Here is a 67106-nt window from a genome sequence, read left to right as displayed (position 1 = left end):
GGGAAAAAGTGATCCATTATTTTCTCGGCTTCTGGTTTTTGTGATCAATATCACGCGTAATATCGATCATGTAATTTCAAGTTTAGGCACGTTGTAAAGGTGATATTTTACACTAAAAAATACTTTCGTTGTTTTTTTTTGTTCCATTCAGTTGTGAGTTACACGGTGTTAACAATGGAAGTCAACGAAGAGAAAAATCGTGACATTTTACTTTTTTTTTCTTTTATAAAGGTGAAAATGCACGCTAAACCGCTAAAATTGTGAATGGTGTTTATGGTGCCGATACTGTAACAGTTAAATACGTGTTTGTTTTGTTTTATTCATTTTCTCTTAATTTTATAATTAAAAAAAAATTGTTTTTTTCAGTGCAATACACTGAATTCTGATCTCTACTGTCAACAAATGGACCGTTTCAACCAGAAATGTCCAGAATTGGCCAACAGAAAATGTATTGTGTTCCACCAGGATAACGCAAGGTCACACAACTCAGGACGTTTCAATGCATCCACCATATAGTCCGGACCTGGAACCAAGTGATTACCAAAATCGGACAATCCGAAGCATATGAAAAAAAAAGAATTGATTTTCACCCAAAAACAATTGATAACTTTTTCCCCAACCTAATATTAAGGGTTAAGAACAAATAGGAACCGGAAGGCCTACATAATTAAAATCCAGAATTATCTCCTGCAAGAATATTGATATTCTTCTCGTACCAGCAAGTAGCCTTCCCAATCGACCTGCATTCCTCAAACGATCGTTGCTCCGGGATATTGGTCGGATTCCACTCCATGGGAACTACAGCGACTCCTTTCTCATTGTACCACCGAATTTAAATTGTGACAGCTTGCCAAGTCGAGCCATGAAAGGCTATTAACTTCACGCTGCTTCATAAAAAGGGAGGAATCTCTTCTGAAGGCTCTCCATTTGATAAATTTCCGGGTTCGAAGTTCCAGAAGGTGTGAAAACGACATCTTTCAGTCTGTACTTGCAATTTCCTCACCAAATGAGTTTTTTGTTTAATTCAATCTCTATTTTATTCCGCAGTCTTCCTCGCTGATCAAGCGAGGTACAAAAGATCCGTTACAACGTGTGCCGTGAAACTTCTTGAAACAGCCCTCTTCTTCGGTCTTCAGATACAGAATTGCGAAACTCTGATTATTTTTCTTGCTTCTCTCGATGGAAACTCCGAGTTCCGTTTGAAAAGAATCACCACTTTCAAATGAGTTTTAGCATTCAAGTCTGGACAGCGCAAGCAATCAGTCGTTTACTTTCGCGTTCCCGTAATCGTGATCGAGTGCCGTAAGCTGTTATTATCCTTCCTCGCCCTGTTTTTTGTTATTATCACGCGTTTACCGTGGTCTTGTGGACATTGTGTTCAACCTCGCAATCAGCGAGTGGAGAAGCCGCAACAAGGCCTGCCAAAGTGGTTGGCTTTCATTTCTCGCCAATTCATCGCCATCGCAAATTGGAGTCGGACACGGTGGTCAGCCGCACGCACACAATGTCAGTGTGGAAGAACGCGCTTAGTGGTGTGATACACCATCTCATTTGTGCCGAGCGCCCAACACGCGATCAGCCGATCGCTAAGTTCAATTGTACTGGTGCATCTCGTGTGAATCGCTGTGAGTGAGAACGTGAGAACGAGCACCGGACTGAAAAGTGCACAATCGCAGCGGCGTCTGCAATCATCCGATCGAGCAGCAGCCGTTACCGCAATCATCGCACTGGTGTGCGTTAACAAGTAGTTTTATTATTTTTTTTTTGTTTTTTTATTAGGTTATAGGAATCATTCAAACTATTGCAATTATCAGCCACATAAATGATGGATGAAGGTGGGGGGTCTTTTAATATGGAGATCTCCTTCGATGACTCCCTTTCCGTTGCACAAAAAGGTGCCGGAAAGTCGCTTAAGCGCGTTCCGTGTGATACAGAAGAGTCGTCGATTAAAAAGCCCCCCTCTAAGAAATCCACAAACCTCGCCACTCATCCCCCGAATCCACCCCCCCCCCGTTCCTCATCTGTTGCTCCCGATCCCTCTCAACCATCCACCTCATCTCCCCCCTCTACCGTCTCCGTTCCCGCCCGAACCTCGTCCTCGTCTTCTTCTTCTGTTGTGTCCTCTCCCCGTGTCAAGGTTTATCCAGAAGATGCACCTGGAACTGGTCCCTGGGTTGTTTTCTTCCGGCCCAAACCCAACGGGAAATCGCTGAACGTAATTCAGATTATGAAAGATCTGACAAAAAATTATTCCTCCGTGGTCGAAATGAGAAAGGTTAGACCGAACAAACTGCGTGTTGTCGTGGCTGATCGGTAGCAAGCTAACGAGATTGTTGTCGACAATAGATTCATCCTAGAATATCGCGCATATGTGCCCTGCCATACGTAGAAATTTCGGGGGTGATTACAGAAACGGGTCTGACGAGCGAATTTATAAAAAAGGGAGATGGCAGATTTAAAAAGCTTCCTTTGTCGATAGTTCAAATTTTGGACTGCCAATAGTTAGGAAAAGTGTCCCAGGCAGAGGGAAAAACAAAATTCACGCCGTCCGACTCGTTTCGAGTAACTTTTGCTGGTTCCGCCCTCCCTGACTACGTTATGGTAGACAAATTGAGGCTACCACTGCGACTCTTCATGCCAAAGCCCATGACTTGCAACAAATGCAAGTCAGTTGGTCACACAGCAGATTATTGTGCCAACAAGGAGCGCTGTGCCACTTGCGGAGAGCAACATGTGGGGAAATCCTGCAGTGCGACTGAGCATAAGTGTCCATATTGCGGAGGATCCCCACACGTGCTCTCAGCTTGTGAAATTTACAAGAGCCGCTTAGAGAAGCAGAAGCGCTCTTTAAAGGAACGCTCGAAACGCACTTTTGCGGAAATTTTAAAGGGCGCTTCTCCACTGGCTCAACAACAACAACCAATCTCAACATACAATACCTTTTCCGCGTTGCCAGTTGATGAAATGGAAGCGGACACAGCTAGCGGGGGCACACCGTTTATTTTCAAAGGGAATCCCCGGCGCAAAAATGTGACCACTCCCAAAGTTCAAGAACAAGTCCCTCCGGTGATACCCCCTGTTAGCTTGCATAAAAAATCGAGTGCAGCGGACAAGCAAAATCAGGTTCCTCCTGGCTTCCGTGGAAATAGTTCACCTTCGAACGATTCTGCACTTGAGGGGACATCAAAAACCCCAACTGTCCCTATTTTTCCGTCCATTTCAGCTTCCCAATCGGGATTTATAAAGTTGACTGACCTTGTGGATCAAATCTTCACGTGTTTTAACGTTTCCGACTCCATTAGAACCATTGTCATCTCAATGCTTCCAGTGCTAAAGACAATTTTGCAGCAATTGATGCAAACTTGGCCTCTCCTTGCAATGATTATCTCTCTTGATGTCTAATTCAAATAGAGAGGTCGGAGATATCACTGTTTTACAGTGGAATTGTCGTAGTCTTATCCCTAAATTGGATACATTCAAATTTTTAATTCATAAGTTCAATTGTGATGTTTTTGCTCTGTCCGAAACTTGGCTTTCTTCGCGAGATAATCTCTCTTTCCACGATTTCAATATTATACGCTTGGACCGTGATGACAGATACGGAGGGGTGCTATTGGGGATCAATAAGTGCCACTCATTTTTTCGAATTGACCTTCCACCTATTGGAGGGATCGAAGCTGTTGTTTGTCATGCAAACATCAGAGGCAAAGACCTCTGTATTGTCAGCTTGTATTGGCCTCCGAGAGCTGCGGTTAGCTGCAAACAACTTGATGACATGTGCTCACTCCTTCCTGAGCCACGATTGATCTTGGGAGACTTCAACTCTCATGGAACTGCCTGGGGGGAACAGTACGACGACAATCGTTCATTGTTGATATATAAATTTTTTTTTATATCTGTATTCTAGTGATTTTCAACTCATTTGGCTATTTCGTCACTTTTACTTTCATTTTTGGAAGAATGTCGGGAGTGAGAATTGAACTCGTGACCTTCAGCGTGAGAGGCATGGATGTTATCACTACGCCAGATCGCCTTCTTGTTGATATATGACCTTTGTAACAGCTTCAATATGACCGTTTTGAATACTGGGGAAACAACACGTGTACCTAAACCTCCTGCTAACCCAAGTGCTCTTGACCTCTCGCTTTGCTCGAATTCACTATCGTTAAATTGCAAAAGGAATGTAATCCAGGACCCCAACGGTAGTGATCACTTGCCAATCAAAATTTCCATCACCATTGGGTCGAATTCTTCTGAATCTATAAACATGGCATATGACCTCACAAGACACATTGACTGGAAAAAATATGCGGACGCGATTGCTCTAGCCATCAGTTCCAGAGATGGCATACCTCCATTGGAGGAGTATAACTTCCTTTCTCGTTTGATATATGACAGCGCGGTTCGCGTTCAAACGAAATCCATCCCAGGTTCCACCATTCGCCGAAGGCCTCCCAATCCATGGTGAAATAGCCAATGTTCCAAGCTTTATGTAGAAAAATCGAATGCATTCAAAGCTTTTCGGAAACGTGGAACCCCTGAAAATTTTCAAATGTATTTAGCCCTTGAGAATCAGTTCAAAAATTTTATCAAAGGGAAAAAACGTGCTTATTGGCGAAATTTCGTGGGAGGTTTGTTACGAGAAACGTTATTGAAAAAATTATGGAAAGTGGCTCGAAACATGAGAAATCGCTCTTCAACGAATGAAAGCGAAGAATATTCACATCGATGGATTTTTAATTTTGCACGGAAGGTTTGTCCTGATTCCGCTCCTGTGCAAAAAATAGTTCGAGATATACCACAAGATAGGTGCGATCTTGATTCCGAGTTTTCGATGGTAGAATTCTCTCTTGCTCTCCTTTCTTGTAACAATTCGGCTCCAGGAACGAATAGAATTAAGTTCAACTTGTTAAAAAACCTCCCTGATGTGGCGAAACATCGCTTGTTGAATTTATTCAATTGGTTTCTGGAGCATAATATTGTTCCAGATGATTGGAGACAAGTACGAGTTATAGCTATTCAAAAACCCGGAAAACCCGCGTCCGACTTCAATTCGTACCGCCCAATAGCAATGCTGTCTTGTTGGAGAAAATGATCTGGAGAAATGATGTTGGAGAAAATGATCTTGTTTCGCCTTGATCGATTGGTTGAAACGAATGGCCTACTCTCAGATACACAATATGGGTTCCACAGGGGCAAGGGGACGAATGATTGTCTTGCGTTGCTTTCTTCAGAAATTCAAATGGCTTACACCGAAAAAAAAAAATGGCTTCAGTATTCTTGGACATAAAAGGGGGCGTTTGATTCAGTTTCAATAGAGGTCCTGTCAGACAAATTTCACTCTCGGGGTCTGCCGCCTCTATTGAATAATATGTTATATAACTTGCTTTGTGAGAAACAATTGAATTTTTCTCATGTAGATTCGGCAGTGAGTCGGATCTCTTACATGGGCCTCCCTCAGGGCTCATGTTTAAGCCCCCTTTTGTACAACTTCTATGTAAGCGACATCGACAATTGCCTTACACAAAATTGCAGCCTAAGACAACTTGCAGATGATGGAGTGATGTCTGTCGTAGGATCAAATGAATCCGACCTGCAAGAACTCTTACAAGATACTTTGAACAATTTTTCAACCTGGGCCATTGGACTAGGGATCGAATTCTCCACGGAGAAAACAGAAATGGTGGTTTTTTCTAGGAAGCATAGACCAGCAAAACCAAAGCTTCAACTTTTGGGTAAACCGATCACTCATGCTATGTCATTCAAGTATCTCGGGGTCTGGTTCGACTCCAAATGTACTTTATTCGGACCTTCTCCCGACTCATGTCCAATCACTGTTCTTTAGATGCGCTACTTTTTCAAGCTTGCCGACAGCAATCTCTGCGTTTGTGGCCATGGTTACCACGACATCGAACACGTTGTTTGGTCGTGCGAGCTATATCTTGTCGCCAGATCGAATTTAGAAAACTCCCTTCGGGCCCGAGGAAGGCAGCCCAATGTGCCGGTGAGAGATGTGTTGACTCGGTTAGACCTTGACTACATGTCCCAAATATATGTTTTCCTAAAAGATATCGATCTTCGAGTGTGATTGTTCTTACATCCTTTCCCCCACATTTTCCCCTCCTTTCCGTCCTTCGCGAGCTATCTATTCCCTAACATTAGAATAAGTTAAATTGTTAATACATATTAGATGTGAGGATAGTTTAAGAATGTGATGTGTGAGTATGAATGTGAAGGTGAGTGTGAGTGTGAGTGTGAGTGTGAACATGGTTACAATCTCCTTACATCCCATCTTTTTCCTAAGGAAAATGTGTCACCCTTCTAAACTCGAGTCGACCGCGATTTCATTAACCGTAGAATTAAGAAAACATGTTAATAGTAAAAGTATAGTTGAGAGTTTGGCTTCCTTAAACCTATGTAACTGAGCCTGTACAAATAAACGAATTATAAAAAAAAATGAGTTTTAGATTTTTTTTCCAAAATATATATTTTTGTTGAGGTTCATAAGCGTTAGCATGACAGGGCCGGGAGTACAATAGTCCTCCGAAACATTCGTACTCTGAATACTCTATCGAGAATATTATTGTATCAGTGGTATGAACACTTCAACAATGCTTCCATCATCGGCATTTAAAACATGTGACAACTTTGGTGAAATCGGAATATAAATAGATCCATATTAGAGTATCCATAATGACATTTTAGGGCTCATACAAATCACTCTGAGATTTATGTCAAAAAACTGAATCTTGTTGCATTGAATATTGCACTCAAGATAGCTTACTCCTGAGTGTCAAGCGCAAAACAATACGGGTATCATCCAAGAGTCGCCTCATTGACCTTTCTAACACCATGAGACTTCTGCGTCATGCTCAAAAACACATTCAAGTTTTAATGTCATCAGGTTTGTAAACAAAAAAATCACTGCTTCACAGCAGATTCTTGATGGAGGGTTCCGCACGTTGCGTGACGGGAAGGAACGTAAACGTGACGTGGATGTTGTATGTGAATCGCACTTTAACGAATGAATTTTCGAATAATATACACTCGACAGAAAAATTAGAGGAACAGAGCGCGAAGTCGGATATTCTAAGTTATTTTGGACATGCTGTATCTTCGTGAAAGATCAACGCATATCGATGGAAGGCGCATCATTTTGAAGCTACAACTTTCAGGTATTAGAATGTTTTTCGTACACATTTTTTCCTTGGCTGGTGTAGTGGGCAACAATAACGGGAAGAAATTTAAAATCGATTTTTCTTTGTTTTTCAAGAATATTCTGGACTAACCCAATTTTTTGCCAACCGACTCAACAGCAAATCCAATTAACCATATCCATCAGCTTTTATTTTGTTCCAAGAACGTTCCTGTAGGACCTTCCCACACAGAGATACAAACACAGAGAAATTACCCCTTCGTCTTTGATGATGAATAATTCAATAAACAACCATTGCACTGCAAATCGAATGGCAGTTTTGAAAACTCCAATAAATTCTGCACAAGGATAATTTATTACTTCGACGAAAAAAACATTATTTAATTTCTTGCATCGATTAAAAAAAGTGCCAAAAACTGGATTTTTATAGTGTTTTACAAAATCCACTGTAGTTCTGCAAATATCGCAGTTAGTTCTAATGTTTGCAGGCAAACATTTTAGCCTACTGTTTTCCCAGAGCCGTTTTTTCTAGACGCTTTTTCAAAGTTAGTAAGTAAATTAGAGGAGTATTTAATCGCAAATCGTACCAGAAGTATAAAATCAAACGCAACTCTCAGAATGAATGATTCGTAACTTTCGTAACTAAACGTATCCATATAAAACGTTCATGGATGTTTAGGGAATACACTAGGCTAAAAATTTGCGAAGCTTCTCCAAGCTTTTGTTATCCTTCTGGAATATTACTGCTGCAAACACAAAATGAGTCGTGAAAACCAAAACAAGTTTCCCGCGCCATAACTAAACTATTCTCTCATGAACTTGACCACACTACTGGCTGCAGAACGCAGCAGAGTTAATACAAAGACCCCACGCTACCAATCAACCCAGCATCAAGATTTCAAGAAACCACAGATTGAAAGTGAAAACCCGTCCCAAACTGGAAGTCAACTTTGTAAGTGCGCGTCATAGCGCCAGTGGTGCGTATCGGTCGTATACGCGTACAAACTGCACAACCCCGACACTGACATTGGGTGTTGGAACATTGCGTTGCGCCGTGCGTTAAAAACACGCGCCCATAGCTGTCAAAGAGTTCAGTTGTTTTGTGCGTGTATTTCTTGTATCTCTTTGTTTATTATGTCACCTCTTTCCAAGCGATCTGTTCGATCTCATCAGTGGGTACGCAGTAGAGGCGTCGTTGTACCTTTTTACTTGAGCGTTTTTTTGTTTCGCTCTATTTGTCTCGGAACAGGTCGTGACTGGGCATGACTCGGTCCGGTAGTCGGTTGCGGTTCGTTGAAACTTAATTGGACCGCTCGATATAGATATGTCCGCGTTTGTAGTGTGTTTCTCTTCTAGAATTCTCTGTACGGTGGACCGACAAGAAATGCGTGGTTGGGGAGTTCTACGAATGGCGATTGACTTTTTTGTTGTTGTTTCCATTAATCTCAAACTGACGTTGGACGCTGTTGGTATTTTTGTATGCTTGGTGCATGTAGAACTTACGTGGTACCTGTATCAGATCTACACGCTGGAGCGCTGGTTTTGACAATGATCTTGTTGGGAGCTGAAAAAAAGTGAAAGGCGGGGACTAGTTTTTTTTTGTTTCAATAATGTGCACTGTTTCCTGTACCGTTAATGGACATTGCAAAAAGTCGAAGGAGTTTTGCGGAGCGAAGCATTGAGTGGAATTCATTACGAAAATTCTAGAAGCACACCTCAAGGCATTGTGGACACAATTGATATTTGTCTATGACCTTCACAAATTCCTTGCCAATCCTGCGATCAGTTCGTTGGGTGTTTTTTTCAGATCGAACAATTCCTGCTAAATTTAGAACCAGTTCAGTTGGCTCGAACTTGTTCGTAATTTCGGCATTCCGACAGAACTGACCACACTCAATATTTGCTTCGTGGGGAATGGTAGCTCAAGGCATGAAACGAAACAACAATTTTCGGTTCGAACAAATTACCACTTTTGACAACATCGCTAACCACCGCTTTCGACGCGTGCTCATATAATTCATCGCGACTGGGCGTTTGACGACGCGTTTCCTCGTTTGCCACATTCGTTCGGTTTAGTGTGCAGAGAGATTAATTTTTATGGGTCCTTAATAAATTCATTCAGTGTGTGGTACAACGGATGATAAATGAATTTAGTGGCGGCGTGGCTGATCGAGGGAATAAAACAAATTGACAGATGAAGAGCGGTAGCAAATAGCAATGGATCACGACTTTGGTGTGGTATTATTTTGTGCTTTGAATAATAGATAAATGGAGACGAATTGATATATATATATATATATATATATATATATATATATATATATATATATATATATATATATATATATATATATATATATATATATATATATATATATATATATATATATATATATATATATATATATATCTCATATAATCCTAACGAGGGTTTCAATAGTTTTTTTGGAGCTTTCAAAATATTTGATATCCATGCTGAGAAAAACAGCCAAACCAAGATTGCTTTCAATTTGTGGAACTATATACAGGGTGGGCCATTTAAAGTGGAAGCATCTGGCAACCCCATAACTTTTGACAGAGATGTCAGATTAACAAATGTCATACCGCGTTGGAAGCGTCATTTCAGTACAATTTTAACCATGGAACAATACACACCTAAACAACGCGCTGAAATTGTTCAGCTGTACATTCAAAATAACTTCTCAATTTTGTTAACCAAACGTGCGTGGAAAAATAAAAATAAAGTTAAAACATCGCCTGGAGACAACACTATACGTCGATTATATGCCAAATTTATATCGTCTGGTAGTGTTGGTAATGCCAGTCATCTGTCCAGACAACGACCAAGACGTTTCGACGAGAACGTTGATGCCGTTCGAGCCAGTGTTGCAGAGTGTTGCGTTATCGGACAATGATAACCGATTTTTTATTGCCATTTGTTCGTGAAAATGAATTGGACAATTACTGGTTCCAACAGGACGGCGCTACATGCCATACAGAGGCTGCCACGACCAAATTATTGCGCGAAATGTTCCCCGGAAGATTAATATCGAAAAACGGCGATTATGACTGGCCACCGAGATCACCTGATTTGACGCCTCCTGACTTTTTTTTATGGGGATATTTAAAATCCAAGGTACACTGGTAAACCAAGGACCCTGGCTGCGCTGAAAGACAATATCCGACAAGAAATTGCTGCCATATCGGCCGAAACATTGGGCAAAGTGATGGAAAATGCCGAAAAAAGGGTACATTTTGCGGTCAAGGCCAGAGGCGGTCATTTACGAGATATCATAATCAAAAAGTAGTTAGAACAAATCTCCTTGGACCAAAATAAATGAATTTCAAAATTTTTTTTTTTAAATTCCACTTCTTTACTTTGCTATTGCAAAAACAAATCCTTCCACTTTAAATGGCCCACCCTGTATATAAAAATGGATGTCTGTCTGTTTGTCTGATTTATGGACTCGAAAACTACTGAACCGATCGACATGAAAATTGATATTGTATTTGGGGCCGGGGAAGGTTTTCGTGATAGTTTGAGACCCCTCCCCCCTCTCTGAGAGGGGGCTGCTATACAAATGAAACACAAATTTCTGCATTTCTCGAGAATTAATCACGCAAATGAAACCAGATTAGTTATATGTAGGTTTAAGGGTGCAATAAATGTTTCTATGGGGGTTAGACACTCCTCACCTTTTTCTAAGGGGGGGGGGGGGGGTCTGCCATACAAATGAAATATAAATTTCTGCATTACTCGAGAATTAATCAAGAAAATGAAACCAAATTTGGCATGTGGAGGTTTTGGGGTGCAATGAATGTTTCTATGGTGGTCAGACACACCTCCCCTCTCTGTAAAGGTGGGCTGCCATATAAATGAAAGACTAATTTCTGTATAACTATAAAACTAATCAAGAAAATGGAGCCAAATTTGGAATGCGAAGGTTTTAGGGGACACGAATCGTTTCTATGGTGAATAGACACAGCTCCCCTCTCTCTGAGGGGAGTTGGGGGACTGCCATACAAATGAAGCATACATTTCTGCATAATTCAAGAACTAATTAAGCAAACGGAACTAAATTTGACATGTGGAGGTTCTAGGGGGCAAGAAACATTTCTAAGGTGGTTCAACACTCCTCCCATCTTTCTAAGAAGGGGGAGGGGGTCCCATAGAGGGGGTCCCATAAAAATGTTACACATATTTCAACCAAAAATATTCCAATCAAACATGACAATTGAAAATTTTCGGAAAAGTCTGAAGGAAAAAGGGAAAATTCGGAAAACTAAATTCCCTTATGTTCTACAATTGCATAGTGACAAGCGTTGTTAGTCCATTTGATGTTACGAAATATCGTTATCTTCTTCTATCTATACCAATAAAAATGGATTGCCGAATATGTTGATAAGAGCAAAACTCGAGGAAGGAATTGTCCGATTTAGGGCTGTCTTTATTCTATGATATTTTCTGTATCAAACATTTATTCCAAGTAACGGAGAAACATGTTATTTGCAAATTCTGGAACCAGAATTGTGTCAGAAAATAATCTGATATTATAAAGATGAGTTTTGGTAGAAGTACTAGCAAGGTAAAATCAACGGGGTCGATTAGAAGATTAATCAATGAACAGTTCTGCGATTTGACCCATAAACTTGCGCTTAGTACAAAACGTGTATGTTTGAAGGTATTGATAACAAAAAACAAATTTTGGGCGGGACAAAGTATGCCGGGTCAGCTAGTGAATAATAAATGATGTGTTGGAGTTGTGACCAGTGTTGCCACATTTTTATCTGTACTAGAAGGGTTAAAAATCTTTCTTATCTGTACTTTCGTGTGTTTGATGATGCTTACACATAGTTTTTCTGAATCTGGATTGCATACTATAATTTATTTAAATTTTCGAGCTGCCACCAAGATGATTAATCGAATCCTTTGATCTCAAAATAGTGTTCATCGTGTCGTTGTTGAGCCAATTTCGAAGCTCATTTTTGTTCTGATTATATTCAGAAAGTGAGGAGTGAGGCATAGTGAGAACGTTACAAACAAGATATCAAAGCCAATTCAAGATATCAAACATCCAATTCTTGTCCACCAATTCTTCACATGCTCGTTTTCTGAAACTGTGATTTCCTTGCAGAGTAATTTTATCTTTAGGGTACATAATTAATTCTCCAGATCTTGTATGTTCCCATTGTAGAATCCTGGAAACTTCTAACCAAACGTTAATGCTTGTCAAATTGGAAAAGTTTCTGGGATTGAACATTGCCGCAGCCTTGAGCGTCGGATCATCATAATAGAATCTTTTTCTCATTTACATGATCAGCTTCACAAAAAAAAACTGTCACAAATATCCTTAAAACGATCTGCCTTTCACTGTCCATTGTTCTGATAGTACTTTCTGCTGTTATTCCAATCTAAAAATTCTTGCCGATTCTCAAATGATCTTCAAATTTAACAGCATTGAAGCAATCTGTACTCTGTACCGTTTAGAACCTGCACCAAAAATAACGAAAAAATCTGACCCATTCCGGATAAATCTGTACTTGTGGCGTTGTGACTATTACATGGACATAACCATCCAATTTGTGATCAGTATTTTGTATTAATGAGTGGAACGATCGAAAATTGGTCAATCTTGATTGAGTGCACACTGTTTATGTTATTCTATAAATGATCAAATTTTATTTCTTTTTGAAGATCCTGGAATACAAAGTGTAGATAAATAATTTGATTAGTATTCCTATTCCTGGTTTCAGTTCCTTTCTGGTTCTAGCTTACCCGAACATTCTAAAGCCATTTTGTAACACTTGATTTAGCCACTTTCAGCGATTTTTTCAAGTCGGCGTGTGAAGGATAAATTTGGATATCGCTTATTCCCGAGCAATATTTGAATACGCTGTTTCACTTGTTTTCAGAAATGCCAATCGATTTTTTTTGGAAAAGCTGGAAAATTTTGAAAAAAAAATCATGAAAAAACTGGTAAAATTTGAAAAAAAATTGGAAAAAAGCTAGAAGAGTTGATCTTTTTTTTAAAATAATTTTGTTTATATTTGCAAGTTGGGAAATATATAGGGACCTTGTAGCATTGATACTTACGTATTACCGCTATTAATGGGGGCGAAATGCTCATCTAATAATTGGTGGAAGTAAGTTTGCTTGCGAGGGACCGCCGCTTCCGACTAGGAAAGTGTAACCTTGGTCGCCACGAAAGTGTAGATTGGGGTCGCCACGGTTTCTTGTCCTCATTAGATGGGGACTTCGCCCCCATTCAATTACCCTCAGAATAAATTAATTATTTAAAACATCATATTGGTTATATTTTTCGTAAAGTCAACCTTTAAAAAGTTATCCAATGGTGTTCTGAATAATCTTAAAATGCTCATATGCAGAGTAAATAGTTTCGAATTTTCGAAATTTGAAATAATCTGTTAATATTGTTCACCAGCGTTCACCTGCGATTCGTTCCAATATACGTTTGACAATATTTTCCAATGAAATTAACCACGTGGCTGACGATTGTAGCATTTTCAAAGATTTCAACTCTAAGAAAGTTTGAATTTCAGCAGACTTACTGCTTCGTAACGGATTATAGCTGAGATGGGGATAAATATCCTTACACAGCTGCTCGATTCTCTCATGCATGTGTTTACATGCATAACAGTTTTGCTGAAAAATTTATAAGGTAACACAGTAAAACAATTTTTTTTTTGCAAAATTTAATTTTATTATTCAACATTCAATTGCCTTCGAGGGCGATACGGCGATTATAGCGATTTTGCAACTTGATACCATTTTTAAAGTACTCTTTCGGTTTTTCCTCAAAATAGGCCTCAGTTTCGGTAATCATTTCATCATCGGTCTTAAATTTCTTGCCAGCGAGCACTCTCTTCAGGCCTGCGAAGAGAAAATAGTCGCTGAGGGCCAATCCTGGAGAATATGATGGATGCGGAAGCAATTCGAAGCCCAATTCATGCAATTCTGCCATCGTTTTCATTGATTTGTGACACGGTGCATTGTTTCACAATAACAAAAGTTCAAGTTCAAGCTATCAAGTTTCGACACGTATCCATTGAAAGATGGTGTACGTGTGGCAACACTGGCTATCAGTCGTTCCCTGGTTATATATCCGAACGCGGAAAGCTGTAGCGCATTTCAAGCCGGATGCGAAGGTATGCTCCTAGCGGTGAGTACTGTGTTCTTCGGTTGAAAACCGAAGGTGAACATTTGATCCTGAATAAGGCCACAGCCATAAGGAAGTACAGAACATATCGACATCGAAAAGAATTGAGATATTGTGTAAAAATAAAATGAAAACTCGAAAATCGAATCCAGTATTGCCAGCGCAAAGGCCTTGTTTCGGCAACATTACCGAAATCACCAAAAATATGATCCAGCAACATCAACGCCAATGACAACACCGAAGGTTCTTTTCAGATCTATCAACATTTTCATAGAGAGTTGATTTTCCAAGTCAACCAATTTATTTTCCGGGAGTAATAATGTAAAAGTGACATTGTCATTTAAAAATTCGAAAAAAGAAAATAAAGCAACATATCGAAATTGACAGTCCTCGGTATAGTTCTGCGTCTTTTCGGCTATGTCTCCGACATTATCCACATATCTTTTATACAGGTAGTGTTTTGTGAAAGATGTGTTCCGCAAACTCAGACTATTTTACGGTTGCTATACTTGGTTGAGTTAACGAACCATTCAAGCCATTGACAGGTGAGTTTGGTCTAAACTCGTTTTGTTAGGTTCTTCTTCTTCTTCAATGGCACTAACGTTCCTAGAGGAACTTCGCCGTCTCAACGTAGTATTACTTGCGTCATTTTTATTAGTACTTAGTTGAGATTTCTATGCCAAATAACACACCTTGAATGTATTCTGAGTGGCAAGTTCTAGAATACACGTGATCACAGTGCAAGTCGAAGGAAATTTCTTTGACGAAAAATTCCCCCGACCAGAACGGGAATCGAACCCGAACACCCGGCATGTTAGTTATGACGCTAACCACTCGGCCACGGGAGCCGAGTTAGGTTACTAAACCAATAAACCAACAATGACTAGGGGCCTGGGAAAGGATCAATGGCAAGATACCAGCTGAAATTTTAGGAAAAGTTATGCAAAATAGGAACCAGCGTTTGCCTGAGACTATCTTCTAAAAGTAATTTGCAGACACAAATTTAGCTGACCATATGTCGAATTTTGTGTTCTTCTAACCAATGTATATTGTACACTCGAATGGATCTTTTCTTTAAGACACACACTGCATCCACAGGCGAATCAATATTTGTTCCACAGTCATCATTGACAATTCTCCTCTGATCTTGACCATGAAATCAAAAATGTACACTAACGATCTGCACCTAACGCGAAATAGTTTTACTTCGAGTCCCAACCTCGTCGCAACATTTGCTTCTGCGCTCCAGTGCAAGCTCTGCACAATACTTGCTATGGTTATACTCTGAAAATATATTCTAAAGCACAAAATATAGAAGGGTGGTGCCCAAGACACGACCGCATTGCCAACGTAGGATTGCAAAATTGTTGCCGGCGAGAATAAACATTGAAGTTTAAGAATCGTAGTTTAAGTACAAATATTTGCAAGTATACTTCCATAATAGGTACGTTGTATCTAAACAATTGCAGTGTACATACATTCGGGCGCCAATTAATGTATGGGAAAAAGTCGACCCTAAAATTTCAAAAAGTTATCCCATACTAAACGTTTACCACCTCGTAAAAACACCCTATGCAAAATATCAGCTCAATCGGACTTAAGCGAGAGTGGCGCAAAGTGGTCAGAGTTTGAGTTTTTTGAAATTCGAAAAATCGAACATTCGAAAATGGTTACGTATTTATATTTTGCATATTTTTTTGCACTCTGAGGCAAAAAAAACATGCACATCCGTTTAACAGCTCGGCCTTGAGAAATACCATTTCGACACCCTCGCCACCGACGCCTGCTGATTATTAGCTGGATGACCACTGTATCATAACTGATGAGGTTGACTACTTCCTTTCTTGTGAATTTGATATAGGTTTTGAACTATGAAGCTATGATATTGATATTGATATTGGTCGAAATTGACGACACATGGGGGAAATCGGCATTGAAAGTAGGGGGAGCTTTTGTTCCCACCGAAATATGTTCCCTAACAGAGACATCAAACCAAGCTGCCTGGGGGAAATCGAAATTGCAAACGGAGACGAATGAACCGTAAGATTCAAAGTCTCAGTGAACAAAGAAAAAGAAGAAGAAGAACATTGCAAATACATGGAAGTAGGGGGAGCTTTTGGTTCAACTGAAATGTGTTCCCTAACGGAGACATCAAAACCAAGGTGCCCGGGGGGTAATCGGCATTGCAAATATATGCAGGGGCATTTTTATAGTGTAAGTAAGGTGAGTGCTACCATTAATTCTAGCAAATAAAATTTCAATTTGGAACTTTAATGTTTGTTGCTTCGTGAAATTTCATATCAATGGCCGATCGTGTATTGTGAAAAATTTAGCACAAGTGTAAGTGTCAAATTGTATATGGTAGCAGTTGTGTTGAAAATGACTTGAAAAACGAAACGGTTTATTTCAATTTTCATAAATAAAAACGGTGTGTTCCCGCTCGAGAACTGGTCGTTCGATTTAAGCTGTCTGTTTTGTTGTGTTCATTTTCAACAAAGGAAAGTGCATACGGCGAGAAGAATTGAAATAGTGAAGAAATATTCGAAAAAGTGATTTCTCATATGCTCTACATATAGTATTAGGTGTTGTTAGTCCAATTATAATTCGCATTGGGGTGAATAAAAAGTTTAATAAAAACTCAGAAAATAAAAATTATAAAAGAAAATTACCTTTTCCATTTCAAATATGTTTTCTCTATATTAAAGTAACGTGTTTTTACTGATGAGAAAAATTGATAATTGTGTTATGTATGGATTAAATGAAGAAAAGAAAATGCAAATATTACATTTGCATTTTTTTTTCTTCATTTAATCCATACATAACACAGGAGGCATCTCGTCTAGGGTCTCAGAGGGCGGTTTTAATCATATCTCATTCCACTTCGGCATTTTCTATCTGATACTCACCATCTAACGATTGTTTACCACCCTTCTGTCATCATCACTGTCGTCATTACTCGGTAAACACCGGTGAAATGAACCAACAATATCCAACAACCAAACAAAACGCCCCTTTTCAGGGCCACCAAATCATTGTCAAAGAGTTTAACGATGTAGTTCTTCAAGCATATCCAAAATTTACAGATAGCCTAACGGAATCCTACGTCAACTATGCGGTCGTGTCTCGGACACAACCCTCCTGTGACTTTTTCTCTTTGACCAATAACCAACGTTTCTTTAGAATTTTTCTACCTTGATTCATTGGACAAGCTGTGGGTTGCGTGTAAAACTCATAAATGCACGTCTCGTCTTCAGTAATAATTGGTTTGATTTAGCCAATAATATCATTCTTTTTGGCTGTAACAAATCTTTAATTACAATATCTTGGAGCGATCCATATGCGTGTTAATCATGCATATGGATAATGTTATGCAGCCATTTGTAATAATTATTATACAGTTTTGTTTCACGATCTTTCGATCGTTCTTTTATTTCGTCCAGTTGCGGGCAGTACTTCTTGAAAATAGTCGATTGTTTGTTTGGTAGAGTTTCATAATATAGAATTTCATACCAATCCCACCAGGCACAGAACATAACTTTTATTGTGTGATGACCGGCTTAATGGGGTTGGCTCAATTCATTTAGATTCACAAAATTCAAATAAAATGTGTTTCACAATGCAATGTTTCGTGTATTTCTTAAAGCAAAAATTTACAGCCAGTGTTTGTTATATCCCAATCCATAACCGTATCCGCCATAGTTCCACAGTCCATTGTCAACAACCTTGGTTACGACTGGAGCCGAATATCCCCAGGTCTTTCCGTACACTGGCCAGGCATTTCCGTAGATTCCAGGATGAGCATACTTGGTCACTGCTGCTGGTGCCAGCAGAGTCTTGCCATAGATTCCGTTTGATGGCCAGACCGAGCTACTAACTGGCCAGGATAGATGATTGTCCAGGACGGCTGGGACATAAGACGCCTGAGCGGCAACGGCCAGAACCAGAGCGATGATTGCGATGAAGAACTGTGTCGAAGATATCATGTTGTAAAGAATTTCAAACATTCTTATAAATTGATAATTACTTACTTTCATGTTGAAGACAGCTGCTGTGTTCTTCTTGAGAGTTTGAGTGGAGAACTAAGTTGTAATTGTTGCTGAAATTTGGTCTCAATCATGTTTATATACGGTTTTGTCGAAAAATAAAAACCTCACCAAACAAACGCATCTATTTCGAAGCAACGATCGTTATGGTTCGTTGCTTTGAAATGTTTATCCTTATTCTGAATTTCCTATTAGATTTTCTTACCAGCGGTTCTATTTTTCTTCGATGTATCACGTTGCTCACCACATAAACAGGAAGCAAATGAATTGTAAATAATTCATTGAGGTGCGCGCTTCTTGAACAGAATGAATTTGAACAAAAAAAATATTACTGAAGTCTTTTTCTTTACAATTAAGTATTCGCATCAAATTATCGATATTGCTATATAAACGATCTACAACATCTATTCTGACATCAAATACAATTCGACTTTTCGTTCTTGCTCATCAAAGCACACAGTAGCTGTTATCAAAATGAAGGTTTGATTTGATTACTTTACAAAAAAAAACTTTATGTTTCAAATTTTAATTTCTCCTACAGGCCTGCATCGCACTCATCGCTCTGGTCGTTGCCACTCAAGCATCGTATGCCCCAGTTGTTGTTGATCACCAATTGTCGTGGCCAGTGCGCACCTCGGTGTGGCCAGCAAACGGACTATACGGAAAGGCTCTGGTTCCACCAGTAGCGGCGACCAAGTATGCCTACCCTGGAATCTACGGAAGTGCCTGGCCGGTGTATGGAAAAACCTGGGGATATTCGGCTCCAGTTGTAACCAAAGTGGTAGACAATGGACTATGGAATTATGGTGGACACGGTTATTGATTGGGATATAACAAATACTGGCTGTAAATTTATAAAAAAAATATTAAATCGAATTCTCTGCTGTAAAATTTGTTTGGTTTTATTTCGGACGATGACAATATTATGAACTACTTAAAATTTTAAATTCATCTCAAAAGAACTGAATCCACAGAACTGTCCCCCATTCTGATAACAATAAAAGTTGTAGAAAATAGTGCAGCGAAAATTGAAGATGAAAGGAAGCATCATTGAAAAAAATATAGGATCAAATGGGTCGAATCGGGTAACCAACATTAGCCACGCGCCCATGGGACCGTTTTCATTTTTCGTTTTCAAATGATCTGAAGTTTAAAATGAACAATAACAATAGTAATAATCCATTGTGAAATATTTTTTTTTGAATGAATTAAATCACGCGGCTGAATGGACTTACATCAAACAACGAAAAACGAAAAGAAATTAGAAATCAGAATTAAACTTTATTCATAAACAACATCCTGCATTATGTACACAAAAACTTTCTGCGCAGCTCAGAGTTTACAGCGTTCCTGGGGCTGGGGCCAGATTCAATGATTGCTGGGAGATAGCGTGTCCCGCAAGTGGGGCATCATGAATGGCTCCACGAGTGGCAGCCAGATAACGACCCTCCTTCTGGGAGATCAGGGCAATGGCTGGCTGTTGAACGATCGTAGTTGGGATAACCGAAGCGTGGGCGGCATAACTGATAGCAGGAGTAGCAATAGCATGAGCCCATGGAGCGGCGTGGAGCAGAGGAGCTCCCAAATTCTGCTGAACAACAGTGGTGTGGGGAGCAGCCAAAGCAAGTGGAGCAGACCAGGACAGCGGGAGGATGGATCCTTCAGCAACGGCGAGAGCGACGGTCATCATGACTACAGCTGCGATGCACTGTGTGAAAAGATTAATTTGAGTTTCGAAATATTTTCAAAGTTACATTACGAACTCACCTTCATGATTGTTGTTTTAAAGATTGTCGTTGCAAGACGATTGTTACAATTTAACAGGCTGATGTATTGTGTCTCCTCTAAGAAATAATTTCTGCTTTTATACATCAATTGTGATCGATCATATGTTTGGTTGTTCCAGGATAAGTGGCTGATGAAATCATGAATTATATTGTTACGAATAGTAGTAACCAAAAAATGAAAGTGTCTCGATCTTTGTTTACATGTTGTCGAATTGAAACGAAAATTGAATCAAAAGCAATATGAATAAAAAGGTGTTCTTAGAGAGTAAACGTGTTTTACTAAAAATAAATTCGCTGGTTTCCGGTACGAAGTTTTTTTTTGTTTGTTTCGAAATAGTGCGTGTGCGTAAGAAATTCTTATTGCGATCTGTGGTTTATATAACTATAATATCGTTATGCTGCATTTCGTCAGTCAATTTATTCATTATAGTTCGTCAAGTTCAATAAACGATTGATGTATAAAAGCGTGAGCCATTCCGTTCTGGAGACATAACACATCAGTCTTCAAAAGTGCTACAATCGTCTTGCAACGACAATCCTTAAAACAACAATCATGAAGGTGAGTTCTGGAATGTAACATCAAGAGTGTTATCAAACTCAAATTCGTCTTTTCACACAGTGCATCGCAGCTGTAGTCATGATGGCCGTCGCCCTCGCCGTTGCTGAAGGATCCGTCCTCCCGTTATCCTGGTCCGCTCCACTGGCTCTGGCTGCTCCTCACACAACTGTTGTTCAGCAGAATTTGGGTGCCTCCCTGATTCACGCCGCTCCATGGGCTCATGCCATTGCTCCTGCTCCTGCTATCAGCTATGCCGCCCACGCTTCGGTTATCCCAACTACGATCGTTCAACAGCCAGCCATTGCCGTGATCGCTCAGAAGGAGGGTCGTTATCTGGCGGCCACTCGTGGAGCCATTCATGATGCCCCACTCGCCGGACACGCCATTTCCCAACAGTCCCTGAATCTGGCCCCAGCCCCAGGAACTCTGTAAACTCGGAGCTGCGCAGAATGTTTATTTGTACATACCGCGGGACGTTGTTTATGAATAAAGTTTAGTTTTAATTTGAAAAACAATATTTTCTCTTTCATCATTTACTGTCAGTATTTCAGTTATTCGATTTTCTAGTTTAAAAATTAATTTATTTAACCTTTTTTGATGGCGTAGAACTACGTCTAACAGCACGGTTTGGGTGTTAAACGAAAATCTGAACGCTGACCCTGTGGAAATAACGAAAAATCTCGACCAACTCTTGATAGATCACAACGATGTTTGCGTAAATTGATTGAAAATATTTTTCCACATCTAGTATAATACCCGTAATTGAATTTTCCGAAGACGAAGTAATGAAAGCCACTGATAGCCTAGACATCAAAAAAGGATGTGGAACGGACGGTATACCACCTTTGCTACTGAAAAACTGCTCCAGAGAACTTGCGAATCGCATTGCGTATCTATTTAACCGGTCGCTTCAGGAGAGAACATTTCCAGCGTCTTGGAAAACTGCTTGCATCATTCCTATTCATAAATCTGGCAACTGTAACCAGGTGACGAATTATCGCGGAGTATCCATACTTTGTTTTCTCAGCAAAGTGTTCGAAACACTAATGCGCAATCTCTTATACAACGTGGTGTCTCCTATAATCTTCGACGGTTAACATGGATTCATGAAGCATCGCTCCACCACAACGATCTGATGTGCTACGTTACCACACTGTCCCGTGAAGTTAAAAAAAGGCGACAAATCGACGCAGCGGACATTGACTTCGCGAAAGCTTTCGAAACTGTCCCGCACGTCTTACTAGTCGAACAACTAAAGAAGATCATTCGCTATCCAACTCTTGACGAGTAAAGTTCAGTGTCGTTATTGTGCGTTGCCACTTTTACTATTGTGCGATTGGTATAGTGTACGAGTGAAGGTCATTGCTGTCCGGTTTCGAATTGACCTTTTGTGAAGTGGAACAAAGGAAGCAGCGCTCTTGCAGCTTGCAGCCCTTGGCAGCTGTTGAACATTGGCATAACGGGATCGCCATCGTGTGGCTGTCGTTAACGGGAATTATCATCACGTGACCGTGTGAGCTATTCTTGCGCTATTGTGTTGATCCATAGCGCGTAGTCTCTGTCTCTCCCTGGTTAGGGCAGTAGAGCGTAGTATCGGAACATCTTTTATATTAAGGTACACATATTTAATATTAATATTATTGTTCAACTCATATGTTCATTGCTTAATATTATCATCATAATTTTTTGTTTGTTTGTTTTGTTATTTTTTTTTGAGATTATTGTTAAAATCAATAATAGATTAGAAATAAGACAATTTTTTTTTGTAAAATGGAGAATAGTGGAGGATCTCCAGAGATGGAGATCTCCGATAATGAATCCCATTCAAGATCTGGGAAAAAACATAAACGAGTCCCTCAAAAAGAAGATAATTCTTCTGGGGACGAATCTGCTCATCCTTCCAAGTCCCCCTCTAAGAAAATAGCAAGCCTCCCTTCTGAACCCACTGTTACTTCCACTCCCCCTCTCCCATAATCGATTTCGCTTCCCCCTTCTGATGTTTCCGATCCAACCCAATCCTCGTCCTCGTCCTCGTCCTCGTCTTCTCCCTCTGTTGTCTCCGCTCCACGTGTCAGAGTTTATCCAGAAGATGCACCTGGAACTGGCCCGTTGGTTGTTTGCCTCCGGCCAAAACCAAAAGGAAAAAACCTTAACGTGATTCAGATCATGAAAGATCTGGCCAGATACACTTCTGTATCTGAAATTCGCAGGGTTAGACCGAACAAATTGCGGGTTGTCGTGAATGAACGGAAACACGCAAACGAGATTGTTGCTGACCAACACTTCACTCTCGAATATAGAACATTTATACCCTCCCATAACGTAGAAATTGAGGGGGTGATAACTGAAACGGGTCTGACGAGCGAACAAATAAAAAAAGAAGGAAAAGGCAAGTTCAAGAAGCTTCCCTCAATGGAAGTAAAGATCTTGGTCTGTCGCCAACTCGGGAAACTCTCCCATGATGGGGACCAAACTAAATTTACGCCGTCAGACTCGTTTCGAGTCACCTTTGCTGGTGCCGCCCTCCCTGACTACGTTATGGTGGACAAATTGAGACTACCTGTGCGACTCTTCGTGTCAAAGCCCATGACTTGCAACAAATGCAAGTCAGTTGGTCACACTTCAGATTATTGTGCCAACAAGGAGCGCTGTGCCACTTGCGGAGAGCAACATGAGGGGAAATCCTGCAGTGCGACTGAGCATAAGTGTCCATATTGCGGAGGATCCCCACACGCGCTCTCAGCTTGTGAAACTTACAAGAGTCGCTGGGAGAAACAGAAGCGCTCTTTAAAGGAACGCTCGAAGCGCACTTTTGCGGAAATTTTAAAGGGCGCTTCTCCACTGGCCCAACAACAACAACAACCAATCTCAACACACAATAGCTTTTCCACGTTGCCAGTTGATGAAATGGAAGCGGACACAGCTAGCGGGGACACACCGTTTATTTTCAAAGGGAATTCCCGGCGCAAAAATGTGACCACTCCCAAAGTTCAAGAACAAGTCCCCCCGGTGATACCTCCAGTTAGCTTGCCTAAAAAATCGAGTGCAGCGGACAAGCAAAATCAGGTTCCTCCTGGCTTCCGTGGGAATAGTTCACCTTCGAACGACCCAGCACTCGAGGGGACATCAAAAACCCCAACTGTCCCTGTTTTTCCGTCCAGCTCAACTTCCCAATCGGGATTTATAAAGTTGTCTGACCTTTTGGATCAAATCTTCAAGTGTTTTAATGTTTCCGACTCCATCAGAACCCTTGTCATCTCAATGCTTCCAGTATTAAAGACAATTTTACAGCAATTGATGCAAACATGGCCCCTCCTTGCAATGATTATCTCTCTTGATGTCTAATTTAGATAGAGAGGTCGGAGATATCACTGTTTTTCAGTGGAATTGTCGTAGTCTTATCCCTAAATTGGGTACATTCAAATTTTTAATTCATAACTTCAATTGTGATGTTTTTGCTCTGTCCGAAACTTGGCTTTCTTCGCGAGATGATATCTCTTTCCACGATTTTAATATTATACGCTTGGACCGTGATGATAGATACGGAGGGGTGCTTTTGGGGATCAATAAGTGCCACTCATTTTTTCGAATTGACCTTCCACCTATTGGAGGGACCGAAGCTGTTGCTTGTCATGCAAACATCAGAGGCAAAGACCTCTGTATTGTCAGCTTGTATTGGCCTCCGAGAGCTGCGGTTAGCCGCAATCAACTTGTTGACATGTGCTCACTCCTTCCTGAGCCACGATTGATCTTGGGAGACTTCAACTCTCATGGAACTGCCTGGGGGGAACAGTACGACGACAATCGTTCATTGTTGATATATGACCTTTGTAACAACTTCAATATGACCGTTTTGAACACTGGGGAAACAACACGTGTGCCTAAACCTCCTGCTAACCCAAGTGCTCTTGACCTCTCGCTTTGCTCGAATTCACTATCGTTAGATTGTAAGTGGAATGTTATCCAGGACCCCAACGGTAGTGATCACTTGCCAATCAAAATTTCCATCACCATTGGGTCGAATTCTTCTGAATCTATAAACATGGCATATGACCTCACAAAACACATTGACTGGAAAAAATATACGGACGCGATTGCTCTAGCCATCAATTCCAGAGATGGTTTACCTCCATTGGAGGAGTATAACTTCCTTTCTCGTTTGATCTATGACAGCGCGGTTCGCGCTCAAACGAAACCCATCCCAGGTTACACTATTCGTCGAAGGCCTTCCAATCTATGGTGGGATAGCCAATGTTCCAAACTTTATGTAGAAAAATCGAATGCATTTAAAGCTTTTCGGAAACGTGGAACCCCTGAAAATTTTCAGACGTATTTGGACCTTGAAAATTAATTTAAAAACTTGATCAAAGGGAAAAAACGTGCTTATTGGCGAAATTTCGTGGGAGGTTTGTCACGAGAAACGTCAATGAAAAAATTATGGAAAGTGGCTCGAAACATGAGAAATCGCTCTTCAACGAATGAAAGCGAAGAATATTCACATCGATGGATTTTGAATTTTGCACGGAAGGTTTGTCCTGATTCCGCTCCTGTGCAAAAAATAGTTCGAGATATACCACAAGATAGGTGCGATCTTGATTCCGAGTTTTCGATGGTAGAATTCTCTCTTGCTCTCCTTTCATGTAACAATTCTGCTCCGGGATCGGATAGAATTAAGTTCAACTTGCTGAAAAATCTCCCTGATGTGGCGAAACATCGCTTGTTGAATTTATTCAATCGGTTTCTGGAGCATAATATTGTTCCAGATGATTGGAGACAAGTACGAGTTATAGCTATTCAAAAACCCGGAAAACCCGCGTCCGACTTCAATTCGTACCGCCCAATAGCAATGCTGTCTTGTATACGGAAATTGTTGGAGAAAATGATCTTGTTTCGCCTTGATCGATGGGTTGAAACGAATGGCTTACTCTCAGATACACAATATGGGTTCCACAGGGGCAATGGGACGAATGATTGTCTTGCGTTGCTTTCTTCAGAAATTCAAATGGCTTACGCCGAAAAAAAACAAATGGCTTCAGTATTCTTGGACATAAAGGGGGCCTTTGATTCTGTTTCAATAGAGGTTTTGTCAGACAAATTACACTCTCGGGGTCTGCCGCCTCTATTGAATAATATGTTATATAACTTGCTTTGTGAGAAACATTTGAACTTTTCTCACGGAGATTCGGCAGTAAGTCGGGTCTCTTACATGGGCCTCCCCCAGGGCTCATGTTTAAGCCCCCTTTTGTACAACTTCTATGTAAGCGACATCGACAATTGCCTTACACAAAATTGCAGCCTAAGACAACTTGCAGATGATGGAGTGGTGTCTGTCGTAGGATCAAACGAATCCGACCTGCAAGGACCCTTACAAGATACTTTGAACAATTTTTCAACCTGGGCCATTGGGCTAGGGATCGAATTCTCCACGGAGAAAACAGAGATGGTGGTTTTTTCTAGGAAGCATAGACCAGCAAAACCAAAGCTTCAACTTTTGGGTAAACCGATCACTCATGCTATGTCATTCAAGTATCTTGGGGTCTGGTTCGACTCCAAATGTACTTGGGGGGCCCATATTAGGTATCTGAGTAAAAAATGTCAACTACTATAAATATAAATAAACTTTCTCCGTACAATTACCGGCACCTGGTGGGGAGCCCATCCCGAAGATCTTATTATGTTGTATCGAACAACTATTCTCTCAGTGATGGAGTATGGCAGTTTCTGTTTTAAATCAGCTGCCAAAACACACCTCATTAAACTCGAGCGAATTCAGTATCTTTGTCTCCGTATTGCGTTGGGATGTATGCCCTCAACGCATACCATGAGTCTCGAGGTTTTGGCAGGCGTACTCCCACTAAAAGATCGCTTCAATTTATTATCTCTTCGGTTCCTCATCCGGTGTAAGGTTATGAATCCGATATTTCCGATCACCAAGGAAATTTGGAGCAATTGATCGAGCTAAATTTTCATTCTGGATTCATGAATTCATATCATGAATTCACCTCTATGCAGGTTGTTCCTTCTTCGTATATTCCCAACCGTGTTTGTTTTCCTGACTACATCAATTCCTCTGTACATTTCGATCTGTTCATGAAGGAGAAAATCCATGAAAATCCAGATTATCTTAGATTGGGGTTCGTTCCTACAATCTTCAATGCAAAGTATGGGCGTATCAATTGTGATAATATATACTTTACTGATGGGTCCTCTATGAATGAGTCCACAGGATTTGGAGTGTTCAACGTATTTTTTAGCACCTCACACAGTCTTCAGAATCCTTGCTCGGTATATATTGCTGAATTGGCAGCGATATACTGGGCGCTGGACAGCGTCGCCTCACGACCTGTTGAACACTATTACATTGTAACGGATAGTCTTAGCTCTGTCGAAGCTATCCGTTCAGTGAGGCCGGAAAAGCACTCGCCGTACTTCCTTGAGAGAATACGACAAATTTTGAGTGCTTTATCCAGACGCTGTTATGTCATTACCTTTGTCTGGGTCCCTTCACATTGCTCAATTCCGGGTAATGAGAGGGCTGACTCATTGGCAAAGGTAGGTGCAATTGAAGGCGATATTTATCAGCGTCAAATCGCCTTCAATGAATTTTATTCTTTAGTTCGCAAAAATACCATCGCTAACTGGCAACGCAAGTGGAATGAAGATGAATTGGGCCGGTGGTTTCACTCGATTATCTCTAAGGTTAGCCTCAAACCGTGGTTCAAAAGTCTAGACTTGAGTCGGGACTTTATCCGCACCTTCTCCCGACTCATGTCCAATCACTGTTCGTTAGATGCACTACTCTTTCGTTTCAATCTTGCCAGCAGCAATCTCTGCGTTTGTGGCCAAGGTTATCACGACATCGAGCACATTGTTTGGTCGTGCGAGGTGTATCTGGTCGCCAGATCGAATTTAGAAAACTCCCTTCGGGCCCGAGGAAGACAGCCCAATGTGCCGGTGAGAGATGTGTTGGCTCGGTTAGACCTTGATTACATGTCCCATATATATGTTTTCCTTAAAGCTATAGATCTTCGTGTGTGATTGTCCCTACATCCTTATACCCTCCTTTCCTTCCTTTGCGGGTAATTCGTCCCCTTGCTATAAATAGTAGAATAAGTTGAAATGTAAATAAACTATAGATATACGAATAGATTTAAGAATTGAGTGCTCATCAACATTGTTACAATTTCCTTATATCCCATCCTTCTCCTAAAAATATGTCACCCTTCTAAACTCGAGTACACCGCGAGTAATCGGTTTTCCACCGGTTTTCCTTAACCATAGATGTAAGGAAATTGTTTCTATATATATATATATATATATATATATATATATATATATATATATATATATATATATATATATATATATATATATATATATATATATATATATATATATATATATATATATAGTTTTAAAAATATATTTAAGAATTCGGCTCCTTTAAACTTAAGTAACTGAGCCTGTAAAAATAAACGAATTAAAAAAAAAAAAAAAACTAAAGAAGATAGGTTTCCTAGATTCGATAACGGATTGGATATTTTTATATCTCCGCGATCGCACTGCATATGTCTTGGTCAATTCATGTAGATCTCGCAGTTTCAGCATCACTTCTGGAGTACCACAAGGAAGCGTTCTTGGACCACTATTGATCAACATCTTTATCAATGATCTGAGCTTACTGCTTTCATCATTTAAGCTTGCATTCGCCGATAACCTGAAAATCTACAGGGTGATTTCATCGCTTTCGGATTGATTTACTCTTCAAGAGGACATTACTACAATGCTCATATGGTGTGGCGATAATGGAATGCATGTCAACGACAAAAAATGCAGGATAATTTCCTTTGGTCGCTCCAATAACCTCGTGTTGCATCAATACAGGATGGAATCGTCAATACTAGAACGAACATCGACAAACTGTGATCTCGGAGTCATGATTGATACTCAGCTCAGATTCAACGAGCACGTGGGCGTTATAACCGCTGAAGCTTTCTGTGTATTAGGATTCATTCGCCGTCATGCGTACGAGTTCACTGATATTCATACTCTGAAGACTTTGTACTGCACGTTAGTTCGTGGTATTCTTGAGTATGCTGCTCCAATTTGGTCTCCCCATTACGTAGTTCACACTTTGTCAATCGAACGGGTGCAGAAAAACTTTTTACGGTTTGCTCTGAAACGACTTCCATGGAACGATCCAGTCAATCTTCCTCCGTATTCCGACCGATGTATGCTATTAGGATTGGAATCATTAAGTTCCAGGCGCACTACAATGCAGCGAATGTTCATTTTTGATATAATTTAAGGATGTATTGACTGTCCTGAACTTCTCGCACAGATTCCGCTGAACTTTTTAATAAATTAGAATAAAATAGAATTAATTTTAATAAAATAGAATAAATTTTTATCCATAGAGGCCATCAATTGAAGGGAAGAAAAACCGAAAAAAGCAAAGAGAAGCAAATCCGATATCAGTAACAGAAGCGTTATCAAAGCAGCAACATCTTCAGCAGCAGTAACAGCCAGGGCTCGGCATAGTCATAGTCAACTGAGGATAGTCAGCTATCTCCCTCTACCGTCTCGACTATATCATTTCATTCTTCCCAGTCAAATTGTCCTCATTGCATTTTGAAGTGACTTCCCCCAGAACGAATTCGTTCCTCTCTTTCTTTCTCCCATGTACGTGTGCATGCATCGATGTTTGAGTTCAACGCGGTTACGCTACGGTTACGCGGTTTGAGTTCACGATGGGTAGACAATAAACCGTCCATTGATGGGGCAACTACTTTTTTGCATCAGTAATGTAACTTTTCCGACTTTTCCGAATAAAATTAGTGTCTGAAGGAAATGGAAGTGTGGATTGAACTCAGTTGAATGAAGAGGCAGATTTGTATTCATCAGTCGAGTCAGTTAAAATAACCACTGACTGGACTGACTGACTGGTTCACCAGTCTGTGGGAAATAAAGCTGACATAAAATAATATACAGCTATATATATAATTAATTCCTTCAGTTTGCAATTAACCCATTTCTTGTACACTCAAAATAACAGTGTCGGAAAACACAGTTTCTTAAACGTAAGATCTACCGGAAGGAGAGATGTTCGAAGAGAACGATGATTGCCGAAGGGCGAGCCGAAGAGAAGAGAATGATTCTCTTTACTCCGATGTGAGAACAGGGAATTCAGATTTTTGGCGGACTTTCCCCATAGATGTTAAAAATATTGAAAATGATGAACGACAATGGTTTCAGAGAGCTCCATTTATGTTTAGAAAGGAATTTTATTGGGTACGAAGATAAACGCATAAAGAAATAAAATCCCGTGCAATAAAAGGAAAACACAAAAATATTGAAGATTGTCATGACATATATTATTTTGTTCAATATAAAAAATTGTTATGGAGTGCCGAAATCGATTGACGAAAAAATTTCATCAATTCATCATAAAATGGCTGAGGAATAAGCGTTTGAAGTTGGACAATTTTCATGATGTGCTCGACTTCGATTTTTAATTTGTACCCCAATATGTTCTCGAAAGACGTAATCCTACGTCAAAACCCATTATTTACCGAGTTGTGGCCATTTTAGTGGTGCGGTATCTAATCAAGTAAGGATTTGACACTGTTTAGTTTTAATTGATTTTTTGGAAGACTCATACATTTTATATTTGTTTTAAATTATAAATTGTATTATTGTTTTAAAATGTGTTTTAATTTATTTTATCGAATATTTTCAATGATGATGACTGTCAATGATGACCGCTATCGTGCAATGATTGCTAACTTTTTACTTCATTATGTTTGGGAACAATCAGTGTTTATTAACGACATATAGAAAATTTGATTGTTTTCGGAGCTATTTCCATAAATGGCCACTTTCTCATATTCATTACTACAAGATACACATCAAGAACATTTTTAGTGCACACACATCTATTTATTGATCATCCTCAAATTTACAACCAATGCTTGTTATATCCCAAACCGTACCCATGTCCACCATAGTTCCACAGTCCATTGTCAACCACTTTGGTCACAATCGGAGCTGAATAGCCCCAGTTCTTTCCGTACACGGGCCACTGGCTTCCATAGACTGCCGGGTAAGCGTATTTGTTAACGGCCACAGTTGGAAGCAGAGTCTTTGCGTAGAGTCCATTTGCTGGCCAAACCGAGGTGCTCACCGGCACCGACACTTGATGATCCAGAATGGTTGGGATGTAGGACGCACGGGCGACGGCGATCGAAGCCAGAGCGATGATTGCGAGGAAGAACTAGTAAGAAACATTCTGAGTTTACAATGTTTACGAGAAAATTCTAATTTTCTTACCTTCATTTTGAATACAGCTGCTGTGTTTCTGTGACAGTAACAAGTTAAAACTTTGAGTTGTATTTGATGCACTGTCAGCGATTGCGATCCTTTTTATATGCACTGAACATCAGAGCGATGATTCAGGTCCGTTTTGTGGCCATGTCCAATTCTAGTTGTTGGTCGATCATCCTTTTTTTCACGTGCCCAATCAACCGTATCGCGAATTGTACTGTAAAGCGAAGAAGCCTAATTTTATTCTAGCTATCACGAACCTCGTTCATCCGTTGTTGTGGTTAGTTGAGTAGTTATGAAAACGGACAAAAGCAAGGATGCGTAACATTTCAATTGAAATGTTTGTTATTGTGAACGTAATGTCACATTCACGAGGCATAACCACAGTTTGAATCCATCTAGCGCAACTTTGATTACATTTCAAAGGTTTTCAATTCGATAGGATAGAACATTAAATCTAATTAGAATTGTTGAGTGGCTTCAATGATAATAAGGACGATGGCTATCAAAATCACGCACTGGAAAAAAATATGGAGGAAATCCGTTTCGGTTCTTTCGAACTCAAGAAATGTGGTTGAAAAAAAAAAGCAATGGCTGGCTGAAACGGATAAGTGTTTTTGATATGCATCGCTAATTTCATCGTATTCGTGCGGTGTTCAAATGTGTGACAATCTAATTTATTGATAATTGTTCAGTGGTTGGGTTGCCTATCATTCTATCGTAACGACTTTTATGAAAAAATGATGACATGAAGTCATTCAAATCAGTTCGGATAGTATATAAGGACTGTGGTGACTAGGGTTCGATATCAATCACACTCAAGTATCTTCTAAAGCATCACAAGTAAAACACAGCAGTTGTTTTTCAAAATGAAGGTAAAAAATCATGCAGATTCTCGTAACTTTTTTAAGTTAAACATTTTCCTGTTTCCATCACGTAGTCCTTCATCGCAATCATCGCTTTGGTCTTTGCCGCCATCGCTCAGGCATCTTATGTCCCAGCTGTCCTGGATCATCAACTGTCCTGGCCGGTGAGCACCTCGGTTTGGCCAGCAAACGGAATCTATGGAAAGACTCTGCTGACACCACCAGCAGCGGTGACCAAGTATGCTCACCCTGGAATCTACGGAAGTGCCTGGCCAGTGTACGGAAAGACCTGGGGATATTCGGCTCCAGTTGTGACCAAGGTTGTTGACAATGGACTGTGGAACTATGGCGGACACGGTTATGGTTTGGGATACAACAAGTACTGGTAATGTAAAAATAAGATCGAGTAATGGGTTTGGGATTCGTTGGCAACTGAATAAATCGTGATAAAATGTCATTGGGTATTTCTAAGGCGATTTGTGAATCTTCCGAAATGAAAAAAATTTCCTCAAATAATTTTAGTTAGGAAATTCTGTCAGATATATACCGGGAATTTGTGTTTTTGAAGAAAATCATTTATCATCTAAATTTCAAATATCGGCTTCAAAATGGGTCTCTTCTGAGGCAATAGTTACACCTTTTCCAAGGAACAATCCAGTCATCGAAATAATTTTTTTTATTGTATTCAGAAATTGCCTTCACACAGCGAATTCGTTTTCATATCTTCAATGCTGTTAAAACGGGTCCCAAGAAGCTTGTTCCATCACATTCGTGTCATTTTTGGTCAAACATTTTTTCACAATGATCGATCGTTGAGCCGGTGCTTTATCGTGGTGAAAAATCCAAGTGTTCTCGACAAATCGGGCCGTTTGCGATGAATTTTGTCTCTCAAGCGCCTCATAACAGTTAAGGTTAACCGTTTAACCCACCGCAATGGGTTCCGAATGGACAACACCACGAATATCGAAGAAAACAACAGTCAGTTAGAAAAGTGGATGGTCGTTTTTGACGTGGCAAATCGTTCATCTCTTCTTGGGTGTCTTTCATTGCCTTTTACCATTCATACATCCGTGTTTTCGACATAATAATCGGCACAAGAAATTTCATTTGCAACATAAAATTTTACACAATATCCAGGTTCCTTGGTTTTCATGGCTGTGTTGGGGAAACTGTAAATCGGCCCAATCAAAACGGGGCAGTTCGGGCGTTTAAATAGCGCTTGACATTTTACAGTTTTACAATTCAAATTAAATTGCAAAAAACGTATTTTATTAATTGTGATAGATACGTTTAGACTCTAAACAATAGCAGATTAACCTCATAATTAGATACTCATAACTTTAGAGTAGCTCATTAGACATTTGAATATTATCATACTAGCTGATCCAACAAACTTCGTCTAGCCTGAAACTGATTTTTGATATGAATACATTCGAACGTTTACATTTTCTTACTCAACAAGATCTTGGGTTCAATTCCAGAACTATACATTAAGTGATCGACACACAATTTTTTCTTTCTATAAATTTTCTCAACACTTCTAACAAATCTCGCCATTCGAATATAACATTAGTAGCAGGCACAGTTTTCGTTCATTCCCATACCCAAAATTGATTTTTAGCTCATGTTTTGTCATCCCAATTAATGACATTAAATGAGACATAACATAACAGAAAATGTCATGACTCACAAGTACTGGTAAGCATTTGTATAATATACATGGTACAATATTTAATATAAGATTAATACGAGCGAGCGAAACAAAAAACAAATAAGCTTTCCGCATGCTTTGCCACAAACACGGCCCAGACCGAGATAGATATTGTTTTACTCTTAGAAAACACCTCCCTACTTCATTCTATAATCAGGTGCAATATTATAACGTATTTGATGAACGACTTCTTAAGCACCATTAGCCATGTGGATAGCGTGGTCGTGTAAATTAGCTTTGCATTCCAGCCGGCCTAGGTTCGATCCTCATTGACATCGTATGGACTTTTTTTTTGCACAATCCAAAATGAAATGAGAAAAGAAAATAGAAAGAGATGTCTGTGCGCACACATATGAACCATTTTTAAGCTTTCAAAATAGCTCATTATTTGATTTGACTCTCATGCACAGAAAATGGCATCTTTTCTGCCAAAGATGAAATGTTTTCTGCCAACGCTAGTTTGGGTACACATTCTTCAATAATTCACATGTTTCTTCATTAAATGGAATATATATCTGATACGAAAAATTTTCATTCATGATTGTAATTTTAAAAGTGAGTAGGTAAATTGTAAAGTGTATCATGTGAATTCGATTTTTTCCCATTTTCCTTCAAAAATTAAAGAAAAATCCGATTTTCCTCGTCGTAAAATTGATATATGAACAGAGAAGACTACAACAAATCAAGGACAGCTCTATGCGGACGATCCGATCTTGAGTTTTGTGTTTAGCAACACATTTGGCGATTTATTTTTATTTATATTGATAGTAGTTCAATCCGTGACTCTGTACAATATATAGTCCACTAAATCTCGATACCTCTTCGTTAGCGGGGCGGAGGTGAAATTATGTGCCCCAAAAATTTTGATTATAAGTCCCAGAGGTAAAGTTCCGCTGGAAACGTGTTGAGTACGAAAATTCGTTTCTTTCAGCTACTTTGCTGCCAAACTTCGATGTTTGTACGAAAAAAAATCCAGTTTGAATTCAATTTCAATTTCTTTTTTCTTCCTCTTTCTCTTCAAAAGATAGAGATAGAAGAAGAGAAATCAGATAGATAAACAGAAAGGGATAAAAATAGGAATAAAAAAGAGAAGTCAGAAAGGTAAGGAGAAATCAGAAAAAGAAAGAGAAGTCAGAAAGAGAAAGAGAAGTCAGAGAGAGAAAGAGAAACAGAAACAGAAACTGAAGTTAGAAAGAGAAATAGAATTCAGAAAAGAAAGAGAAGTCGGAAAGAGAAAGAGAGGAGACAGGTATAGAGAAATCAGAAAAAGAGAAATCAGAAGGAGTAAGAAAACTAAAGAAGAGAAAGAGATGTCGGAGAGAGAAAAAGAAGTCAGAGAGAGAAAGAGAAGTCAGATACAGAAAGAAAAAGCAAAGTCAGAAACCGAAAGAGGAGTTTGAAAGAGAAAGAGGAGTCAGAAAGGTAAAGAGAAATCAGAAAGAGAAAGAAAGGTCAGAAAGAGAAAGAGAAGTCATAAAGAGGAAGAGAAGTTAGAAAGAGGAAGAAAACTTAGAAAGAAAATTCAGAACGAGGAAGAGAAGTCAGAAAAAAAGAGAAATTACAGAGAGAAAGAGAAGTCAGAAAGAGAATGAGAAGTTAGAAAGAGAAAGAGAAGTTAGAAAGAGAAAGAGATGTCAGAAACAGAAAGATAAGTTAGAAAGAGAAATAGAAGTCAGAAATAGGAAGAGAAGTCGGAAAGAGAAAGAGAGGGGACAGGTAAAAAGAAATCAGAAAGAGAAAGAGAAATCAGAGAGAGAGAGAGAGAGTAAGAAAAGTAGAGAAGAGAAAGAGATGTTGGAGAGAGAAAGAGAAGTCAGAAAAAGAAAGAGAAATCAGAAAGACAAGGAGAAGTCAGAAAGAGTAAAAGAAGTTAGAAAAAGGAAGAAAAGTTAGAAAGAAAATTCAGAACGAGAAGGAAAAGTCAGAAAGAGTAAGAAAAGTCAGAAAGAAAAAGAGGAGTCACAGAGAGAAAGAGGAGTCACAGAGAGAATGGGAAGGTAGAAAGAGAAAGAGAAGTCAGACAAAGAAGAAAAAAGAGAAATACGCTGCTCCTCTATTTTTGTTTGTGTGCTGTTGAAATCAAGTTTGAACTAAGTCTTTTAAGTTCGATTGTGTTGTGAACACCCCATTGTCCATTCCCCATTCCTTCTTCAAACACATAAATGTTATTTTTCAGAAGTCTAGGTTATATTCTGCCTCTGGTTCCGACATTTTTCAGTCGCAGCTGAAACAATAGAACTTCAGAAGGAAGGAAAGCGTTTTATAAGGGCAGACTAATATGAATAATGTAGAGGCGAAAGGGCGAGTAATCAATCTGAGTAATATCCTAGCTGGATTCAAAATGACAGGTTTCTATCCATTCTCAAGAAGGGTTTTATCGGACAAGGATTTTGAATGCTCAAATGATTTCACCTATTGGAGCGGAGGTAGCAACTGACTCATCGGGTAATACAACAATGCTGCAAAACATTGCGTCTACAGCACAGATAGATTATACTTTGGCAACTTTGTCCCCGGAAAATGTTGAATCTTTTCCAAAAATTTCACTGCGGAAAACCACCACTCGAAAACGGAGGAAAGCAAAATCATGATTTTTTACTGACTCTGATAGCAAGCAGTTTCCTTCCAGACAAATACTGATAAACAGAAAAATGCAAAATATGCTGGAAATAAGAGGCAACAGAAGTAGTTGTTGATAAACAAAAAATTTTAATTTTTTTTTCGTTGTCCGAAAGTGCCCCAGGACTGTTTGAAATAGCCCCACATATGGGACACATTTGGACAAAAAAGCAATTTTCAAAAATTCGAATAAACCATCCCTTATCGCATCAACGCGCACCTCTAGCACGCTCATATGATACATTGATGTCCAAATGACAACCAGGATGAATTCAGGATTATTTTTTTAAGTTTACCAAAAATATTAAAAATCAAGGAAAAAAAATGACCGAATGTGCCCCCCTCTCCCCTACATTATATTTTGATCAGACATCTAGATTTCGAGTTACGGTTTTTCGCAAAAAGGTCAATGATTTTTAATATGCCCTTATGAAATATCAGTCGTAATTGAAAATGGTCATATGATAATGAAAATTTTGAATTTTTGATTTTAGCTGCCTTGACATGCACAAAATTAAATAAAAAACCAAAAATGACCGAGAATCACTCAACTTTTGAACTTTTCTTTAACGCAAACTTTTTTTTCTTGCAGAAGGTTTATTAAAAATTGCGTTGAGAAAAAAAACAGAGTATTACAAGGTTGTTTTTTTCTCAACGCAATTTTAATAAACCTTCTGGAAGAAAAAAAAGTTTGCGTTAAAGAAAAGTTCAAAAGTTGAGTGATTCTCGGTCGGAAAATTTTTGGTTTTTTATTTAATTTTGTGCATGTCAAGGCAGCTAAAATCAAACAATCAAAATTTTCATTAGCATGAATTCCTTTATGAATTCCAGATAAAAACCTCTTTTTGAAAACTGATAGTTCTATCCTTGATGGAGATGTGCTTTTATCACTTTGGCGAGAGTGTCTCACTGCACTGATCGTTCAAGAAAATAAACAAATATTTCATAGTAGAACTGAACTTTATTCATAAACAACGTCCCAAATACAAATAAACTTTCTACGCAGCTCAGAGTCTATAGCGTTCCTGGGGCTGGAGCCAGATTCAGCGATTGCTGGGAGATGGCGTGTCCGGCGAGTGGGGCATCATGAATGGCTCCACGGGTGGCAGCCAGATAACGAGCTTCCTTCTGGGCGATCACGGCAATGGCTGGCTGCTGAACGATCGTGGTGGGGATAACCGAAGCGTGGGCGGCATAACTGATAGCAGGAGCAGCAATAGCATGAGCCCATGGAGCAGCGTGAATCAGAGGGGCACCCAAGTTCTGTTGGATGACGGTGGTGTGGGGAGCAGCCAGCGCCAGTGGAGCGGACCAGGACAGTGGAAGAACGGATCCTTCAGCAACGGCAAGGGCGACGGCCATCATGACTACAGCTGCGATGCACTGTTGAAAAAAAATGGTTTAAATTTTCAAAACATCCATATTATTTTGTTTCAAAGCTCACCTTCATGATTGTTGTTTTAAGTATTGTCGTTGCGAGACGATTATTACAGATTAACAGATTGATGTGTTATACCTACTGGAAGAACTGATTTCTGCTTTTATACATCGATTGTGATTGATCAGATGTACATTAAAATGACTGGCTGATGAAATTTTGAATAATTTGGTATAAACAGCCGGAACCGAATAACGAGAGGTTGTTGTTCTTTGTTTACAAGTTGTCAATCTTAAACGAAACTCGACCAAAAGCGACGTGAATGAAACAGAATCCATTGCGAAACTCATGGTCTTCATGACGTCGAGAGGTGCAATCAGTTGTAAACATGTTTTACCACTAAGAAATTCACTGGAGTGAAAGGATTTTTTTGTTACTGTTTCATTGATATGTGCGTAAGAAGTAAGAATTGTGAATTGGGTGCGATAGAATTTTTACACAATCATAGTATGGTGAATTTTATCAGTCAGCTCCTATCTACATGTTTCATAATATTCCTGGACGATTGGTGTATAAAAGCGCGAATCAGTCCGTTATGGAGACATAACACATCAGTCTTCAAAAGTGTATCAATCGTCTTGCAACGACAATCCTTAAAACAACAATCATGAAGATGAGTTTTGAAATTTAGCAGTGGACAAAACTATAGGAATTTCCTCTTCGTCTTTGATGATTAGTTGTTCAAAAAATAATAACCGCATCACAAATCGAAAGGCAATTTTGAAAACTTCGTTGAAATCGATGCAAAAAAAAGAGTTTTTTCGTCAATGTTATAAATTATCCATGTACAGAAAAGTTGTATTTTATTTGTAATGAAAAAAAATCGACAAATTACTTCTTGGGAAACCCAATATTTTGTCGATTCCACAACGTTTCAGTGTGAACTTCATCTAGAAAAGTGATATGTACTCGATAAAAAACATTACAATTCATGCTCTGTCCGCTTTCAATTTATTGGGTATAAATAAAGCATTCGTGATTCCAAATCACATTCAAATCACACCAGCTAGCGAACAGACAACGGTCTTTCCCGATGCTGATATGATAAACATTGCATCGCAATCCCCATCTCTGTGTGATTTTCCTGCCAGCCAGGATGTATAAAAAACAACTGACCCGCAGCTAATTGGTCTGTCAGCCGTTATACCCGTGAAGTTGACACAATGTAATACCTTTCCGTTTACTATCTTTGACAGCAGAGGAAGCGTGGCAGTGTTCCGAGCTCTGCAACACAATTATCTTAACACTCCTATACTCGCGCATTGGTCTGTCAGACCTAGAAATCAATAATTTGTTCATTTCTCAGAAAATATCAACACTACGACTTTGCGTTACTCTCTAGCTTCGTTATTCGTCGTTCGTCATCGTTTAGCGCAGGGTTTCTTAAAGTGGTCGATATTTCGGTTTCACTGGGGGCCACAGAAACGAGAATTGATTTTGAGGGTCGACGGGGTTTGAATATCGACCCCTATAAAATAACACAAGTTCTTTTTTGAAATATTTAAGTTGTATTACGTGAATCACTCTGTTATAAAAATAATCTTGGTTGCCACATTTGATCCTGTAAAATTTTCTAAGAAAAATCTGTATATCTGTATTTTAGCAAAAAAATCTGCATCAAAAAACTAACGGAAAAAATGGAAAGAATTATAAAAAATTCTTTCTCATTTACGGTTTACTTTTTTCGCATTTCGAATTTTATAAGGAAAATTACAAAAATCGGCTGTATTTATATTCCATCTCCACTCCACATATTCCACATTTTCCATTTTTATGCATTGATCGAGGAAAATATATATTAATGTCTATTTTCTTTTTTCTTCCTTCAAATTGAAGCGTGTTAGTAAAGATAGGTATATAAGAGACGTCCGAAGACCTAGTGTTAAGTCGTATCAATACAACAAAATAAATCATAAAAAAAGTTTTCTCATAATAAATTGTATGATATTTATACATGGTTTTGTTGAACTTTGCTTCTCTTAAATTTTCCGTCAATTTCATCCTTGACGCAATTTGAACAGTACTGAAATGAACTATTTTTGCTACTATCAAATGTGTCAAACATAGTAGTGACAGAAATCGTATTTTTTCGCAAATAATGCGAACAAAACAAAAGTTTGGAACCCTCTCGCTACAAAAACTATGAACACAATTATCAAATCGAAATTACTTATTAAAATCCGAGGGGGAAGTGCCTCAGTACAGTTATCAAACGACATCGTGGCCAACTCCTGCAAGATATCGAAACACCACGAGCAAAGTGATTACATAAACTGTTTCCGTCAGTTTTCCCTAAAAATACATTTTAAAATGTTTTTTTTAATGGCATAATATTATATGTATCTAAAACTCTCAATCTAAGATATTTCATATTTTTGATCTAATTAGACCTCTGTGTGAGAAAGAATTGCACAGTAAATTTTATGCATAGACGTGAAAATTGAAAAATAGTTTCATTCATAAAAAAATTGGCAAGCTATACCAATGATCACGAGCTTCGAAATATGGATAAGCAGAATATATACGCTTTACTACAAGTATGCTTTTATTACTTTCTACTTAAATCTTATGCAAAAGTCTTATCAGGTGCAAAATCCTTTATACAGATTCCAATACAGATTTTCTATTTTCAGTACAGATAAAAAAGATTTATTTTTGCTCGGAAATACAGATTTCAATGTGGCAACATTGCTTGACGCTCCTCCTTAAGCCGATACAAAGTTCTTTGCTTTCAAAATAGATTCCATCATTGTGGAAGCCAACCGTGTCTCATCAACATCCTTAGCAGGAATGGAGAAGTGAGGTGACATTTCATATGGTTGAACATTTTTATAAATACATATCTTCATGACTCAACGATAAAAATACAAAGTTTATTTGTAAGAAGGTAGACAAAGGAAGTGGACTGTAATTTTTTTAACATTTAAATTAGAATTTTAAAAAAATATCTTTAAATTCTGTATCTTTGCAGAAAATATATAATTTTGGATATACAAATTCTGTGTCTGAAATTTGGCGAAAAACCTGTAAAATACAGAATATTCTGTGTATGCCACAACCCTGAGAATGACTGATATCTTAGTAGAAAATATTATTGCAGTACATTTTAATAGACGCACATGATGAAAATAAAATGTACAAAAAGTACAAGATGAAAAATTCGGCAAGTAAAAAAACGTGAACAGGTTCGTGTAAGATAATGTGTTTGAGCGTACGAGTCCTTCAGGCATGTTTAACATTTATCTGAATTTCAAACATATACGCGATTTAATTCGGAGGAACTTCTAATTTAATTCAATAGATTACAAGCTATTTACACAGCTAAATGAAGTGAACTAGAATAAAGTGATTGAAAAAGTATTTACAAAATGCTTGGTTATCTATGTGCATGGCTCAATAAAAATTATTTTTAATTATTTCAGGAAACGTCGCGAAGAGGGAAAAATGCTATTCAATTTATTATAGACCAACAGATTTTCTCTCCAGCTGGACGAGTCTACATTACCCAGCAATTAAGCTCTGTTGTTAGGATATGTTCGATATATTAAAAATGAAAATATGTGCCAAGAAATGATTTCTGCTACATATATGAAGACTGATACCAGGGAAGAATCGATCGGTTATTTTTTACCGAAAAAGCTATTCCACGAGAGCATTGAGACTGATGGTGCACCATCAATGGTTGGTCGTCATCGTGGTTTTACAGCTTACTCAAAGTTACAACTGCGAAAGGTATTTTATTTGAGGCCATTCACTGCGTGATTCACAGACAGCATTTAGTAGCAAAAAATCTGAGCCCTAGATCGCATCAGTCTTTACTATAAGTTATGAGTGCTATCAAAAACCTTCGAATCATTTTATTGAACACTCGATTATTTACTCAGCTATATGAGGAAAATGACGAAATCTTTACTCGGTTACTTCTACACGTTGGAGTTCGCTGATCACCAAGAGCCTCTTGCATAGCAAGATTTTCAGCTTTTTTGAAATTGTGTTTCAGCTGACGATTTCAACTTGATTGAAACAATATCAATAATGTCGGCCCTTCTTGCAAAACTTTCAAAACAAAATTTAAGCAGAAGAGAATATTCACAGTTTCCACATTTGTCAAAATTATCACAAAAGCTTCAAAACCATGTCATATCATCAGATGTCACTCACTTGGACGCATTACACAATGATTTTACTAAAATGTTTTTAGATCTTCAAAATTTTCAAATTCCTCAAAGGATAATAAATCAGTTGTTACGCAATATGCGAACGCGCCTCCGTTACTGTTACGCAATATGTGAACGCACCTCCGTTACTGTTTTGAGCCCCTACCTGAACTCATCGTCACTGACACGGACAAATGGAAACAAATTTCACAATGGAACAAAATAATGTGAACTCTTATGATTAAATAATTGAACTCCATGTTGAATTCTATACATATTTCATATTCCTAAAATCTAAAATACTATTCTAAAAGTAATTAAAACTATTAGTACGGTTTGATGAATTAAAGGTAAAACTGAGCTTAAAAATAATGCTTAAACTAAATTAAACTAGATATAATCGCAGGTTGTTTATAATAGGATATTGCTGAAATTGTAGGAATAGCAATAGACCTCACAAATTTACATTAGCAAATCGCTCTCTGGATATAGCGGAATTTTAAGAAGACACTAAACGTGAGTCACTGAATTTATGAATTGTATACTGTAGCTATATAAAGAAATATTCTTAACCTGCAGGGAAAATTTAACAACTCGCCAATAATAAAGAGTCTGTTCAAGTTTACGGAAATCCGTCTTTCATCTTGTTGCCGTTTCGGAAACATCAGTACTATATCACATTCAAGGAGTGAGCCAAGGTGATAATGCAAGAAAAGTTTATTATCATCAGCACAGATGAGGCAGGAGTACAACCGAGGTTGTCATATGTTCTAGTTATAACGAAACATTGAAAAACAGTGTCCTGCAATGTGGGACTTTGCTGAAAAATATCTTCTCATTTTTCCAGCATCATACTTTGGCGAAAAAAGCTTCATTATGGTTACAAACAACGCGAAACCGAAGAAACCATTTGGAAATCAACGAATGCGGAGATTTTAAACTTTAATCAACCAATACTGAACCGTATTTTGATATTTTGGTAGTTGTAGATAGACCAATTTGTGATTTGAATGTTTTTATAGTTTGTGAGTAATTTGTATTAATAATTATTTATTACTCTCGATATTTACTAAATTTTATCTCTATTTATTTTGTTGAATATGTTGAGAAAATGATTTGCCTTCTGTATTTTGGTTTGACACATTACTTCCTTTTTTTGGAAGAATGTTGAGAGTGTTAATTGAACTCGTGACCTTTTGCATGAGAGGTGCGGATGTTACCACTACGCCAGATCGCTTCCGTAAGAAAATAATGTCAAGTTTACTCATTTAATCAACTGCAATGTTCTCAAATTGATAATTATTTAGTAAGAAAAAAAACTGAGGATAGGAAATTTGGCTATGGGGGTCTAATGTATGGCTTAATTCTGGAAAAGGGGTTTAGCGTATCGCATGTGTTGGTACAAAGGGGACGTGTGTCACTGTTTAACCCTTTCGGTCTGATACACTGACGCGAGTATAGGAGTATCTTTTTTGGACAAGTGCCTTTTTCATATTCTAGAATATTGTTGAATGAAATGTATAAATTAATGTTAGTGGCGTGGAACATTTATTGAATTTAATACATAAGATCATTACCGGACTATTCTTACTTGATTTCAGACCCTTTTTGTGACTGGATTGAACGGATCTATATATTAACTATTCGTCGTTAGATTTATACGTTCAAAAGCAAAATATAAATGTTTGACTTTCGTATAGTTATTCGTTAAATATAATGGTCATACGTGTCAAATGGTTATAAGTGCATCCGTGGCCGAGTGGTTAGCGTCTCACATTATCATGCCGGGTGTTCGGGTTCGATTCCCGTTCTGGCCGGGGGATTTTTCTTCAGAGAAATTTCCTTCGACTTGACTGTGGGTACGCGTATTCTAGAGCTTGCCCCTCGGAAAACATTCAAGGCGTGTTATTTGGCTTAAGAAATCTCAACTAAGTATTAATAAATGACGCTAGTGCATACGTTTGCATACGTTGCATACGTTGAGACGGCAAAAGTTCCACAGGGAACGTTAACGCCATTCAAGAAGAAGAAGACAATGGTCATACGTATACACACTTATGAAAGAATTTCACTTGTGGAAGAATTGTAAACAGTATAAACTAATCGGTAGCTTATGGTAATTTTAAGAGTTACAGTTCCGGGGATTTTTTTACAATGAACAATATCAACAAAAAAAACAAGAGAAAGAAAAGGAAGTTCCTAGAAATCGATTTATATCATCTTTTAATGCCCTATCTATAAAAAGGCATTAATTCTTAATTTACAAAGAATACAGAGACAAAGAATATTAGAAATATGCAAACTTTATATTCCAGAACCATTATCATCTGGTGATTATCTAGAAGGTCGGCATACATTCTTCTCTGCGATAAGAGACCCGAAAATGCGCAAGAAACATTTCATGCAAAAAATATGTTTGTTTCGAGCATGTAGTTATGCTATGTTCTGATTCTTACTCCAATGAAACCACAATCGATTGATACATTTTTATGTTATTTTATAGCTCTTTATACTTCCATGAATTATATTCAGTTGCTTACTTTTAATTAATAACAGTGAAAAAATCGAATTTCGTTATTTGTGTTGGAGTATCAAAATGATGACTATTCAAACATAATAAAAACGAAGAAAACGTATTTTTTGGAGTTTTTTTCATTTAATCATACCCTCTTCTTAAAATAAATGCCAATAAAGCCTGAAAAATACACAATGGCAACATTACCGAGAAGTTTCAAACAATTTTCGGTGTGTGACAACGTGCGCGAGTATACGTGTTATGATTTTGCACGCGAGTACACGAGGGTTAACCAATGTTAAAGTTGCTAAAACTTACATTATAGACCCATTAAATGTAAAAACAATAATTGTATTGATATCAACACAATTCTATTTTACTGTTTTTCATTACATGAAACGCTATGACTCAGGAATAACATTTTATTAAGTGGTTTTTATAGCTGTTTCGATGATGTTGTCTGGCAAATGAAAGTTTAGCCTTCAGGGCACTAGCTCGAGTTTCCCGACGTTTGTCACTATACATTACTTTTTTTTTTTTTTTATCTTCGCTTATTTTTCGTCGGCCTATTTCCGCCACTTTAGTGCCAATCACCGACATCAGGGAGGCGACTCCACCTGTTCCTACCTATCAGACTCAACAACTCATGAGCCGGGCCAACTTCTTTTACTTCCCTTCCGAAGGAAGACGTAACCAGAGATTTTTCGCCTCAGAAAATCCCAACGACGCCAGCTGGGATTGAACCCAGGCCGATCGGATTGTGAGGCTGTTACGCTAACCACACAACCACTGGCGCCATCCACTATACATTACGACGGCAGATGAAAATTTAAAATTTAATATCTTGTGAGCAATCGATTAATGTTTCTCATTTCATTTTCTACACACTGTTTCGCAAAATAATTGATTTTCGGGCGAGGGGTGAAGGACGGAGATGAAAGAAATGAGCGCCATTGTGGCAACCATTCGTGGCTTTCTTCCAGCTTCACCTTAAACCGCAAAGTTCATTTGCCTCTAGCCTTGAAAAAGACCAATTGAATTATCAACCAATGATCAGTTCTGGGATAGAAACCACCAACGTTCGCTTAGTAAGAGAACGTTTATGTTCGAAAGTATTCATAAAAACAAATTATCTTTGGGCAGACGGAGTTGACCGTTTAGCTTGGAACCGGCGGGAAATTTTGTCGATTCGATTTCAAACAGAATTGACAGACTCAAATCATAGTATTACTTTTTGTTAGCTCCTAACTCTAAATTTGTTTTGAAGGATAAGATTTGAAGTGCGTTTAGAAAATTTTTCTAACAAATGAAGAACTCAAAATTTCACGGTCGTCAACGCATAGATAGAATGATTCGCTCAACCTAAAGGGTGTGTCACATCAAATTGCATCACGGAAAAAACGCTGTAGAAATTCGCCCAGTAGACCGATCCTTTTGAAAATTTTAGACAGTAAAATAAAAACTATTAAACAACTTTTGGCATTTTCTTTTTATTCATACTTCGAGCCCAAGCCCGTATGCTCGCACCTTCCTCTTTACCCCGTCCATAAGGTTCTGTACAACGTCAGGTTGTAGTTTTTTTTTAACAGAAATCCATTTTCTCTTGAAGTCCGCCTCCGATTTGACAACTTTTGGGTTCTTCCGGAGGGCCTGCTTCATAGAGAAATATTGGGCGAAGCTCCGGCGCGTTGGGCGGGTTCATTTCCTTTGGCACGAAGGTTACCCCGTTGGCTTCGTATCACTCCAACACGTCCTTTGAATAGTGGCACGAAGCGAGATCCGGCCAGAAGATGGTCGGGCCCTCGTGCTGCTTCAATAGTGGTAGTAAGCGCTTCTGTAGGCACTCCTTAAGGTAAACCTGCCCGTTTACCGTGCCGGTCATCACGAAGGGGGCGCTCCGCTTTCCGCAAGAGCAGATCGCTTGCCACACTATGTACTTTTTGGCAAACTTGGATAGTTTCTACTTGCGAATCTCCTCCGGAACGCTGAATTTGTCCTCTGCGGAGAAGAACAACAGGCCCGGCAGCTGACGAAAGTCCGCTTTGACGTAGGTTTCGTCGTCCATTACCAGGCAATGCGGCTTCGTCAGCATTTCGGTGTACAGCTTCCGGGCTCGCGTCTTCCCCACCATGTTTTGCCTTTCGTCGCGGTTAGGAGCCTTCTGAACCTTGTATGTACGTAGGCCCTCCCGCTGCTTGGTCCGCTGGACGAATGAACTTGACAAATTCAGCTTATTGGCGACATCCCGGATCGAACTTCTCGGATCACGTCTAAACTGCTTAACTACGCGCTTGTGATCTTTTTCACTGACGGAGCATCCATTTTTGCCGTTCTTCACCTTCCGGTCGATGGTTAGGTTCTCGAAGTATCGTTTTAGTACTCTGCTGACCGTGGATTGGACGATTCCCAGCATCTTACCGATGTCCCGATGTGACAACTCCGGATTCTCGAAATGAGTGCACAGGATTAATTCACGACGCTCTTTTTCGTTCGACGACATTTTTCCAAATTTACGAAAAATTGACAGTGAAGCATGGCCAACGTGATCTATACACTCTTATCTGATTATAAGCGAAAGCTGAAGATATAATTCCTAAAAATTAAATTTCTACAGCGTTTTTTCCGTGATGCAATTTGATGTGACACACCCTTTAAAAGCCTAGGATTGATAAGTAGAAACAGTATAGTGTTTACAAATTAAGCAAAATATCTCACAAGTTTTGTAACATGTTAAAAGCTTCTACTACTTGAATGAGGAGTGCTACTCGTTATACCTGTCATATTCTCCGCATCTTCAATCTAAATGAAAAACTATGTCATGAACAACTTGGATCATCTTAATGTCAGTGAAAAATTTGTAATTTAAAAAAAATATTTTTGAATTCTAAGAATTTTTTTCAGGCAATAACTATTGAATAACGAAGTTGGTTTGTTCCGACGATTCTTCATACTAAATAACCTCAACCGCTCTTTTTTTTTTTTCGAAATAGCGATTTAAAACAATAAAGGTTGTATCTGTATTTGTTTGATAATTTCACAAGAAAATTGTTTTAGATTGAAAAAAATGTCTATCAATTGACAAACGAGATTTTTTTTTCATTCAATCATTGGTTACACACCAACCATATTTATTTTCTGTAAAATTATTAAGGCACTAAAGCTATCGATAGTGTTTAAATACCTTCCACAAAATTAAAAATGAAAACGTGTATTTTTTGGAACTAAGTTAAAATTTATTCATAACGACTATTCTGCAGCATGTACAAGTAAACTAAACGCGCAGCTGCATAGTTTACAGTGTTCCTGGGGCTGGGGCCAGATTCAGCGATTGCTGAGAAATTGCGTGTCCAGCGAGTGGGGCATCATGCACAGCTCCACGGTTAGCGGCCAGATAGCGGGCTTCCTTCTGGGCAATCACGGCAACGGCTGGCTGATGATGAACGTAAGCAGTTGGGATGATGGAAGCGTGGGCGGCATAGCTGATAGCAGGAGCAGAAATGGCATGAGCCCATGGAGCAGCGTGGAGCAGAGGGACACCCAAATTTTGCTGAACGACGGTTGTGTGTGGAGCGGCCCAAGCCAGAGGAGCGGAATAGCCCAGCGGCAGAACAGATCCTTCAGCAACGACGAGGGCGACGGCCATCATGACTACAGCTGCGATGCACTGTGTGGGACGAATTATTAGAGCTTAAAATATGATAACAGCGATTTGAAAATAAGTAATACCGTACCTTCATGATTATTGTTTTAAGGATTGTCGTTGCAAAACGAGAAGAATGTTACAGTTTTGAAGACTGATGTGTAATGTCTCCAAATCGAATCGATTCCAACTTTTATACTTTGAGTGTGCTAGGAAGTAAATCGAACACACAAAATGTGTCGTTCGTTTCCAATATTACCGATCTACTTATTTTCATTCGCGTATTGTTTTTAGTTGGCAGTTTTGCAGGGCGGAACGAAAATTTAACCAAAAACGGCGAGAAAAATATGATCCATTTGACAACACAACAAGTTGATTGACATTCACTCGGTGGTCGTTACCTTTTGTGTTTCTGGAGCAGCGCTTACCTTCTTCCTTATTCTCTCGTTCCATTGTTAACATATTCAAGTTTAATTGAGTTCTGGTTGAGAGACCGGAATGCGTCTGTGAGCAGGAAGAGAACATAAATAATTTATTATGAGTATTTCATTTTTTTCAGAATTCTCGCTTTCAGGATTTTCAGCTCTATATTTAGTATTTAAACAGTGCGAAACCGTTCCCAGAAGCATTCTTCACTCGTTAACGCAACACGCATCAAACAAAATCCCCGACAGCAATCATGAAGGTAAGTTGTAGAGAGTTACATCAATCAAATCTCATGTTGTAACTGATTCCCGTCGTTTCACATAGTGCATCGCAGCTGTAGTCATGATGGCCCTTGCCCTCGCCCTTACTGAAGGATCTGCTGTCCCTCTGGCATACTCCGTTCCTCTTGCATATTCTGCACCTCTGACATTATCGGCTCCACACACCACCGTTGTCCAGCAGAATTTGGGAGCCCCTGTTCTCCACGCCGCTCCATGGGCTCATGCTGCTCCTGCCGTCAGCTATGCCGCCTACGCTTCCATCATCCCAACTGCTTACGTTCATCATCAGCCAGCCGTTGCCGTGATCGCCCAGAAGGAAGCCCGCTATCTGGCCGCTAACCGTGGAGCCATCCATGATGCTCCACTCGCCGGACACGCCATCTCCCAGCAATCGCTGAATCTGGCCCCAGCCCCAGGAACGCTGTAAACTGTGAGCTGCGCAGACAGTTTACATGTACATACCGCAAGATGTTCGTTTTGAATAAATTTTAAATTATTTATAAAAAAAGCGTTTTTCGGTGCATGATTTCGATTGCCCTTTTTCCATGAAAAAAGGATCTACCGTAAAAACATTGTTCTGGCTTTCCCCTTTATCCTAGGTGGCGAATGACATGAGATAGCAAAATTTTCCGCTTTATTGTGGAAGTTACCTCGGTAACATATGGGGACGCGACTTCAAATCTCACCTAAGTGACCAACTATAGTCACTTCAGTTGCCGTGGTGAATAATGGGGTGTGTCTCAAACCTCGTATATTTACTTTTTTTGGTTTTTTGTTTTTTTATTTTGTCTTTGGGTGGTATTTGGGCTTTAGGTCCATTTTCCGATTATGGTCATTTTAAAATGTTCGTTTGAAACAAGACGATTTTTTTGAGAAAAATATTGAACTTGTTAGAGGTTGTATTTAGGAGAGATTTTGGGACTTTTAGGTGAAACACTTAAAATCATTTGTGTTCATAGGCCAAAGAACTATTTATAATAAAAGTACCGGTAGGTTTCTTCATTTGCTTTATTCTGCAAAAATGGTTATAAATTCAATATTCAAAGTATTGCCCATCGCTAGTAACAACTCTTTCCCATCTTTCTGGCAATTCACGAATCCCTTTGCGGAAATAATAGGCCGGTTTCTTGGCTAACCACGAATCGATCCAATATACGAAAAAACAAATTGAAAATACTCACGATTTCGTGATATTTTGAGGTAAAATACACATGTAATCATGAAGTTGCTTTATTTTAAATGAATTGCTATGGTATTGTGATTTCTTTCCATTGCCTTATTCTTATTATTAGGCATCGAGAACAGTAGCTTTTTCGGTGAAATAATGTTCGTTTGCAGACAATCATAATCAATAGGTATTGGTTCTACTGCTCAATCTATCATAGAAGGAATTGAGTCATTGAGAATTATGAATATGAGCAATGAAGATTATTAATATTTCATTTCGTTTCATTTTTGTGATGCGATGTAATGCCGATCTCAATGAGTACTCGCATGATAATCACTGCCTCCTCCTAATTAATGAACGATCACTGTATGGGTGACGTTTCTAGTTGCTTTGATGAAATCTTGCATGAAGTTTGAATGATGCATGAAATCTGATTACTTCAACATCTTGCTGATTTGTTAGATAGCACGATTTATTGAACGCAATTTAGTGTTAAATACAACATTCATGGGAACGAAGTTGGAAGAAAGAATGCATAATACATGATTTACCTTCGCATCCGCTCGCAACACATACCTCTTTTTTTTGTAAAGTTGCTCACTTGTTTTATTATTTATACTATTGATGTCTCAGGCGAAACATATGTTGGATAAAATTTCCGTATAATGGTATATACTATAACATATATCGTAAGAACGATTCTGCGTAATGTGCATTTGAAAACTATTATTAAACGTTACACTTTTCGTAGAGTGACCACTCCATATAGTAATCAAAGACGTAGTCCTACGACAAAAAGGCGTTCGACGTCTCGTGGCTTCGATTCATATGGCACCCAGTGTCCTATCTTTCGAATCATTCCCATTGCTTTTAAGCGATCGGATATGGTTTGCTGAGCTACTCCAAGTGTATCTGCAAGTTCTTGTTGCGTTTGTGATGAATCTTGATCGAGTAGAGCATCCAATTCTTCATCTTCAAACTTTTTTTTGGCGGTCCGAAACGTTCTTCGTCTTCCAAGTCTAGAACAAGTCAAGTCAAGAACGTTGAAACCGTTCAAACCACGTCTGACACGTTCGCTCAGGGTCACCATAAACTTCCACCAAAATGCGATGACTTTCCGAAGCTTTTTCTTCATATTGAAGTAATGAAGTAACACTCCCCGTAAAAACACTCTCGTTCGTACGAAATTCGATATATTCGAATTGACAAAAAATATGTTGTTTACGCTTCAACTTTTTAACATATACTGAAAAAGACGCGCAATGACAGTAGCTTTCCAACGAATGTCTGGAAATTTGATTCACTGGAATAATAATTAAGTTGCGCCATCTGTTGTAAAACCGAAGAAACTTACCGGTATACCTAATATATTGTTGGATTAGTGGACTATGATCGAAAGAATTATAAATACTGATATAAAAAGCTATACTATACATATGCTATACATTAGAATCTCCTGGTTTGTAAATGGTTAAAATGCATGAAAACTTTACGGGTTTCATTTTCCCATACATTTGTTCTGTCCGTTTGTGTACTTTCCCGAACAGAGCTGCCAATAACGAGCAACTTATCGACGAGCAGCGAAGGGGAAATCGTCCGGACCCACTTGTTTCGGGTTGGGTTCGGTTTGTTTCGAGTCGGTTTTCGGCACGTCGGCAAGCCCGGGCGGTACGTCCACATTTAGTCGGTTTTACCGGGCGGCCAATGCCGATTGACGTAATGTGGACGCGTCTTAAGATTGGACCCCACCAGTGGTAATCCAACTTGGATATCGTCGTGAGGTTTTTTCAGTTTGTATTTGGCGTTATTCGTATCGTGTTTTTCTTTCCGCGTCATAAATTGGACGCTTCGCGTAGTGTGTGATGAACAAAAAGAAGAGGAAGGCTGGCTCGAGCACTGCAAAAAGCGAACGCATTGTCAGGGGCAATCAAATTTCGAGGCAAGCGTCATCTAGTGAAGCACGCGATGTTGGTGCAGTGAAAAGCGCTCGCACTGAACCGAGCCCTCGCGAGTGGGACACCGCATCGAATAACAGCGGAGTAGGCGACTTCGGCGCGTTGGTCGAAAATGTAAACGGCTCTACCCAGGCAGCAACCAAAATCAAGCTCCCCCCGCTGGTGGCTCTGTATGCTTACTATGGCGAACGCTTGTTTGGCGCTTGGTTTACGTTGTACGAAGGATGCCTAGAGATGCAATTCCTCTGATGCAATACTAAATAACATGTAGCATGATATTTGATACTTGCATGTGTTGTCATTGTTGTTGTTTCCTCGCGGTGCCAAAGATATAATATATTGATGTAGTTATGAGATGTGGAATAATGGTGCTGGTGCAACATGTATATAATCGACTGTAACCGAGTCTATGTCAATTGCGAAAAAGGCCACCGGAATAGCGTTCGGCGTTAATTTTCAATGCATTGACATGAAATTAATTGCGACATATGATCAGCTAGTTTATTGTTCTGCGAGGGCAAGAATGAATCATCAATCAATTATCGTCAACTGATTCTACAATGAAAAATATTTCAGAGATTATCTTACTACGCAGTTGTTTCTAAAATTTCACAGCACTATAGAATAATATCCGAAGGTATAAACGAGCGACTTATATAAAATAACAGCGTAGTTCTACGTCAACAATGCGGTCGTATCTTGGACACAACCTCCTATAATTTTATTTGTGTGCTATTTTTTGTGGTTATTTGTTTTGTTATTTTCTACGTAGAACTACGATCTGAGTGCCTCGAGAAGCTCCTTTTTCCGTTCTTGCAGCAGCACGACGAAGCTCCGCTTTTTGGCCAGATTTTACATCATGCCACTATTCTAAAAGTGTCCTGGAGTGGTATGAGGTCAATTCTGTCCATTTTGTTCCAAAGGATATGAACCCGCCAAACTGTCCGGAGCTGCGCCCGGTGGAGCAGTACTAGGCAATAATGAAGCGGGAACTTCGGAAGAGCAAGAAGACAGTCAAAGACGAGAAGGACATGTTAAGAAAATGGAAAAAAAAAACTGAGAAACTGGTACCGGATGACACTGTAAATACTTTGATGAAGGGCATCAAGCGAAAATGCGTTCAATTTTACACTGAAGGCTCCATCGATTAACTTTTCTTTTGATTTTTGAAGTAAATATATGTAGAAAAATAACCTCTAAAATTTTGGTTTGATTCTAAACATTATAAGACAATTGGTATGACATTTTCGGTGTCGCAATAATTTCGTGTTCGTCCTTTAGGTGTATAAATATTAATTTTAATTTGCATGTAGGAGATGATTATTCATATAATTTCTAGTTGTAGGATAAATTTTAGCAACTGTATAAGTTTAGAGCCCCCGCAGACTGCAGACTGATTTGTCGGCCGATAGTTTGGTCGGCTTCTTAATCAGTACGGAGAGGTATGCATGTGCGCACATTACGCCGACTCTGTTGGGTCGGTTTTTGTACCAGAAGACCGACCAGACTAAACTGTTGACAGAAAGTCTGTAGTATGCGGGGGCTTTTACTCACGTTAAGTCCCTCTATTGTAGTTTATAATTTCATCTATTTTAAGAATAGGAAGCAATCTAGTAATCCTAGTAATAATAATGTATCTAGGTTTAGGATATGTTTAGGATTCTGCTAAGTATATACTCACTAAGTAATAGTGTATAATGTAGATGGTAATAATAAGCAAAGACGTGAGTATTTATAAAATTAGATTATAATTAGAAATTCACTTAACTTCAGCCAGCACATGTTAACATGTTACCACGCCCAGTGCCATGTTTTTATAAGTTTCTCGTAAAGTCATTAGAATACCTTTCCTGTTGCACTAGAACAGACTCTCGCAACTTTTTGACGTAGGACTACGTCTTTGATTTCTATATAGGGGGGTCACTCTACGAAAAAAGGAACGTTTATTAATAGTTTTCAAATGCATATTACGCAGAATCGTTCTTACGATATATGTTATAATATACACCATTAGACGGCAGATCTATCCAGCATTTTTTTCGCCTGAGACATCAACAGTGGAGATGATTCAACAAAAGCCAAAGGTTGTACCGCTCATGACAACTCTACATGAGCTGATGATTGCGCCGGCTAGTGACCATTCTATCCTGGATTCCTCGAGAAGACGCACCACGCTAGATATGGGGTACAGACTAGGGGGGCCTTGCTGATTAATGGTCAGCTGCATCCCAATAGGAAGTATCCCGTGTCGGGCACAGGTACAGATCATTGAAGACAACAACATCACAATTACGAAAACACTTGTAATACTAACCTCGAGCCAACCGCGAGTAATCGGTTACATATTACTAACATAGTTATAAGGCAAACATTGTCGAAATATTGAACTCCCGGCCCCGTCAGGTTGACGCCATATGAGCCTTAATAAAAATATATATTTTGGATAAAAAAAAAAAAAATCAACAGTGGAAATAATAAAACAAGTGAGCAATTTAGCAAATAAAAGGTGTATGTTTTGCGAGCAGATGCGAAGGTAAGTCATGTATCATGCATTCTTTCTTCCAACTTCGTTCCCATGAATGTTGCATGTAACACATAATTGCGTGCAATAATTCGTTCTATCTAACAAATTAGCAATATGTTAAAGTGATCAGATGCAAGATTTCATGCATCACTCAAACACAAGATTTCATCAAAGCAACGAGGAAAGTGTCACCCATACAGTGATCGTTTATTGATTAGGAGAAGGCAGCGATTATCATGCGAAGACTTATTCAGATCGGCATTACATCGCATCACAAAATTGAAACGAATGAAATATTAATATTCTTCATGATTTACATTCATAATTGAGCAGTAGAACCAATACGACTTGATAGTGATAGTCTGCAAACGAACATTATTTCAATGACAATGGAAAGAAATCACAATACTATAGCAATCCATTAAAAATGAATCAACTTCATGATTTCATGTGTATTTTACATCAAAATATCACGAAATCGTGAGTATTTTTAACTTGTTTTTTCGTTTCTTCCCCATGAATTTCATATTCAATGAAACCAATTTCATATTCAATGACGATATATATTTTTTGTATATCAATTCAAATATCCTTCATCTACCATTCCACCCTGTTATGTGTCCCACTGATATTCATTAATCATTTTCAGTTAGACAGTTGAACTTCCTGCTAGAAGCTTATTGTTCTTCTTGGTTCGTTACAAACCGTTTGAAAGTTGCGAGTACATACAACAAACGGCCCTTTTCAGAGCTACTATTTAGTGTTTCAAAAGTTGAACTAACATATTTCTGAACAATGAAAAGAATTACATTTAAAATAACCAACTGTTCTAAACAATCACAGTCCTACGTCAAACTTCCGTCCGTGCCCTGGGCTCAGACCCTTCTACCTTTTTCTTTTCTTTTATTTTTAAGGTCAAAGTTGATAGAACAACAATTAAATTTTTCAACTTTTTTTTAACTCTCTACTCTTCAATTTCTACTCTCTGCTCTCTATTCTACTCTTTACTCTATTTACACTCGACCTCTTCAATTTCGACTCTCTACTCTCTGCTCTTTACTCTCTACTCTCTACATTAACACGCACACACGCGCAAATCCTTTTACAGATTGGTACGAGCAATCGCTGCTTCTCAAACAAAGCAGTCAAAGTAAAGCAAAGGATCGTGCGTTCAATCCCAGAAAATCCTCCCCCCTCAATTTATTTGAATGCTAGAGGCGAATAAACTTTGTAGTATGAAGCTTCTATAATACATAATCTGTAACTTGAGCTAGAGCTCTGTAACCACTATACGTCAAACTTTGTTAAATTTAAATGCAAGAAACCCTTTAACAATTTTAAAAATATTTTTCAAAATATCGAAGGGGACATGCATTGATATATACATATTTTTAATATTGAATTCAATTTTTGAGTAAGATTTTTCAATGGTGAACCTAAAATCTTATTTTTTCCTAAGTAGTTCGTTTTTTACATCGTTTTATGTATACATTGTGATTTGATCGTGATTTTAGGTAGCAAAGTTTTAAAAAACCAAGAGTGTCGCGTCAATATGCGAGGTTTTTAAGCTGATTTGGAGTGGAATTGCTCTATATGAAATGGTATCACTGTCTTAGAGAACAATGTTGATAATGAACCACAGAATTTTTTATGAAAACTTTATTTTCATTAACTACACACATCAACATTCTACATAAAATCTATAATAAATGAACAAATGTCTCATGACCATGGTATACTCCTGCGCAGCACAGAGTTTACAACGTTCCTGGGGCTGGAGCCAGATTCAGCGATTGCTGGGAGATGGCATGCCCGGCGAGTGGGGCATCATGAATGGCTCCACGGGTGGCAGCCAGATAGCGGCCCTCCTTCTGGGCAATCACGGCAATGGTTGGCTGTTGAACGATTGGGATGGTTGGGATAACCGAGGCGTGGATAGCGTGGCTAATGGCTGGAGCAGCAATGGTATGAGCCCATGGAGCAGCGTGCAGCAGAGGGGCTCCCAAGTTCTGCTGAATGACGGTAGTTTGTGGAGCCGCCAGAGCCAGTGGACCAGTCCAGGACAGTGGGAGAATAGATCCTTCAGCAACGGCGAAAGCGACGGCCATCATGACTACAGCTGCGATGCACTGTGAGAAAAGAATAATTGAAATTTCAAACCACTCTTGTTTTGTAGATCCAAACATACCTTCATGATTGTTGTTTTAAGGATTGTCGTTTGAAACGAAATAAATGTTACAGTTTTGAAGACTGATATGTTATGATAAAAGATTGGGCGATTCACAGCTTTTATACGCTAATTTCAATCGGAAGTAATTGAGCGCACAAACTTTGGCTGATGAAATACTTCCTGTAGAATTACAAGAGATCACATAATTCCATCCAAAAGCAGAATGATTACGTTCTCCCTTATTAGATTTTTTGTGTGCTCCAGCAGCATCTGGTTTGTGACGATTAATTTTACGTCTTTATTGCAATGTAATCGATTTTCTGATTTGATATACATTCCTAACTTTGTTTGTTTATTTGATCGAGAACCGGTTGTTAATACAAGAAGTAACTGTTAAGTCACACCCAATCCGATACATTTCAATAGGCACAAAAATAGACTGTCAACTATTTTGGACCAACTTAACTCGATCGCATGGGATTATGACGAAATATGTATGAGGTAAATATGATCAGCTGTTTCGAGTTGGAATGAATTTTGTTTATTTTCAAATGATTCGAAATATGGAGCGATCAGTGTATAAAAGCGAACATAAGAATGTTCTGAAGACATTCTACAACATCGTTTACAATCTGTAACACCGCTTTTGTCTCGCAACGACACAATCCTAAAAACAACAATCATGAAGGTAGGTTTTGAAAAGCATTTATTTTGCAATTTTCTTGAACTCAAAACATTTCTTTTTGTAGTGCATCGCAGCTGTAGTCATGATGGCCGTCGCTCTCGCCGTTACTGAAGGATCCATCCTCCCGTTGTCCTGGACAGGCCCACTGGCTCTGGCGGCTCCACAAACCACCGTCATTCAGCAGAACTTGGGAGCCCCTCTGCTGCACGCTGCTCCATGGGCTCATACCATTGCTACTCCAGCCATTAGTCACGCTATCCACGCCTCGGTCATCCCAACCATCCCAATCGTTCAACAGCCAACCATTGCCGTGATTGCCCAGAAGGAGGGCCGCTATCTGGCTGCCACTCGTGGAGCTGTCCATGATGCCCCACTCGCCGGACATGCCATCTCCCAGCAGTCGCTGAATCTGGCTCCAGCCCCAGGAACTTTGTAAATTCTGAGCTGCGCAGAAGTGTCGTTTGTACATAAATAATTTTAAGAATAAATTGAAATTTAATCGAAATTTTTTTTGGATTTTACTTTCTTTTGTTGATGCTTTGGATTTTTTAGTTCGTTCGTTTATAATTGACTTCAAAATAATGGTTCCTTCTTTGACCAGAGTGATACAAGGATAACTCACGAAGATCTACTGATTTCCACTAAAGGTTTTTACATGGTGTAAACGTTGATTTGCAGTATTCTTTATCGAAATGAGACAGCCAGCTCCTTATCGGTGTTCGTGGATTTATATTATTCAAATAGAATTATTTTGATGCTCATGAAGAGAATGAAGGATGAAGAAAACAGGACGTGTTTCCAATAGCATCATCATAACAAATTCTCAAACTGCAACTAATATATTACAAATAAGTCGGGGTTCTAAAAATTTTTTTTTATGCCAAATGTCAAGACAAGTTGAAAGGTCGGGATCTACTGTCATTTCGAAGATAACAATCGAGAAATTTAGTGTTCAAAGATTTTGCTAATATCCACGAAGTTTGAATGAAGTCTGAAAGGTACTGACAATCTCATCGCGAAATCCGTCTGGGACAGTTTTGGTTGCCGGTTTTGTTATGTCTTGAGAATGGTTCGATTTCACTTTTTTATACACAAAATTAATACAAAAATTGGCTGATGTAATTTACACTATATAGTTGCAAATACTAGCAACACATCGATCTACTTTTAGCTTGTTAATATTGTTTATGTCAATCACTCAATCAGATCAGAAGAAGAAAATAGAATCCAAAACAGATATAGCAAAGCAAGACACTATGTAATTCGATTTACTGTATTCTTGCTTTGTCATTCACATCGTTTTTATGTGATGTATCATTTTTTAGCAGATCGTTTGATTGTAGGTTCAATTACGCGGGGAGAGATCTAGACAACTTTCAGCCACACAACACAAAAAAAAGACTCGGATATAACTTACCAGACAAGAAAAAAACTAGAAGTTCATTGTCAACAAATCGTATATAATAATAAACAGCACATCGTAATGTTCATTCAACGGGTGAATTGTCAAGCCAAAAATGAAATGTATTAATTGATGAACGTGTGTAAATATTAATATTATGAAATCCAGGCTAGCGGAGTGTAACGATGGAAAGCCTAGTGATTTTGAAACTCAATCTGAACCAGTTTGAAGCATTACCACACTGCCAAAGGAAAGGCTAGGTCGTATCCCAGAAACTCGGCAGTAGGTGTGTAAAAAAAGAAGGAAGCACTGTAGATTGTAATCCATTTTGCGTTAAATTATTACGATATGATTGCGTTCGAGTATTGCGTGAGCAAAAAAATACACATTTTTGTGTGAATTATGACATCTCCAACAAAATGTATTTGATGAGGGAAATATATTTTCCAGGGATCGAAGCTAGCGTCGAATGATTATTGACCACATATGGTGAGGGAGCATTTTCTCCACTCAAAATAAAAAAAAATGTATGGCCACTTTTTTCGGCGTTGTTCTGAGACGAGGTAAAATTTGGGTATAAACGCTGGAATAAGAATATTGTTATGGAATAACGAAATAACGGAATAACGAAATAACGAAATAACGAAATAACGAAATACAGAAATAACGAAATAACGAAATAACGAAATAACGAAATAACGAAATAACGAAATAACGAAATAACGAAATAACGAAATAACGAAATAACGAAATAACGAAATAACGAAATAACGAAATAACGAAATAACGAAATAACGAAATAACGAAATAACGAAATAACGAAATAACGAAATAACGAAATAACGAAATAACGAAATAACGAAATAACGAAATAACGAAATAACGAAATAACGAAATAACGAAATAACGAAATAACGAAATAACGAAATAACGAAATAACGAAATAACGAAATAACGAAATAACGAAATAACGAAATAACGAAATAACGAAATAACGAAATAACGAAGTAACGAAATAACGAAATAACGAAATAACGAAATAACGAAATAACGAAATAACGAAATAACGAAATAACGAAATAACGAAATAACGAAATAACGAAATAACGAAATAACGAAATAACGAAATAACGAAATAACGAAATAACGAAATAACGAAATAACGAAATAACGAAATAACGAAATAACGAAATAACGAAATAACGAAATAACGAAATAACGAAATAACGAAATAACGAAATAACGAAATAACGAAATAACGAAATAACGAAATAACGAAATAACGAAATAACGAAATAACGAAATAACGAAATAACGAAATAACGAAATAACGAAATAACGAAATAACGAAATAACGAAATAACGAAATAACGAAATAACGAAATAACGAAATAACGAAATAACGAAATAACGAAATAACGAAATAACGAAATAACGAAATAAAGAAATAACGAAATAACGAAATAACGAAATAACGAAATAACGAAATAACGAAATAACGAAATAACGAAATAACGAAATAACGAAATAACGAAATAACGAAATAACGAAATAACGAAATAACGAAATAACGAAATAACGAAATAACGAAATAACGAAATAACGAAATAACGAAATAACGAAATAACGAAATAACGAAATAACGAAATAACGAAATAACGAAATAACGAAATAACGAAATAACGAAATAACGAAATAACGAAATAACGAAATAACGAAATAACGAAATAACGAAATAACGAAATAACGAAATAACGAAATAACGAAATAACGAAATAACGAAATAACGAAATAACGAAATAACGAAATAACGAAATAACGAAATAACGAAATAACGAAATAACGAAATAACAAAATAACGAAATAACGAAATAACTTTGGAGGGAATATGAATTTTCCACAGCATTTGGGAATTTTTTGATTCAAGTGTAACCTTTGAAAAAGGGCTATCGATTTTAGTAAGAGAAATCTTTGAAAATTTCTATCTCAAAAACGATGAGTCGTATCGAAATAGTGTCTTAGAAAGAGTTATAGAGTATTGATGCTGAGAAAAAAAATTAGTACTCTTTTTTTTTACAAGAAAAAGTTTAATTTGCAACGCAATTTTTTTCATATAAAAAAGAAGTCATGTAGAAAATTTTAAAAATGAGTCCAAGATGGTAAAACTATTTTTGACGAACTTTGTGAAGCATCGATTATTTATGAATTTTCGAAACTTCGAATTTTTGTATGTTCACAATCATTTAAAACAAAAAAGCTCTTCATCAATCTCCTTCTAAATGTAGTCATTCTCAAGATATTTAAACAAATATTTCAAATTTTTATTTTTTTTTATTTTAGTTTTTTTTATAGTAAATATGCTCCTTTAATATGTTTGTCGTGTTATTTTATGAATTTGCTTATGATTTTCAACAACTTTTCCAGATACATCATTATAGTAAAACTATATGTTTAGGAGTATTAGTATTAGCCCACGTGTCTTCAAATGTTTTTCAACGTAACTCCTGAACATATTTTTTTATCCTAATGATGTATTTGGAAAAGTTGTTGAAAATTATAAGCAAATTCAGAAAATTTCTTGGACATGGCGGCATAACACGACAAATATATTAGAAGAGCCTATTTACTATAAAAAAGACAAATAATTAGTAATATTTTTTTTTATTTCTTGAGAATGGCTGCATTTAGAAGGAGATTGATGAAGAGCTTTTTTGTTTAAAATCACATTAGGATTCATAATTTATGCTTAGAAATGATTGTTAACATACAAAAATACGAAGTTTCTAAAATTCATAAAAATTCGATGCTTCACAAAGTTCCTCAAAAATAGTTTTCCTATCTCGGACTTTTTTTTTAAATTTTCTACATGATTTCTATTTTATATAAAAAAAAGGAAAAATTAAAAAAAATTAAAAATACATGTATAAATTTAAAAAATTATTAAAATTGAAAAAGAGAATAAATTAGTAATGCTTTTTCAAATATCTCGAGAATAGCTGCATTTAGAAGGAGATTGATGAAAATATTTTTTATTTTAAATCACATCGGGATTCATAAGTTGTGGCTAAAAATTATTGTTAACATATAAAAATTCGATGTTCCACAAAATTCGTCAAAAATAGTTTTACCATCTTGTACCCATTTTTTAAATTTTCTACATGACTTCTATTTGATATGAAAAAATAAAAAAAAAATCAAAAATATGTATTTTAGATATTGCAAAGTGAAGTTTTTTTTTGTAAATAAAAAAAGAGTACTTTTTTTTTACTGTATATATTTTGGACATTTTGGACATGAATACTCTATAACTCTTTCTAAGATAAAGTTTCGGTAGGACTCATAGTGTTTGAGATATGAATTATCAAAAATTTCTCTTACTGAAATCGATACGCCCTTTCCAAAAGTTGCACTTGAGTGAAAAAAATCCTAAATGCTGTGGAAAACTCATATTTCCTCCAACCCAAACGGAATACAAACTTTCATTCGAATCAAAAATACTCCTGTTTTGTCATTTGTCGATTCAATTTGGAATTGGGGTGGGTCTAAGTTCGCCGGGTCAGCTAGTTTGAAATAAATTGAAAAAAAAACAAACTACTATTTAAAGTACAATTTTAATAATAAGACAAAATGAAAAAGTTTTCTAATCCTAGAATGATTAACAGCATCCTCACAGACGAACTAATAATGGAAACAATACAAGATATCAATGCAGAAATTTCACTCCTAAAATAGTGGAAGCACGATTTCCCCAGAAACAGATGACAGATTTTAATGAAAACAGAAAAAATACGATTGGAATCCATAAAAGTATATCCTCATTAAAACACTTAGACCGATTTATTCTGCTTAAATACATATTTTATAGATATTATCGTTTGAAAGCAAAATGCATAGTGTATTTCACCCTGAGATAAACTTTAAAAAATCTTAAGAAAATCAATGAAAGGGAAATTCGGGAAAGATGGACACGGCGGGTAAGATCACCTATGAATTATTGATAAATTAATTATTTATCCTGAATTTGAATGATGTAAAAACTTGTAATACAGTGTATCAATACTTTTGACGTTTACTGTGTGCACCTAACTGATCTTTTGCCAAAATAGTAAATAAAAACATAAAAATGATCTGCAAATTACAGTTCGATGTAAATTTGCGTCTGCAGTAAATATGATTCTTATTTTTTTTTTTTTTTTTATCTTCGCTTATTTTTCGTCGGCCTATTTCCGCCACTTTAGTGCCAATCACCGACATCAGGGAGGCGACTCCACCTGTTCCTACCTATCAGACTCAACAACTCATGAGCCGGGCCAACTTCTTTTACTTCCGCTCCGAAGGAAGACGTAACCAGAGATTTTTCGCCTCAGAAAATCCCAACGACGCCAGCTGGGATTGAACCCAGGCCGATCGGATTGTGAGGCTGTTACGCTAACCATACAACCACTGGCGCCGTCCTATTCTTATTGTTAACAAGTAGTGTTTTAGGTATTTTTCGTTACGTGAGCGTTTTACCATCACTTTCCGTTCTTTTTATCGAATCAGAAATTTTTCTCGCTTTTACTCCAAAAATATTCATGTTAAAAAATACTAATCAAATTGGGAAAGACGGACACTCCACCGAAGGGAAAGATGAACATGTTGACAATTTGATTATCTTCTCCTTCTTTGTTAACAGATGTCCACTAACTACGCTTGCAATAGCAGCCGGAATCATGTACGAACCAGCTGATGGAAGAAACTTTTAAAAGGAAGGTCCCACGTGAACACAGCCAACATTCCAAGAACAACACTTATACGGCACCTCAAAAATTTTAGTTTTTCACCACAATTAGGAACACTTCCGATAGTTTTCAGTCAGCGTCATGAACAAGAAAATTCAAATGGGAGTGACTGAATAGTTGTAAGTATCGACATCTCTTCGGCCTAGAAAGAAGATCCTTATATTGTAATAGGACAACAAATTTTCGGATTCGATGCACAAATAATCGAAAATATTTGCAGAATACAAAAGTCTTGTTTTTGGTAAGTGAATAGTGAATGGAATTCAATATAAGGTGCACAGGGGCATGTTGAGATTCGGGCTAAGTTAAAACGGAAGCCATAACTTGTACTTGGGATAATGAATTGATATGATAAAAATATACATAGCTAACATTATCTTTCGATCCTCCTTAAGACAGCCATTACCAGAGTATTGGAATGCCTCGACCGCGCCTTTGTTTACTTTTCCTTGTTTCGTGAAATCAAAACAAACATTTTTACGCGTTGACTTAATTGGTCCGAAAACAAATAATTTTTAAATTTTTAAAGAAAATCAAGTGGAGTGGTGTTGAAAACTAAACTGAAAAATCTTTTTCTGTATAGCTCTGAGCATTTTAACTCACTCCGTGTTTTTTCAACCCTAGAGTGAGTTGAAACTAGTGAAAATCGACAATTTTTTTTAACATTGCTGAGTTATGTAGACATGAAAGCGTTTAAAACAGTATTCTTGGTGTTATTGTTTCGTAGAATAATTCCTAGTATGTACGGCCCATCTCACATGTACCAAAACCCCTTTTTCCAATTGTTTATATGTAATTCCTTAAATTTAGTGTTCCATAAATCAGTTATAGATAGTTAGCTAAGAAAAACCGCACATTAAACTCGTGATATTTCGCGTCTCAACTTACCGCCCATGGGTTGAAACAATACATAAGAGATCTAACATTTAAAAAATTCATATTATTCGGAAAGTCCAGTGTGAATCTCTATTTTTTATCGAAAGTCATCTGTCATACTTTGTATATGCTGCAAACAGATTTCAATTTAGTAATTTAGTGATTTTTTAAGATAACTTTCAAGTTGAACTTACAAAAAATCGTTCCAACTTTCCCCGGTGTACATTATATATTTTTAGATGACACAGAACCCCAATTATCTAGATAGGAACTCATCCCCGTGCGAAAGTTCACAGCGATCAATTATTCATTGAGAACATATCGCTCTTAATTTTCAATTTTTGTCACAATGTGGTTGTAATGTCTTGGGACAAAGGTAATGAAGATAATAGAGTTTCAAGCGGCATAGTATGCGCTGCCATAATTATTTCTCAAATAGTGTCATCAGTTGTTATGGTTATCTTTGATTGCCCACCGCATCCATGTGAAAATGCTATTTTCAGGAAGTAATTTATCAATTAAAAACGTACATTTTTTTAGAGTTCCCGCTGAATATGTAAGTAAATATTTGTGAAATCACGTCGAAAAAGACGAATAAAAGTGATATTTCAATTCGCTATTTTCACTCCCCCACGTTCATAGAAACAAACGAAGAGTTCATTCCGATTTTCAGTCGGAATTGCTTGCCAATACAGATATACTTCGCCAACTGCTCCACCTCGATATGTATCTCATTGGTGTGGTTGATAAGCCATTGTTTTCGTAAACATCGATATGAGATGAAACATATAAGGCATGTAATGTAGGTCTCAAATGTTCATTGTCAAGAGGCAATCCCCTTGAATACTCGCCGGGAGTGACGTGAGATAACACATTTTCTCATTTTATTTTAGAAGCCATTTTACTGTTCAGCTTGTATTCAATACCCGAGCCGATAGAAGAGTACAACACGACTTCAAATTTCATGGTTGGCAAACTATAGTCACGCCGTTTTCCTTCGGGAATACTGTAAACCGTGTAATACGCCGTGAATAAAAATAGAGAGAAATATTGTTAATTTACTTCGTTTGGAGCATTATTTTTCGCAGTTATTGTTTTGATACTTTAAAGGGTAAATTCAAAAAACTGCAAACACCATTTCGTTCAAATGGGTTTGAGTAAATTTGAAACGGCAGAGCTGTTTTTCGTCGAGAAATATGTGTGTGTTTATTTGTTATTACCACATGAACATACTTTAAACTTGGCCTTATTTATTAATCATCTTGTCATATGTACAAAAAAAAAGAAACCATCTGCACAGCTCAGAGTTTACAGAGTTCCTGGGGCGGAGGCCAAATTCAGAGACTGCTGGGAAATAGCGTGTCCTGGGAGAGGAGCATCATGGACAGCTCCACGAGTGGCAGCCACATAACGTCCTTCCTTCTGGGCAATCACGGCAATAGCTGGCTGTTGAACGATCGTGGTTGGGATAATCGAAGCATGGACAGCGTGGCTGATAGCTGGAGCCGAGATCAATGGAGCGGCGTGAAGCAGGGGGGCTCCCAAGTTCTGTTGAATGACGGTGGTTTGTGGAGCGGCCAGAGCTAGAGGAGCAGTCCAGGACAGCGGGAGAAGGGATCCTTCAGCAACGGCGAGGACGACGGCCATCATGACTACAGCTGCGATGCACTGTAAATAGAAGGAAAACTTTCACCTAGGAAACCCACAACAAACATTTCAATACATACCTTCATGATTGTTGATTTAAGGATTGTCGCTGCAAGACAAAATCGATGTTACAGTTCTTGAAGAATTTTGTGTTATGGCTTGAGAACATTCTTATGCTTGCTTTTATACCCAAATCGTACCTCATTTCGAAACGCTCCGAAAAAACAAAAAATCACTCGTATGTATCCGTTCAGTAGTTCATCTACTGATTAACTTAGCGTTATAGGCATTTCGTTTCAAGGCGGAAGATAGTTTAAAAACATGTACCGTTCTGAATAATATTTCGGACAACATCATATTACGGACAACATCATATTTCGGACACTTTGTTCTAATATCTTGAAATGCTTAATGCACTGATGATATAACTATCAAATTAATATCACAATTGCTTCCTTAGAGTAATCCCTTGGTTTCACTATCATTTCACATGAGAACTACATTTAAATTATAACATAATCGGCAGAAATCTTACAACACTACTCATTATCGTTTGTGTTTGACGTTTCCTTAGCGTGAACACGTAGAATTTACCCGTTCATCAATATTTAAATTTCTCCCGTGTTTCATCAGTTCTCATCATCGTTAACAGTTTACTGTGATTGGTTGGCAAGTGTTTCGCACTTGACTATAAAATATAATCAAGTGTAATGTAATTTTCGCCCGAAAAATTACAAAACAAAGTGTCCGAAATTTTAATTCAATCTGTCCGAAATTTGATTTAGTGTCCGAAGTTTGATTCTTATTCGCTTCATTTGAAAAGCATTTCGATAATTTTTTAATTTTTTAATCAAATAGGTACCAAAGTAGAAAGCATATTGAACTAATTTATTAAATAAAAATATCAACCAAATAATACCTGTGCATAAAGTTTAGATCTGTTATCTGCATCATATGCCTTAAGCGTCCGAAATATGATTCAGAACGGTATCAGTAATACGAATATGAACGTCAAAATCTCGAATAAACGTCCAATCGCACCGACGAAAATAATTGATAATCTATTTGTGTATATCCAGGTACCAGGCGCGATTTCTCTGTTACTTTCAGTCACAACAATTGAACCGGTTCTGATCAAAATAAATACAGAAAAAAAGTTGTATATCGATCTAACGTATATCCATCGTGAAAACAAATGA

General features: G+C 38.1%; 11 protein-coding genes and 1 pseudogene across 11 annotated transcripts; 5 read left to right on the top strand and 7 right to left on the bottom strand.

Moving 5' to 3' along the window:
* Positions 1–17975: 17975 nt before the first annotated feature.
* On the bottom strand, positions 17976–18421 carry LOC129780187 (uncharacterized). Its single transcript, XM_055788189.1, has 2 exons — positions 18363–18421; positions 17976–18299 (listed from the first exon to the last, which is right to left on the bottom strand). The coding sequence occupies exons 1-2, from the start codon at positions 18366–18368 to the stop codon at positions 17985–17987; spliced, it is 321 nt and encodes a 106-aa protein (XP_055644164.1). The 5' UTR covers positions 18369–18421; the 3' UTR covers positions 17976–17984.
* A 1293-nt stretch (positions 18422–19714) lies between these two features.
* Positions 19715–20191, bottom strand: LOC129780069 (adult cuticle protein 1-like). The gene is made up of 2 exons (XM_055787974.1): positions 20145–20191; positions 19715–20085 (listed from the first exon to the last, which is right to left on the bottom strand). The coding sequence occupies exons 1-2, from the start codon at positions 20148–20150 to the stop codon at positions 19717–19719; spliced, it is 375 nt and encodes a 124-aa protein (XP_055643949.1). The 5' UTR covers positions 20151–20191; the 3' UTR covers positions 19715–19716.
* A 476-nt stretch (positions 20192–20667) lies between these two features.
* LOC129780033 (adult cuticle protein 1-like) lies at positions 20668–21155 on the top strand. The gene is made up of 2 exons (XM_055787898.1): positions 20668–20723; positions 20784–21155. Exons 1-2 carry the CDS (start codon positions 20718–20720, stop codon positions 21153–21155), a joined length of 378 nt encoding a protein of 125 aa, XP_055643873.1. The 5' UTR covers positions 20668–20717.
* Positions 21156–30655: 9500 nt separating this feature from the next.
* LOC129780103 (uncharacterized) lies at positions 30656–31212 on the bottom strand. Its single transcript, XM_055788040.1, has 2 exons — positions 31053–31212; positions 30656–30996 (listed from the first exon to the last, which is right to left on the bottom strand). The coding sequence occupies exons 1-2, from the start codon at positions 31056–31058 to the stop codon at positions 30682–30684; spliced, it is 321 nt and encodes a 106-aa protein (XP_055644015.1). The 5' UTR covers positions 31059–31212; the 3' UTR covers positions 30656–30681.
* Positions 31213–31863: 651 nt separating this feature from the next.
* On the top strand, positions 31864–32314 carry LOC129780028 (uncharacterized). The gene is made up of 2 exons (XM_055787881.1): positions 31864–31921; positions 31987–32314. Exons 1-2 carry the CDS (start codon positions 31916–31918, stop codon positions 32299–32301), a joined length of 321 nt encoding a protein of 106 aa, XP_055643856.1. The 5' UTR covers positions 31864–31915; the 3' UTR covers positions 32302–32314.
* A 531-nt stretch (positions 32315–32845) lies between these two features.
* LOC129773199 (putative uncharacterized protein DDB_G0271982) lies at positions 32846–35624 on the top strand (annotated as a pseudogene).
* Positions 35625–37256: 1632 nt separating this feature from the next.
* Positions 37257–37737, bottom strand: LOC129779973 (adult cuticle protein 1-like). The gene is made up of 2 exons (XM_055787786.1): positions 37687–37737; positions 37257–37625 (listed from the first exon to the last, which is right to left on the bottom strand). Exons 1-2 carry the CDS (start codon positions 37690–37692, stop codon positions 37257–37259), a joined length of 375 nt encoding a protein of 124 aa, XP_055643761.1. The 5' UTR covers positions 37693–37737.
* Positions 37738–47516: 9779 nt separating this feature from the next.
* On the bottom strand, positions 47517–48225 carry LOC129779762 (adult cuticle protein 1-like). Its single transcript, XM_055787434.1, has 2 exons — positions 48084–48225; positions 47517–48016 (listed from the first exon to the last, which is right to left on the bottom strand). The coding sequence occupies exons 1-2, from the start codon at positions 48087–48089 to the stop codon at positions 47645–47647; spliced, it is 378 nt and encodes a 125-aa protein (XP_055643409.1). The 5' UTR covers positions 48090–48225; the 3' UTR covers positions 47517–47644.
* Positions 48226–48552: 327 nt separating this feature from the next.
* On the top strand, positions 48553–49162 carry LOC129779782 (adult cuticle protein 1-like). Its single transcript, XM_055787479.1, has 2 exons — positions 48553–48677; positions 48743–49162. Exons 1-2 carry the CDS (start codon positions 48672–48674, stop codon positions 49124–49126), a joined length of 390 nt encoding a protein of 129 aa, XP_055643454.1. The 5' UTR covers positions 48553–48671; the 3' UTR covers positions 49127–49162.
* A 6863-nt stretch (positions 49163–56025) lies between these two features.
* On the bottom strand, positions 56026–56595 carry LOC129780021 (adult cuticle protein 1-like). The gene is made up of 2 exons (XM_055787868.1): positions 56535–56595; positions 56026–56475 (listed from the first exon to the last, which is right to left on the bottom strand). The coding sequence occupies exons 1-2, from the start codon at positions 56538–56540 to the stop codon at positions 56104–56106; spliced, it is 378 nt and encodes a 125-aa protein (XP_055643843.1). The 5' UTR covers positions 56541–56595; the 3' UTR covers positions 56026–56103.
* Positions 56596–57145: 550 nt separating this feature from the next.
* On the top strand, positions 57146–57644 carry LOC129780214 (adult cuticle protein 1-like). Its single transcript, XM_055788245.1, has 2 exons — positions 57146–57204; positions 57266–57644. Exons 1-2 carry the CDS (start codon positions 57199–57201, stop codon positions 57635–57637), a joined length of 378 nt encoding a protein of 125 aa, XP_055644220.1. The 5' UTR covers positions 57146–57198; the 3' UTR covers positions 57638–57644.
* Positions 57645–65511: 7867 nt separating this feature from the next.
* LOC129780053 (adult cuticle protein 1-like) lies at positions 65512–66050 on the bottom strand. Its single transcript, XM_055787931.1, has 2 exons — positions 65988–66050; positions 65512–65928 (listed from the first exon to the last, which is right to left on the bottom strand). Exons 1-2 carry the CDS (start codon positions 65991–65993, stop codon positions 65569–65571), a joined length of 366 nt encoding a protein of 121 aa, XP_055643906.1. The 5' UTR covers positions 65994–66050; the 3' UTR covers positions 65512–65568.
* Between the last annotated feature and the right edge of the window lie 1056 nt (positions 66051–67106).

Source organism: Toxorhynchites rutilus, chromosome 3, assembly GCF_029784135.1.
Source record: "Toxorhynchites rutilus septentrionalis strain SRP chromosome 3, ASM2978413v1, whole genome shotgun sequence".
Lineage (NCBI taxonomy): Eukaryota > Metazoa > Arthropoda > Insecta > Diptera > Culicidae > Toxorhynchites > Toxorhynchites rutilus.
This window is presented reverse-complemented; position numbering and strand designations above follow the sequence as displayed.